The 65,000-nt window shown below is 41.0% G+C and overlaps 3 protein-coding genes and 1 pseudogene across 8 annotated transcripts in view; all 4 read right to left on the bottom strand.

The window, feature by feature from the left end:
- Nucleotides 1-4,778, bottom strand: part of LOC308097759 (segment polarity protein dishevelled homolog DVL-1-like) — a 49,486-nt gene extending 44,708 nt beyond the window's left edge. For all 4 annotated transcript variants that reach the window (XM_080445773.1, XM_080445775.1, XM_080445774.1 and 1 more), the window contains exon 1: nucleotides 4,332-4,778. In XM_080445773.1, the coding sequence (XP_080301899.1) occupies nucleotides 4,332-4,501 (170 nt within the window). In that variant the 5' untranslated portion in view covers nucleotides 4,502-4,778. The remainder of the gene's footprint in view (nucleotides 1-4,331) is intronic.
- A 4,218-nt stretch (nucleotides 4,779-8,996) lies between these two features.
- Nucleotides 8,997-24,106, bottom strand: LOC308097291 (matrix remodeling-associated protein 8-like). Of its 2 annotated transcripts, none has more exons than XM_080445000.1 (10): nucleotides 24,005-24,106; nucleotides 17,799-17,825; nucleotides 16,881-17,186; nucleotides 16,524-16,625; nucleotides 15,902-16,372; nucleotides 11,013-11,180; nucleotides 10,453-10,483; nucleotides 10,274-10,359; nucleotides 10,125-10,178; nucleotides 8,997-9,788 (listed from the first exon to the last, which is right to left on the bottom strand). In XM_080445000.1, exons 1-10 carry the CDS (start codon nucleotides 24,018-24,020, stop codon nucleotides 9,763-9,765), a joined length of 1,287 nt encoding a protein of 428 aa, XP_080301126.1. In that variant the 5' UTR covers nucleotides 24,021-24,106; the 3' UTR covers nucleotides 8,997-9,762. The 2 variants fall into 2 exon arrangements, with proteins under 2 accessions (XP_080301126.1, XP_080301127.1); XM_080445001.1 differs by having other exon boundaries at nucleotides 11,022-11,180.
- A 1,298-nt stretch (nucleotides 24,107-25,404) lies between these two features.
- Nucleotides 25,405-32,902, bottom strand: aurkaip1 (aurora kinase A interacting protein 1). Its single transcript, XM_080444722.1, has 4 exons — nucleotides 32,801-32,902; nucleotides 31,585-31,698; nucleotides 30,577-31,052; nucleotides 25,405-26,742 (listed from the first exon to the last, which is right to left on the bottom strand). Exons 2-4 carry the CDS (start codon nucleotides 31,637-31,639, stop codon nucleotides 26,626-26,628), a joined length of 648 nt encoding a protein of 215 aa, XP_080300848.1. The 5' UTR covers nucleotides 31,640-31,698; nucleotides 32,801-32,902; the 3' UTR covers nucleotides 25,405-26,625.
- Nucleotides 32,903-53,479: 20,577 nt separating this feature from the next.
- Nucleotides 53,480-65,000, bottom strand: part of LOC308097273 (rap1 GTPase-activating protein 1-like) — a 70,595-nt pseudogene continuing 59,074 nt past the window's right edge. Inside the window, exons 14-25 of the transcript XR_013935131.1 lie at nucleotides 64,870-64,941; nucleotides 64,676-64,762; nucleotides 64,283-64,447; nucleotides 62,212-62,346; nucleotides 59,759-59,836; nucleotides 58,203-58,312; nucleotides 57,755-57,889; nucleotides 56,946-57,084; nucleotides 56,168-56,288; nucleotides 54,668-54,747; nucleotides 53,936-53,984; nucleotides 53,480-53,567 (exon numbers count right to left, since the gene is read on the bottom strand). The product of XR_013935131.1 is annotated as a rap1 GTPase-activating protein 1-like (transcript). The remainder of the gene's footprint in view (nucleotides 53,568-53,935; nucleotides 53,985-54,667; nucleotides 54,748-56,167; nucleotides 56,289-56,945; nucleotides 57,085-57,754; nucleotides 57,890-58,202; nucleotides 58,313-59,758; nucleotides 59,837-62,211; nucleotides 62,347-64,282; nucleotides 64,448-64,675; nucleotides 64,763-64,869; nucleotides 64,942-65,000) is intronic.

The following is a 65,000-nucleotide window of genomic DNA, read 5'->3' as shown; positions in this document are numbered from 1 at the left end:
CTTTCTCAGCAGAAGTGAAATCTTCCCCCCTCTTCCAGCCCCCCTGTTTTCTGAGGAACAACAAGACTGTTTCTTTCAGACCAACCTCTTGGCTGCAGCTCCAGTGTGCCTGTGTGACTAGAATTATACTGAGGTCTCTCTCAAAACCCCAACGACAAAACACCACATCATCACCTTGAAGTCTCTGTAATGTGCAAGTGTGTGCTGCTTCAGAACGACACACTGTGTGAATTAGCATCCCGTCTTATGAATATGGATGAATATTATGACAGGCTGGTGAACTCCCAAAACGCAGCCTTTAAATTCTAAACACAAACTATAAACCTCGTCATCGAAACGAGGGGCATCGCCTGCGTTTATTTTTGTTCATTTTGATGCACAGTGTGAATGGATATGCAACCCAACCCGTGCAATTTAGAAGAAAACAATGACATTTCACGATAGTAAAGCATTTATGAGCCTTTCAGACAAGGCATGATTCTACCAAGACGAAAACGGCACCTTTTACCAAAACAAACATTTTATTTTAAAAAATCGTGTGGCTCTAATTGCTCGCGCTGATACGGCCATCACAAAATCTGGTTCGGCAATCCCGTAAGAAAATGGCTGGTTCCTTCTGCACAGCAGGGGGGCTTCGACTACAGAGGACCTTGCACTGGCTGCTGCTCATTTACATTTCAAACAGCGTCTATAACTGCAAGGGATTTGATGTTTTCCCTCTGTGTTGGGGAGTCTCTTATATTTCTCCCCAGCTAGTTCTCCGGCAGCCATACTGTCTACTACGCCTATGCAGTATGGGCAGCATGGCTACCACAAAGCACTGCGATCCCCTGGGTTCGCTTCCATACTGTGCCTGTACGGCGCTCCCGAAAACCTTAAAGACTGCAGCTTTACTGAATATAGGGCCGACCTCTCATAGTCAAATGATCGATTAATCGGTCGTTTTGGTCTGTTGATAAAGATTGTTTGTTGATTTGTTGTTTTTGTACACTCCCCCCCCCCCATGCATACCTCTTGTAAACTCTACATATATGCTAACCTTTAATATTGCCAGCCTATAACTTTCAGTAGCTAGTAGCCATTGTGAAATCAAGGTTAGAATGTGCTCTTCTCAGCCAACCTAAAAAAGGCTGGTCTCAGCATGACTGCATGCGGCAAACACAATTTTACGGATTTGTTGATTCAATCATCTAATTGCCAAATTCCTATCACTATTATTCGCCCGAGACTTTTTTTTAGACGAGGACAGCCCTACTAGCTGGACTGAATAACATGGACTCTTACAGAGAGGACTCCATGGTAGATGTGTAGTACAACTGAAACCACGGGGGAAATCATATTGTTTCAGCAGCACTCGGTGTGTGTCGATATTCAAGCTAGGGTTGGGCAATTAACCGAATTTGGGTTAATCGAATAATTGAGAAGCAGGTTTTTATTTTGATTTCTTATGATTATAATGATTAGTCTGATTAACCAGATGCGAAGCACTGTGAGCTTTTAGATCTGCTATTTTCATCAAAAATCGTGCATTAACCATAATCGAGGCAAAAGTTTGAAATAATCCTGATATTGATTTGAACTGAAAGTCATATCATATCACCCAGCCCTAACAGGTAGGTAGGTAGGTAGGTAGGTAGGTAGGTAGGTAGGTAGGTAGCCTGTCAAACTCCTGTTGCCTACTGTAGTGTGTTCAATGCCACAGAGCCACAGCTCCATGTGGACGTCGTTGTAAGAGCAAACACGCTTTGTTTGTCTCCACAATCTGCTTGTCGATCACCTGAGGCACACACAGTGAGCGAGGCTGCCTCTGGCTCGCGGCTCGCAGCTCGCTGAGGGGGCAGGAAGCCGGGGCTGCACGGGGACAAAAGCCCAGCACAGCCGAGCCTATAGCCTACTTTAACCCACCAGGAAGAACCAGCTTCCCTCACAAGGTCACTGTGCTGCTGCTGGGGGAATGTATGCGACTATAGTCTACTGCTGCTACTGCCTCCGTCCACACTTCCTCCACTCATGTTGAGAATGATTGAGCTAGATACAGCGTGAATGTGTGTGTGTGTGTGTGTGTGTGTGTGTGTGTGTGTGTGTATGAGACATCACATTGGAATGAGAGCAGTCGTTGACACAAACGTCCTCCTCTGCAGTGGCCTTGATACAAGTGAATCTCTGTGACCAAGAGCTGGAGGAAGGAGACAGTTTGTCACAGCTTCCATTAAGCTCGACAAACCTGTTGGAACCTCTAAAGAAAAAAAAACTGAAGAGTGGACATTTGCAGCCTAATACATCGGGGATGTGGTGGCGTCCCTCACAACAAATCAAAGACATGATGCACAAGTAAAGCGTAGACCAGATAGATCATTTGACGATTAGTAACTTTGTGATGAATAAAAAGATTTGGCTACTGTGCACAACATGGTAATAGACTTCATCCGTAACAAAAATAAATACTGCTGGTTCTGACGGACCTAACCGAGCAAATCCTCCTCATTAACCACTTATTCCCCCCCACATATACCCCACAAAACCCTATATATTCTGATGTACTGCAAATAGGTAATCAGAATAGCTGATCCGCATTCTCACAATGTGTGGCAATGTGACGCATTGTGTGTTTGTAGATCAGCTATTTTTGCTATTTTTTTAAATTTTAAAGCATTTCAAAAAAGCAAACAACCCTACAAAATGTCCTGTAAACTATGCTATATACTATTGTAAATGTCATGGGGAAAGAAAAAAAAAACTTCACTATGCACCACACAGTATAACCATAATCAGTGGTTGGACAATTAGGCCAACGTGAGAGCTCAGGAAAAAGGCAATCAGTAACTTTAAAGTTTTAAAGCCATTATTACAGGACTGTTGGCTACAGCCCTATAAAACAGTCAATGCACCGACCATTCATTGGTGCAACCTATAGACAAATGGGATTGACACATCATGGAATGTCATTTGTCCTGAGGGAACTAGATAACACTTTCTCCTTTTCACCTCTCACCGTGTGTGTGTGTGTGTGTGTGTGTGTGTGTGTGTGTGTGTGTGTGTGTGTGTGTGTGTGTGTGTGTGTGTGTGTGTGTGTGTGTGTGTGTGTGTGTGTGTGTGCGTGAGTGCGTGCGTGCGTGCGTGTGTATGCACACACACGCATGCATGCTCCTGTGGTGTGATAGACAGATAGAGCAGGCGTGTGCAAGAGAGATTATAGGGATTTAACCATCTTAGTTACTATTTTTCTTGATCGGGCCCCATATACCTGTTTGTTTATGTTTCAGCGTGTTTGTTTATGCTGCTATAGAACACACACCATGTCAATGAACTTCAGCTGCATGCATCCTACAGCGTGTGGGGTGCTTTGTCACAGTTGTTGTGACATCTATAAAGTCCTGGCATGGCATTGGGGTCGCATTGGGGTCTAGTGTCTGCAATAAATTAAAGTCTATTTGACTCATTGAGGCAACTGGACATAACTATCACTTCAAACTACAGGGCTCAGTGTGCAGATATGGACAGAATCAAATATAAATGTTTTTTTTTAACCAAATCCAGTCCTCAATATTGATATTGTGATGAGAATATTGTATTGAGAATTATATCAATTTTCTTTGTTTTCTTTTCAAAAAATAAAAATAAATCCATAGCCTACACTGGGATGCTAAAATAAATACACACATATCTCCATATATACATATACATATACATATATATATATATACACACAAAGTTCACAAAATCTCCTATTTCCCCTATAATCATTATTATTAGTAGTTGTATTATTTTGTCTGAAAGTATACAATAATTAAGTCACAGGTTATTAACACCAGGAGAAGACAACACTTATCCCAGACGATATCATATCACGATATTGCTATAACATCTATTTTTCCAGCCCTGCTACTTCAAACAATATTCTGCCTGGTCCAATGCACACACAGGGGGAAGGGCTTATTATACAGGTATAATAATGAAGAACTTGTGCCAGATGCATGCATCATGGTACATGCTGGCACTGTAGTGTACTGTATGCACACACACACATGTTACAAATGTTGCAACCATATATCTTTTGATGCTTCTATTTATGGTCTATGCATGCACGGGCTGTTAGTCAGAAGAACCATTGAGCTACGTACAGCAATAAAACACAACATGACACACACACACACACACACACACACACACACACACACACACACACACACACACACACACACACACACACAGTGTGTGAGGGGGAGAGAGAGAGAGAGAGAGAGAGAGAGAGAGAGAGAGAGAGAGAGAGAGAGAGAGAGAGAGCTATAACACTCATTATTCACCCGATTCATTCATAAATGGGAACTCACCCAAAATCCTGGTCCATCGATTTGAAGAAGAATTTGTAGCTGTTGACCGGGCGATTGTTGAGGACATTTTTAAAATCCGCGAGCGTGACTTTCTCGGGGGAAACGGACAATTTGACCAGATAGGGAGTCTCCTCCTCGTCGATGTGATATATGATTTTAGTCTCCGCCATGAGAGTATATGTGTTATAAAGGCAGGACAATCATTTGACACACAGGAAAGCAATAAACAGGCCTGACTGACTGACTGCTGTTGGAACAACACACTACCTACCCACTACTATCCGTAAACATAGCAGCCTCAACGACGCCGAGCATAAACACAACGCTCTACGTACCCGCGCCGGGAAATAAATAACCGTGTCTCTGATAAACAAAGCGAGAATCCAGACATAATAATAATGGTGTTATGAGTGTCTGTAGTCCTGCCCCTGCACTGTGTGTGTCGGTAGGTACGGTGGCTCTCTCGGCACTAAAACAGGAAGGGACAGTCCACATCCTTGCGAGATTCACTGCCTGGAATATTGCTCCTTTTTTCACAGGCTAATTGGTGGTGCAGTGCTGCCCTCTAGTGGTGGTTCTGGGCCGTGACAACCATATCTAGCGTAGCCCAGTGCCATCTAGAACAGTGGTTCTCAACCTGGGGGTCGCGACCCCCAGGGGGGTCGCCAAATAATTTGGGGGGGTCACCAGATTTTTTGGTGAATGTAAAAAATATATATATATATATATATATATATATTTTTTTTTTAACAAAATATTTTTTTATGTTATTATGAATTCCTGTTTTATCAGTTCATTTACTAAATTCAAGATAAAAATATTTCATTATTAACATTAGGAACCCTAACCCTAACCCTAATAATTATCAAATAACCTATTATAATTAAATAACCTAACCCTAACCCTAACCCTAAAACCGAAATAAAGTAACCAAAAACCGGGAAAAAACATACCCAATCCGCCCAGAACAGGCAAAAAAAATTGCCCCCGCATGCCCCCCCCATGCGATGATATCATTGATATCAATTATTTTGGGGGTCGTGGCCTGAAAAGGTTGAGAACCCCTGATCTAGAAGGCTCTGGCGTAGCCTACTGTTACTGCAGTGGTTCTCCAACTGGCTGATTAGAAATCCCCAATAAATCGACCAGCCAGCAGGCTAAGCGTAGGAGAATGGAGATAGATATACCTGTGTGACGCGCTAACTAAAGGACTCACTTCCAAACGAAAGCTCAAGTTTAAAAACAGTCTTTAATTTCAATATCACAAGATATACATACTCCCAGTTCCCTGTCCCGCCGCCACCTACCAAGTTTAGCATGCTGGGAACTGGAGTTAAGGATAATCAGTTGTGACTGTTTAAAGCCCAGCCAATAGGAACACAGGGGGGGGGGCATAAAATAATTACAGCCTGCTATTGGCCGTCTGAGAGCACCTACTAAGTTTGGGGCGTTTAGCATGCTTTGATTGATTGATTGATTGATGTAGTTTATTTAGTAAGACATGAGAATAGTACGACAGTACATAACAGTACATGGAAGTACAAATTCACAATACAAGGTCTACTAAACTGGAACTCTCATTAAGCACTAAGCTTGTTTAAGATGAGAACCCCATGCACACAAATCATGATGAAATATAAGAGGCAGGCAGATATACACACTACTATACTATACACTATATGTCATACAATCAGCTTTCAGGTTACTGGTATGAAGAGAGAAAAAAATATATATATATATACAAAAGAGGAAAATGAAGGAGGGGGGGTAGGGGGGGGTAGGTTAAGACTTAGACAGGGGCCATTTTCGAATTGCAGCCTCCTGAAGGTGTATCTTTAGGGCAGTTTTGAAAGTGAGTAGGGTTTTACACTCCTTTACTCCTTTTGGTAGGGCATTCCACATTTTTGATGAATAGCATGAGAAAGAGTTCATTCCCTTAGTTGAGCCAAATCTGGGTTGAACATGATTTGTGGAGCTGCCTCTGGTGTTATGATCATGGACTGCATTAACACTTTGGAAGTATTTTGACAAATACAGGGGGATCCCAATGTTGTGGTGTATCTTGAAGACCAGGCCCATAGCAAGTTGCTGTACTCTGTCCTCAACCCTAAGCCATCCAATCCTAGCAAAATGAGCAGGGGTTAGATGGGTTTTGTGATTGAGGCCAAGAAGTAGCCTTACAAGTTTGTTTTGGGATGTTTGGAGCCTTGTTTTTAAGGCCTTGGAGGTGTTGTGATACCATGAAGTGCATGCATAATCATAATGACCTTGAATGAGGGCCCCTGCAAGAATTTTCAGAGTATTCTTACTGACTAGAGTCTAGACGATCAATCCTCCACAAAAAGCGTGTTGTTTGGTTGACATTTTTGATCACTTTTTCAGCGTTTTTGTTACCAGAGAGGTTTGCCTCCTCCCCGCTATTCTGATGGCAGACCCCCTGACCAGTATTGTTGCCAAATTTGGTGCATACCGGAGCAACGGTGCGCCGCCTAGCAGGTCAGCATGTTACGTTTGTGACGTCCACCCACCCACTGTCGACCATCGACGCTGGTTGACCCTATAGGCAATTTTAATATAGGATAGCCGCTGGAGAACACCCACAGAAAGCTCTGGTCCAGAGCTAACCCACAGTGACACACTGACACTCCATCCATCCCACCCCCCAAATGCCAATGCGTGTCTTCACCTATTAAGCAAATCAATTATGCACATTATCCAATCAAGTGCACAAATACAAATAGCCTATACAAACAATCCATTTAGCTCCTACAGGGCTTCTCTCAGGGGAGCGCAGATAGGGTTAAGTGTCTTTCTTGCTCAGGGGCGTTTCAACACATACTGTACCTTGCCTCATACAGGCTCTCTACACATTCAGCTTTTATGGCCGCCACAAGTTACAGACCTGTAAGGGTCCATTTGGTTCTTAGCTGTAAATAATTTAGCTGGAGAGTGTTCCTCATTTTGCTGGGGACCCCCTCTAACCCCCTCAAGGACCCCTGGGGGTCCCCAGACCCAACTTTGAGAATCAATATACTAAGCGCAGGACACAAAGCGGGGTAGATGGCCTGGGCAGGCTGTGGTGGTAAGTATATTTCCTATACTTAAGTAAAATTTTGAGGTACTTTTTCTTTACTTGAAAGTATTCCCATTATCTTATTATTCAAACTTCTAATATCCCCCAACATCTCAGAGGCAAATACTGTACCGTTTTACTCCACTACATTTTACTGATTTGGTTCCTACAGTTACTTTACAAATTTAGATTCGTAATAGAAAACATATTACTGTTTTGCATAACACTTTTTTTTTTACTTTACTGAAGTACATTTTTAAATACAGGATTTTTACTTGTAACAGAGTATCTACACTGTGGTATTGCTAATTTTACTTTAGTAGTAAAAAGAATAATGTGAGTAGTGTACTTCTTCCACCACCGTGCGTAGGCTGGCGTAGGCGCAGCGTAATTTATGTGCACTTTGCTTCCCTGTTGAGAGAACCAGTATTAAAACTCAACACAGAGTCCAAGCCAAACATTCCTTTTTATGATCCCATGAAAACAACATTAGGCCTCTATCTCGGTAGCGACAGCCTAAATGATCAGTTAATGGTTATATAACGTAATTTGCTGGTTCACATTATTATATTTCATCTTATCTCCACAAACTGGGATTTGATGGAGAACACTTGACAAGACAGTAGGGGGAGGTCTTGTATTGCATTTGACTCATGTGTTGACTACATGTATCTCACATCAAAAACGGAGTTTTGGCTCCACAGCAATGTGAACATGATATAACAATTAACCACTAACATCCTCTATATACTTAAAACGTACACTTATTTGACCGGGCTGGGCTCTGTGCTTGATTTGAATCCGCTTTTTTCCCCTCTACACAAAATCTCTTCACCCCCCAGAAAAGGGATGCTAAGGTTCAAGTGGTTAAGAGAATAAAGCAATCTGCTGTTCTCATCATGCAAGGTTTGAAACTGAAGGTAGAAACATCACATATTTCCAATACATGTGCTTATTTTGGCACGTTTCCAAGGTCATCGGTTTAAAACCCATTAAAGAAAAGATGCATAATATTCGTATGTAATATATGGGTTAGCATCTATAGTTACAGTACTGTGAAGTGTCCTGTAATGATAAATAAAAATTCATGACTCTTTGACCGCTGTCATCAATCTTCAATGAAGGGAATCTTTTATTAGACTGGATCAACATTCATATGTGTGTGTGTGTGTGTGTGTGTGTGTGTGTGTGTGTGTGTGTGTGTGTGTGTGTGTGTGTGTGTGTGTGTGTGTGTGTGAGAATACAGAATACAGTGACCATTTGTGACATTTTTGTGAGGCATTGCTGGGAGTTTATACAGAGTAACACCAAATGTATACTTATTGTAGTCATACGGCTGTGTCACTTAACAACAAAACAGATGCGTTTTTAGTAATTTTTGTGCAACACAGTTATACTACTATAAGTATACGTTAAGTATGAATGAAGCTAAGGCAAGAGTGCTTAGAACAGTTTAGTGTAAGTGTAACAACAGCAGGTATAACCAATCAGCAGGGGGGGAAACAACTTTTGTTTTACAGAGCAGGATACATACGTTACTGGTTAAAAACAGGCTCTGTCTGACAAACACAAAAAGAAAAATCATGTCAAGGTTTTATTTCCTGAGTTGTGGTCCATAGAGCCTTTAATCAATGGATCTACAATGACATCATGGTGTGCATTCCAAAATATGATATTTCTGTTTAAAAAAACAAAACAATCCTTTGCTTTCATTATCCAAAATGTCTAAATATGAATTATTAACATTTGTTATCATTTGTACAAATGTAGAAATATAACAATGATGTCAAATCAGGATTTCCCTGTATAAAGGTAAAACGTTTTATTTGTTTGATAAAAAAAACAGTTTGTAAAAGTAAATACCACTTTTCTCAATTGGTTGATACCTCATTGAAACTAAACTTCCATTAAAAAACTCTGTAAATACAGTCAATTGACCATTCGTATACACGATGAGCATTTATTATGAATTACAGTACATCCTGCTTGTGCAAATTTATAAAAAGTAAAAAAGAAAGATCAAAATTCAATAGTCAAAGTTTACGTCGTACTCTAAAACATAGCATGCATTCTGGTTTAAGATTGTGAGAAAAACGAAACAATAGAATGTTACTTGAAATAGCTAAAACATGACGAGTACTAATCAAAATGATCTTTAATCACATTGCAGTATCGTTCAATCAGAATACAGTTTATAACAAAATAGGGCTGAAAAAGCACTGAATGGTGCCTTAGAAGACAAGCTTAATGAGCCAATCAGAGCAGAGCTTTGTCCCTGTCTCCATGTCCTCTTCCTGTCTGTCTGTCTGTCTGTCTGTCTGCTCTGGACCCGCCAGCAGCATCTTAGCAAATCAATCTTCAGTTCCACAGCTTCGCGTCAAAGTCTGAACAAGGCCGTAGAAGACAGGGGGAAATTAAAATAGATGTTATTGAAATGGCATCTCTTTTTGTTACTGTGGTTAAAACTACTTACTACAATCTACTTATTTGAATGAATGAATGTTATTTTAACCAATCTGTATGGTAGAGTGTGTCGTTAATACAATACACCCGGTGTCGGGTAGGACACCTACTGGTTGACAATGTCAATAAAGTTATTTGTAGCAGGATACTAGATGTAGTTTGGGACATTGTTGAAATTACCTTCCCCCATCAGGAAAGGGAGACAGACAACACACATAACATTTACGGATTCATACAGTAACGTTATTTGTTCTTACCTTTATTGCACTCTTTGGACATATCTCTCTCCTTCAATATGTTGTTTTTGTAGTCTATGGAAGGTACAAATCAGCCACATGATGTTGTTATCGAGCAACTGTTAATTTGACAGCAGAGCTAATAGTTTGTCTGTGCAGACGAGGCTTACCTGAATTCAGGGGTTCCAGGTTGCAGGCCTTCAGCTCTGTACTGTCCAATGGAATGTCATCCCCATGATCCCTGACCCCATGACCTCTGCATAGGAATGAGTGACAAGTTGCCATGGGAACGACTCTATATGTAAGTAGTGCATCGATGATGCAATGCTTTTCGGTTCTTAGTTCTTACCGTTCAGATCTGCGCAGTTCATACTCCAGCCCTGAAAAAACAAGATTGATCTCAGATCTTATTATCTCAATTACCAGTACACTACAGTAACAGCACAACACATTAAAACATTGTGTTAAAAAAAACTTTCAACTTCTTTCAAGAGTGGGGGAATGGCATGCAGAAAATGTTATGGGAATCAAACCGGAGATTGGCAGGCATTAGAACCCATGTGGTATGCACCCTAACCACTTGGCTATCGGGTCGAGAGACAGGGAATTGAGTGCGGTCAGAGAGCTGGAAAGTGATACAATACAGACAGAATCGAACCGGGGACGTTAGTCAACGTACAATCCGTTCATCCACCGCCGTGCATCCCTATTCTGGGTAATAGTATAATAGGTAAATTTGGCGATAATAGGCAAACACTAGGAGAAAATATCTACAAGCTCACCTTGTAGCTCGGCTATTGTCGGTGAGGAGATTTGTGTAGAGGAAAAAAAAGGAGGGGACCCCAGTCAACGAAGTACTTAGGGTTTAAAGGTAAGAGGTGAAGAGGAGAGCACACAGAGAACACTCACACACACTACCTCTCTTCCTGCGTCGGCGCGTCAGCAGAACCACGGCGGCGACGATGAAAGCCAGCAGTAAGAAGGTGGCCAGGATGTAGCCCAGCTGCAGCGTGAAATGACCTCGATGCTCAGGCAGGATGACGTTGACCACGCGAGGCCTGTCCACCTCATCTGTGCCTGAAGGACAAGAACACACACGTATATACATGGATGGAATCAAACAGCTTCTCCAGGACACCAACTGTATGTCTTAGTCTCATACTGTACTTACACTGTAGGTTGTGCACGTGTGTGTGTGTGTGTGTGTGTGTGTGTGTGTGTGTGTGTGTGTGTGTGTGTGTGTGTGTGTGTGCGTGCGTGCATCGCATTGAAACATGTTGTCAGTTTGTAGATCGGCTATTCTGAAAAAATCGGGCATCGGTTGGGCTCTAGTAAATACTACGTAGGTGTTTTTCAGCCTTAAACTGGAAGCAAACTAGAGGAACTACACAAAATACAAGGCTCTGCCAAGCAGGAAATGCAGGCATGTAATGGGTGTTACAATGTGGCTGTACGGAGGTGTGTTATTATGGTCATGGATGGGAATTGTAGTTTTTTAGAATTTGCCAGTTAGTCTCACACTTAAACATAAGTTATGGCAAATACGACACCTATTCATAGGTCTTTTTCAGTCTTAAAGGAGTATTTCACCCTGAAAATAACTTATTTTCTATCAATTACACACCCCATTTTTTTCACATTCCTAAGCCAATAATTTAATGACCGGCGGAGACTCAAAGAGTGTCCATTGAGTATACTACAGTAGAGGTCTACTGTTTTTGTCCCAGCTGGATTATGGGGACAATATTTACAGGTTTGCTTGTGCCTCCACATTGACCAAGCTGGATCCCCTGTATCATGCTGCACTGAGATTCATAACGAATTCTCCTTTTAGAACTCACCATTGCACGTTGTATGCTGCAGTTGATTGGTCCTCTTTGACTACGCGCAGGTTGCAACATTGGTATAATTTCATTTATAAAGCTATTCTTGGTGAGCTCCCCTACTACATTACCTCCAAATTCAAATTGGTTAGAAATGGCTTAAATCTCAGATCAAATGCTTGGTTACGCTGTGAAGTACCTTCATTTTCATCTGAGGGAGGTAAAAAATGTCTTTCTTTCTTAGGCCCTTGGTTGTGGAATGATCTCCAGACTAAACTCAAATTGGCTGCTCTAATTCCCTTGAGAAGCTTCAAACGAATCACCTTAGTTTTATTCACAAACACCTGCACCTGTCCGGAGGTTTATTAGCCTAGCGGAAGGTTTTTGGTTATGTGTATTGGTTGTACACTGTGTGTATTACTATTTTCTGTTTGATTACTGGCTTTTTTCTATTGTATAAAGTGTAGCATTTGGAGTTATCTTATGTATTTGTGATGTATCTTGGATGACTATTTTGTTGTTTGTTTTTGTATTTGTATGTTAAGCTTAGACTGTGTAATTTTAACGCTGTATCTTGGCCAGTTCACACTTGAAAAAGAGACTGTGTCTCAACGTGTTTTTACTGGTTAAATAAAGGTTAAATAAAAGGTGGTACTACTAAAAAAAAATACAGCTATGGCAGCTGTTACTGGAGGAAATATCAAACTGAATCGCTTTTGGATTGGATTTGTTTTAGTGCATTAGTGTGAATGGCAATAAACAAGGACTGAATTGAAAACCGTTTCTATATAACTCAAAATATTATTACCCTGGAGGCTTATTTCATTTACTTTGCAAGAGAGAGAGAGAGAGAGAGAGAGAGAGAGAGAGAGAGAGAGAGAGAGAGAGAGAGAGAGAGAGTGGAGGGAGGGAGTGAGCTGGACTTAAATGTCAAAATGCTTTTCAGCAGTAATGACTACCAGACCTGATGTCATGCAGCTGCTTTTCCTGCACAGAAAAACAGGCTAACCAGAGAAGGGGAGGGGGGAGGCAAGAAGGAGGAATTCAGTTATGTGGTGTGTCTGTCTGTCTGAATTACTTTTCCAGTTATTTTGTCCTTCTTATAAACACAGAAGTCTAGTTCTGTGTATGGAAAACAAATCACTGACACCTTCTTTATGAGTAAACTCTAACAGCGTGACAAGCCAGTCTAAATACACAACTTGCTAACTACTGTATGCACACGGGTCCATTTCTAAACAATTACTGAAAGGCTTTGTTTGCACTGAATTACTACAGAAGAATGACAACAGAGAGAAAATAGTAGCAATGGTACAGTGTTTCATTCTGTACCACTCATGTTGAGAATGCCATATTTTTCCCTTTGACTACTGCCTGTTGCGTATACAGTCCAATGAGAAATAACAGCTGCTGTTGCAGAAGCCTTCAGTCCCTTCTCTACTGTTAACCATTTCCAACCTGGCTATATGCATTATATTGTCAAAAACAAAATCCAAAAAATTGCAGATCTACAGGCTTGTAGATCTGCTATTTTCTCTATTTGTCATATGACCAAGTATATACTGCTTAAGTGGTTAATGATACATGTTCCCACACCTGTCAAAGTGAAAACACTGTTATTACTTGAATAAACCAGGTCTATCTGTGCATATGAAATTCCACCTGTGAAAATCACACAGATGCTGGTGAAATGTTATGATGACACAGAGAGCGGGCACATTGTCATTATGCTTCTTTCTTATCAAGTTGTGCTTCCAGGCTTAAAGAAGCAGTTCACCCAAAATAGAACACAACATGTTTCCTCTCACCAGGAGAGTTCTACTATCCATCCAGATAGTTTTGTTGTGACTTGACAAGATATGCGGTTTTCTGCCATTATTGATTTCTGTCACCCCAATACAACAGGGCTCAATGGCATTTAGTTGGTGGTGCTCAAAATGCAGCATCTCTGTCCAAAAATCTTGACACGGTTTTTCATGATGATACATAAGCCTTGTTTCATTGAGAAATATTTTCTACCTCAGTAAAGCGGTCAACTAATTGAATGCTACTGTATTTTATCAATAAGAGCAGGTGTTAATGTTCCATCTCTAATCCGGCTATGCCGGTCTAACTGAGCTAGACTTATAATTGCGGCCTGTACTGTAAGTGGGAGCAAGGTTAGTAGTAATTATCACCTGTAAATGCTTAATTTACATAAAATGTGCGAAACCGCTTTGTCACGTGCACACCATCTGTCCCTGGAGAATTCTCAGTGCCCTGCAGTTACAGTACATGTCATCTGCTGCCTGACAAATCAGACATAAAGCTACATGTTAATGCCTGTTTGACATATGCGGCACAGAGGTTGCACTTTGTGGAGGCCGTTCCTGTTGGATGGGAATCATTTGCAAGTCAATGAACTGACAGAAAGCATCTTCATTTTCAGAATCAGACGGGCATTCATGCTCATTTCTCGACTGCACTCTCACTGCTTCCTCTGTGATCCCAAAGGCATAGCGTTCTACTCTGTCTTGCCGTAAATGATTACAGCATTAAAGTAAAAGGCTGTAATGACATTTGTAATTGCATTTGATTGCTGGAGAGCTGCAGGGCCTCTTGGGCATTCATCTAACGAACAAAAGAGGACCAGTGTGTGCACACGTTCCAGCCGATGCCTCGCTGAGATGACTTCAAAGGAACCAGACGGGAAGGCATCGATCCACGTGCGCATGTCTTGCACACAGAACTATTAAAAGTGGGCCAACGTTGCTTTAAAAGGGGAAGGAGGCTTCATAATCTGACACATAACTTTGCCCCCTCCTCTCGCTCGGCTCTTTCATGTTACAGCTGGTCCAGATGTGGAACAGATGTAACAGACTTCCTCTGGCTGCTGATAAACAAGCCTGGACCAGGCAGAGGCTGATACACATCGGCTCAGAAACAGACACGGAATGGGGAGAAGGGGAGGATAAACAAACCTGGCGAAGCAGAGCGAGTGGTCTAGACACGTGGTGTGGGGAGTTTGGAAAAATGGGGTCAAACTGAGGAAAAAGAAGTGGTTGCGCTTACAGCTCCACTCCCTACGGTTCTGGTTGTGATATCTTACTGCTCTTGTCTGCAGAGAAGAACTGTCTGCTGTTGTAAACTTAAACCACCGCTTAACTGAGGAAAAATGAGAAATGCCTCCAATGAAAATGGGACCACTTCCGTTTCTAGCCAATTAGTGGTTATTTAGAGAGCTTCTTAGACCAGAGCAAAGCATGCAGTCAGTCTGCAAACCCCTGCTCTGCAACTCACAATGCGTCTTTCTCTCTTTCTTTCTTTCTCTCTTTCTTTGTCTTTCTTTCTTTCAACTTCTGGTTAGTGCATTCTCTTCCTTCTTAAGTTGAAACACAAAAGCAGGAAGGTTTGAGAACAGGACTTGGCAAGAGGAGGAACTGACTTTACTGAGCAAATATGCTTATAAATCTAATCCAACCCACATGAAGAGTCCAGGAACAATGTTCTCACTCTGTGCTCACCAGCCCTAAGAGACTCAAAGCCCAGTCACTTTTTGGCTCCGAGATCATTATTAGGACTGCAACTACGGATTATTTTCCTAGCGATTATTCTGTTGATTACTTTTTTCGATTAATCAAGTAATTGAGAAGCAAATTGTTTGGATAATATATATATATATATATTTATTTATATATATTTATTTATTTATTTATTTTCTTTTTTTAATTTACGATATAGATTTTTTTTACAATCGACTAAATTGATTAGTCTGATTATGATTAACCATTACAACCTTGGTTGTACAATGGTTTCACGCAGAAAATAGTCGATCTACAATCCCACAATAGGCCACATTGCAACACGTTGTGAGCTTGTAGTGAGCTTTTGGTATTTCAATTATGTAAATTATTAACTCGCACCAATAGATCATATAAAAAAATATTATATTTAGCAATATTTAGATCATGTGTGTTGACAAGTAATATCTCATACGTGGTATCGGTGTATCGTTGGGGAGAACCAGAGGGGCTTCGGTGAGGTCATCATCGTGGGGAGGAAGCGGGGGTCCCACTGTCAGCCTGAAGATGCGCCTCTCATGCAGACCACAGTAGTGGTGATGCAGGTGACAGATGTACAAGCCCTTGTCCACGGGCGCCAGTTCAGCGATGGTCAAGGAGAAGTCCCCCAGAGAGAAGGCGTCCTCATCCACGCTCATCTTGTTCTGGAGGAACAGCGGCCCGTACTCCCGGCGCTCTCCGGAGGCGTAGAGGTCGACCAGGCGATCGGCTTTGTCGGGACGCACGCCGGGGGCCTGGAAGTCCCAGTGGGCCACCTGTTGCTGGTCCTCCTGAAGACCATCCCTCCACAGGGGCCGGCGGTTGACGCAAGGCAACGCCACAGAGCTGCCTTGCAACACCACGAACACCGTCTTATCGCCGTCCCAGAAACGTCTCTCTTTACGGACTGAAAGAACAGATTATACAGTATACAGAATTTACATTTATTATTATTTTTTATTTGGTTGGTCATCACAATTCTAGGGAAGAGTTTAGGCACATTACAGATTTTAGGCACATTACAGATTTTAGGTTTCAGATTGCTCAAAGAGCCTCACCTGACTTTGTGACATTGAGCTGGATCTCGATTGACTGGTGAATTTGACAGTAGTGATGGTGCAGATTACAGGTGTAAACGCCGCGATCAGATGCTACCACATCTGGAAGAAGCAGCATGCACACAATAACAATATGAAATCCTGAATTAAACAATATTGCTTCTATAATATACGTATCAGTATTATATGTATGTGTATGCATTATAGAATATATCGTCGTAGTTGGGCAGAAATCTCTATAGTTCATATTTTAGTTTCATAAACGAATACCCTATTTAATGTCGTTTGACAGTGTCACGCAAAAATAGCGTGGTTTCAACTAGAACATCAGTCAACATTGAGGAGGGCCAGTCTCACTGTTGAAAACGAGGGAGAAGTTGCCATCGGTGAAAGCAGAGTTGGGGACGGAGATGCGTCCCTTGTTGAAGCCGTTGTAGACCCTCTGGTTGGCTCCGGGGGACATGTCCAGGATGCGCTCCACAGAGTACTCTGGACTGGTGCGAACCACGTCCCAGTGGACCACCCTCTGTCTGTCCTTCAGGCGGTCCTGGGTCCACACCATGCGGGGACTGTGACAGGGCAGGGCGGCCCTGGTGCCCGCCGGGAGGGTGATGTTCTTGGCTTCCACGACCACGCCTAGCCTGCTGCTGCTCTGTGCCCAGGCTGACGTGAGGAACAAATAAATAAACAAACGCACACTGATGCAGTGGTTCTCAAACATGTCAAGGACCCCCAAATTAATATGTATTTGCCCACGGACCCCAATATGAACAGATTTTGTGTGCCATGGAGGGACCGCCATAAGATTTGTGCTGTTAAACATTTTCAAGATTATTCCAAATCCTTCAGAATTTTTCTCGATTTTGCGAAAGTTTGCAGAAATACCAGATCTACAAGCTCACACAAGCTTGCGGTGTGATGCATCGTGAGCTTGCAGATCAGCTATTTTCGAATAGCCAAAGAATAAACTGTGCTTAAAGTGATTTTGATACTAACTCATTTAGCTGGGGACCCCCTGAAACTCCCCCAAGGACCAATGGGGGTCCCCTGAACCCTCTTTGGTAACCACTGCTCTAAAGGTGTAAATCATCCTTTCAACAGTACACGAGAAGTCAAAACAACAGTCATGAACGGCATGCCAACAAATCTCCGTCACTTGGAAGAGATACACATAGCTACAGTATAAACATCAAGAAGAAGTTAAAGGTAGACTTTTAAATTAGAGTACAGAGAAAAGTGTAAGATTTCATATGTGAGAGTAATTTTCTGACTTACCGGCAGGCATGAAGAGGACAGCAAGAACTGAAACAGACAACAACACAAAATTGATGTTTAGAGTCATTCTCTTGACGGCTTTGCTTTAATCACAGGGGCTGCTCTTCTTATACGGTTAGCTCGCACGCTTTCCCAAAACCTCTGCGTTTAATCACTGAATAAGAATCTTGTGTTTATGTTGAATCATCCCTGAAAAAGGACAAGAGTCAGCAAATTGGCTCGATCCCGAACTGACCCGCGAGCCAGGCTACTCAGAGCAGATGTGTCACAGAACTTTTCGTGAGAGGACTTCTTAAAGAAACAGAGAAAGGAAATAAAGAAACAGCAGCATGGCTAAAGTGGGAAGAAAATTATTTGATCACTCAATTTTGAAGAGTTAAGAGTTGTGAGCTTATAGATTGTCCATTTCTGTCAAATTCCGTGGCCAATAAAATAGGGCTTAAATTGTAAAACGTCACACACAGGAAAACAGGAGCAGAAGATAAACCTACATTCAGTGCAAACATTGGGAAATATTCCATACATTTCTTCCCACATATCTTCCCACTATTGGTATGGGAATTTTCCCTGCTGCACGTTTGCTATTTCTGGCCTGTGTTATTCTTTTTTTCCCAGAGTGCTATTCCATGTGCTGTTTACCTAAGAGCCAGTGGAGATGTATGCAGCCAGAGCACATAGAGCCTCCATTCAATCGTCATTCCTCAAGGCCACATGTGGTCCTCTATACAGCTGAAAAACCCACACTGATCACTGTGTTGAAGTCCAGCTGCACCTCTGATATTTAAACTCAAGATGACGTTAATGTTTTATTGATGTCATCAAATACTGTAACGCAAGAAGAGAAGGGTGTGGGGGCACGTCTTCACCCGCTGCGTTCACGAGAGTTCAAGTTATAAGCCATATATCCAAGAGTAATAAGACAAAGAATGTGAAAGATGTTTTTCTATTCTTCTCAGGTCATTTCAAGGTATTTTCTTTTGCTTGTGTGGTGGTGGTGGTGGGGAGGGCTGCACAGTCCAGGTGTCCTGGCTGCACAGCGATCCTTTGAGCTCCCCGACCAATCGATCGATAGACCTTTATTGATTGGGAATTCAGCTGCTATAGCAGCACCACTGACTGCATGATAAACAGGATAGGTACAGGTAAAAGTAGAGAGATACACAACGAAGATTAAAACAGGAATAAAAGTGAATCTTTAGTAAAGATTAAAAATATATACACGTTAAAATCTGACCTAGCCATCTGCAATTGGACTGATTGGTTTTGCATAATGTATAACTATTAATACATGTAAATAATACACACACGTAAGGACGGGTCTCACTGGACTATGCTATGATTTGTTTGAATAGACAACATTAATTCTCTGGAAGAATCGGAAGTTGTAAAATGACTTGAAACCCACCGTAAAAAAAGTCTGTATTATGGAATGCTGCATAATGTGTCAAACTTTACTTTTTTACAGTATAGTGCATCAGGCTCAACAACAACTTAACACCACAATGTTTACTGCCATTTGCACTATGTAGCCTATATAGTTAACTTCACTCATCCTTGAATGCATATTCTGTACATCTTTGGTTACTAATTTATTCATCCATTTATATTTGGTTTGTTTTCTTTTTGGTTGCAACATATATCCAACCTCAGTAAACCAGGGAAGGTACAATTCCAAACTCTAAATTCTACAGTATATTTAGTCTATGGCTATTCTCTACACCGTGTCTGTTTATATTGATGTTGACCTATCAGTTTACTTATTTGTTCTACACTTCACACACTTTACTGTACATTGTATTACTTATTACCATTTAGTGAATTACTTATTGTTTACTTTACTTGTACTGTATTTACCTTGCATTATATTGGACATTGCTATGCTAGCACAGCCACAGAAACATTTCACTTCACTGTACTGTACATGTATGAGCATGTGACAAATACAATCTTTGAATCCTGAATGTTTCGCTGTAAATCTTTGGTGGGATCTGAATTGAGGGTTACAGTAGTACCCTACGGAGAGGGAACACAATGTTTCCTGAACCCTGTCATTTTCTCCATAGCTGCTCCTCTGCAGGCACAGTAGCAGATGACTCAGGAGGCCGATTTAACACTTAAGACTTAACAACCCACCACTCAAACACAAGACGTAATGACATACATTTTCCAGATGACCTGCCACATGGCTATTGTTGCCCCAAACAGGCTCTTATAAGGATCCCCAGATTCAAAGTTATCGTAGTTAACAGAACACTTTTGTTTTACCTTAACCACTTAAACCCTATACTTAGTTGACAAGGGTCCCCTACCTAGGGCTCTATGGGTCCTCTCCTTTTTTCCTTATACGCCAAATCTCTTCGCTGAAAATAGCAGATCTACAAGGCCACAATGTGTTGCTACATGTGAGTTTGTAGATCGGCTATTTTCGCGGAATGTTGGCCCCAGAATAGAAACGATAGAGTTCATGTGGGAGTGCATTCTGTTAAAGGGGTAGTTCACCGACAAAATAACTTTTTTTCTATTGATTACTCACCCCATGGAGCCTTGAATTCATGGATATTTTTTTGTTTTTGTCGCATTCCTTCCTTTATTATTTGATTATAATAAATTTGTCCCCATTGATTCCGGTAGGAGACACAAATGCATTTGTGTCTCCTACCGGAATCAATGGGGACAAATTTATTAAAATCAAATTATTGGCTTAGGAATGTGACAAAAACTAAAAAATATCTATGAATTCAAGGCTCCAGGTGGTGAGGAATCAATAGAAAAAAAGTTATTTTGGGGGTGAACTACCCCTTTAAAATAGGCTCCCATGCTGTAGGTGACATAATTGCTACACAGTAGCCACCAAAAACCCTGACCAGTGCATATGCAATTCTGCATATCCTTTAATTATTCTGATACAGAGAACACCATAACTATATCAACAGTGATACTATGATTGACAGTTTGGCTCCTTACATCTTGAACCCTGGCTGTGCCACGGATAAGATAATGATGATGATGATGATTTTAAAAAGCAAAGTTTCTGCGATTCTTGATGATGTCATGTCTGTGAAGTTTACACACTTTACACTTTTGCGGCCGTATGGCTGAGTGGTTGAGAGACCGTCTGGCAGTGGTGTAAAGTAACTAAGTACATGTACTCAAGTACTGTTCTTAAGAAACATTGTGAGGTATTACCCCACTACATTGCAGAGGAAAATATTGTACTTTTACTCCACTACAAGTATATGAAAACTTAAGTTACTAGTTTAGTATTACAAAACAGACATTAACTAGCCTGGAAAACCAGACAAATCTGCCAGTGCGGAAAAACAATGAGCCCAGTGATATTCTGGCCATGCCCGTCTAGACATTAACCACTTCAGCCTATATATATTTCGGCTATTTTCTAAAGAGTTTTATACATTTTGAACTTGCACAATGAGTACTTTTACTTTTGGTACTTTAAGTATATATTGATGCCAATACTTTTGTACGTTTACTCAAGTACATTTTTAATACAGGACTTTTACTAGTATATCTACATTGCGGTATTGATACTTTTAGTTGAGTACTTCTTCCATCACTGCCGTCTGGTAATCAGAATGTCCCTCTGCCTTCGGCTCATCCAGTGTTCAGTGTTCAAGCAAGACACGTAACCCGTAGCTGCTCATTTCAGTAAGCCATCTACTGGCTGAATGCAGAAAAATAAATTCCCCCTCTGGATACAATACTAGAACCAGACCGATATATCGGTTTGGCCGATATATCGGCCATAATTTGGTATATGTATCGACATTTATTATGCAGGCGAATAATAAAGGCGATGTCCCGATCTGAAAATAGCAGCTCTACAAGCTCACAATGTGTCACATCTTGACGTTGTGAGCTTGTAGATTGAATAGGGTTTAAGTGGTTAAATAAAATAAAGGTTTATATGTATTTTATAACTGGCAAGGATAATTATATAAGCAAAGTTAAATGTTTTATTTTTCATATATCAAGTATAATATATATACTTAAGTTATTTTAATTATCTATCTAGTAAAATATTCAAAAAAAAAATTGCATTGATTTCAGTGACAAAATATGGATCCTGCATTGGTAATCTGTGATCTAGAACTCTGCAAAATCAGGATCAGACACAAAAAGATCCTTCCTTTGTTTTCTTGGCAGAGTCTCACACATTGACAATAAACCTGCCGTGCTGTACATTCACATGCATTCAGAGATGCTCTCAGGAGGAACATAACATTGACTCCACTGTGGTGACATCATCACCCGTACATGCCTTCAGGTGCCCTTCACTGGGCTGTGATTTACAAAGGTCACCAGGGTTGGGTCAGATTACTTTGAAATGTATAGTCAGTTACTTACAGCAATGGTTTTCAGACATTTTGTGCAAATTGTGCCCTAGCACCCCAATGGGCGAGTCAATATCTATCACAATTTTTTGTTTGCCTATAATGATTAGCAGGGGTCATCGCCATGCTGGCTTGTGGTGGACATTTTTGTCAAAATTAAAATTTTGCCACGACATAAGAAATGTGTGGCCAATAATATTACCAGAAACACATAAACAGCTAGCCCTGAATGACTATAACAGGTCTGTAACTCAGAGAGTGTTCAAAGGGAACCAAACGGGTCCATTTGGTTCCATTTGTACACTCTCAGAGTGAAGGGGGGTCCTTGCAAATAAAACATTTGAGATCCACTACTACTACTAGTACTAGTGGACACCTAATGTGCCATAATGTCGTGGTAAATCATATTCTGAAGGAAACCTGGAGACTTGACATTCAGTAATTGGATATTATGATCAAAATAAGAACATTATAATGGTGTGTAAAAAAGAAAATATGCCACAGACAAGGCCAAGACTTTGCCACAGACACATTTGTCTGTGTGCAGACATATTGATGATGACCCCTGATGATTATCCCAAAATAGGGAGCCCAAGTGGTCAATACATCCTGAACTTGAACTTGACCCACCGCTGATGGGAAGTGCTGTATGGATGGATGAATGGATGGATGCACCCATTTCTCCAATATCTCTCATGTAATCTTGTGTAACCCAGGGGTTATTTAACCCCACGTGTACTTCATATCAAGGCGGCTGGGTGATTGTTAATGAAGACCATGAAGCCATAATCAACATGGCTGAAGGGTAAACCCCCCTCCTCCCTCTACAGCCCACTCATGTTGAAACAGTCATTACTGACACATTTAATGACTAGTGGTAGGATTGTGCTGACTCCCCTACTCTGACCACAGTTAACTAGAAACACATTTGCCCCGGGGAAACAAAAGCCCACAAACATACCAGCAGCAGGCTAAACGTGTCTTATCCATAAAGTTACAGTATTGTTCAATTCCCATGATGCTTGGGCTCAAAAAGCAGAACAAACTTCAACGCCTATTAATAATAATAATAATAATAATAATAATAATAATAATAATAAGGGTAATAATAATAATAATAATAATAATACATTATATTTGTAATGCACTTTATATTTGACACAAATTTCAAAGTGCTACATGGCAGAAAAAGTCAAGAAAAAGGATAAAAAATAAGATTTAAAAAAAATTATGAAATGAATAAAATTCAGATCAATGGTAATTGGTAAGAGACCCCCTCCCCAACTATTACACAGCTAAGAAAAAGTTTAAAGTTTAAAAACACACAAAAGCATCAATAAGTACATCTAGGCAAAGGGTTTTTTAGTCCCCTTTTTAAAATGATCCTTAAAAAACATTACGAAAACATAAATGATCTGTTGAAGGATGGACAATGGACACTGACTGAACACAAATACCACTGATAGAATTTACAAAAGAGAAACCAACTCTACAATGACATAATAAAATACTACACTTTTATTTAGGAAAAACTTTTTTCCCCACCAGCAGGTCTGATAAAAACCTAATTTAAAGGGATATTTCACTTTCACATGAAATAAACATTAAACAAATATATATATATATCTAAATATCACGGCCCCCTCGGGCACTCACGCATTAGAATGTCCTTCTAATGCGTGAGGGGGCCATGATTTTTTCCTTTATTTTGTGTAAAAAGAAATTATGTTTATTTTATTTGAAAGTGAAATATACCTTTAAGGTCGTTTCGAAGAAAAGTCAAGTCTGGATCCAATTATAGGAAGGACAAAAAAAGACAAGGTTTTGGAATCAAGACAAAAAAATCAAACTTACTGTGATATAAAGTCATGTTGTGCGTCCTGCGCGTAAAAACGCCTGTTGGATGGATGTGCGTGTTTCTGTTCAGTGGGTCACACAACAATCCTCCCTGAGGAGAAAACTCATAGAGCTATAACATATCTAGAGGGCGGACTGCCCCGCCCCTACCAATTCATTTCAATGAAAGTTGCTCACCAGCGCATGAAGCACCCCTCTACTTCCGGGATTGGGATTGGCTCCCATTTCGGAGCCAAAGGAGCAGGCGCACCAGCGTTTCAGACGGTAGACGCACGTGCGGTAGCGTTTTCAATGCAGAAGTGCTGCAACATCCAATTTGACCACCAGGCGACGGCAGCTTCACTGTTCTACCGCGGTTCTGGGGGCTTGGGAAAACTGATCCTGCAACAATTAGTGTTGCCATGTCCGCTTATTATAAGATACTTTGGGCTTGTTTTTCTGTAAAGTCGCTTGTAAATATTGGTGGTTGCATGTTTTTGGGGGCTTGTTTCTAAAGTGCAGTTGATTATTTGGGGCTTGTTTCCTAATGTTGGTTAACATTAGGTCCTTAACATTTTCATGTTAAGGACCCCCAAAATTAATATGTATTTGTCTTGTCCGCGGACCCCCCCCCCCCATCTGAAAATATTTTATACATACAAGATTTGTGGTGTTAAAATGTTTCGAAAATATTCCACATGTTAACATCTTCAGATTTTTTTGAGAATAGCCGATCTTACAGGCTAGATCGGCTATTTTCAAAGGCCTCATGTAGTAGCCTAGTCGCATCTCTTGGGCTTGTTTTCATAGACATGGTTGCTTGTTTCTCTCACTAGATCTGGCAACATTGGCGGCAACAATACCTTTGTGGTCCACTGACTGCGCGGTGCTGACGCTCCGCCTCAATGCCTTCAGCCTCCTTCAGCCTTCCGATATAAAACTCAAAAACTTTGACACAAACGGCCTCAGTAGCCTAGTACTGAACTTTGCAATTTGGAGGTCTCCCTGACCATGAATCATGACTAAAATAAACCATATTTTAGCCTTGAAGATGCAAATCCATCAGTTAGAAGCAGATATGAGTTTGTACTTCCAAATGTGTCCCTAATTGGCATAATCAGCACTCCGCAAATATAGGCATAATATAATAAAAGTATTTCGGAAAACCAGGGTCTCCCTATCCTCTTTAAACAATATTATTTCACTTACAGCGATTGTTTCATAATTTGAATAACAACAATCTGTGTTCAGGTGATTTGCAGCAACTCATAGTTTCATAAAAACGTATATACACTATAATTCTGCACAATACTGCCATCACTAGGTTGAAAAATGAAAATGTATTCTTCTTAATCCCGGTTTGATTGAAAACAGACATACATACAGTACATGGATGAAAAGGTCGGATAATGCAAACATTGAGCATGACAGCTAAAACTTTATTGTATATTTTACATTGCGTTACAAAAAAAACATGCATATCATCTCTGTCGGGTGGAAACCTCATTATGTCCAAAACTGTTACTTTCAAGCTCAAAACGCAGCGCTTCGCGACGCGTTTTGAGCTTGTGGATCTGCTACTTTTGACGCTTGTGTGTGACACTGTAGTATGATCAAGTAGGGCGTTAATTTACGGAAAAAAAACACAAAGAGGTAGAATATGGAGACAAGACGTTTCTGCCCGACAGCAACGATATACAATATGCCCACTTCAATGATACCCTCTTAAGAGTCACAGAAAGTAGACCATTGTATTTGCAGTGTGATAAGAACACCGTTTGTATGGTGTCGGTCAGTTGTCAAGTTTAACCAAAATGTGTACTCAGTAGTGCGATGCGTCACTTGCCAACAAGAACTGATTTTCAAGCTAATGTGTTGCTTTGTAGAGTTGTCCCCCACTCCTCATTTATCTGCCTTTATTGGAACAGGCTGGATGGTTTACGACCTCGACCATGTGGATCCTCATCTGGACGCGGCCCCAGGTCTTTTGAACACAGGTCTTCCTGGTGGTAAAAACAACGCATAGCAGGGGTCTTCAACGTTTTGAGAGAGAGACGAAGCAAGGACCTCCCCCCCACACAAGATATTGTATAAAATTGTGTTGCAAATTAAACCTTTTCATAGATTCATAGATTTTATAGATAGCTTCATAGACTATCAGTGTGGTGTGACTTCACGTTCTTTGTTTATTTCAGACATTTAACCATTGAAACCCTCAATACTTAGTAAACTTGACCGTTGGCTCTGATCTACACAGCGCGAGGCGTTGTGAGCTTGAAGATCTGCTATTTTTGGCTAATGTTCCCCTCAGAATAGGGATTCTAGGGTTGAAGTGGTTAAAAATCCATATCACACAAAGATTTGGCAGGCCCCCCTGTAGTAACTCTGAGGACCCCCTGTTGAAGACCCCTGACGTTGAGTCTTGGTTGGCATGCGGACTGGTCCCTTACCCTGGAAGGCATTTCTCCTTGGCACCACGGAGAAATATACCATGTCTTATGACGAATAGCGAACATAGCCCGGACGCCAGGTTGAACGTGGTTCAAGATTCATCAGTGCATCCAGCGTTCTCGGCTTGAGAATCAGCTCTTGTCGGCAAGTGACGCGTCACACTAAAAAGAGAGTGAATGAAGCTTCACTCAGTCCCTTTTGTCTCCATGCCGTCTGAGGAAGATTTTAGGTGCGGTATATCCCTCTGGAGCCTTCTTCAGTCCAGCCCGGGTCCAAATCCTCTCCAGGTCCTTCTCAAATCGCTTCTGTAATGGACACAGTCACACAGAAGTACCGTGATTAGAGCCTGACTGATACATCGCCCCTTATTTGCTGTGTCTCGTGTTTTAACCCATTAAGACCTGAGGCCGATTCTAAAAATGTTTTCTAAATCCTAACATTTTGAAAAAAAAAAAAATTAAAAATCATAATTTTTCAAAAAATAGCAGATCTACAAGCTCATGGCGCGGCACTGTGCCACGCCATGAGCTTGTAGATCTGCTATTTTTGAATAGCCAAAGAAATCTTAAGTGACAGATGCGTTCCAGGTCTTAATGGGTTAAGATGACTTTATTTTTCCAACATCTGTGTCCAGATTTTTAACCACTTCTAACCTGGTGCCCCTATACCTAACGCAATGTAGTTTTCTTACCATTTAGATAATATCATATATTTTCATACTACATCATATATGGAGTTTCTGATATCCTTTTTTTTCAGGAGCTAAACGCAAATTGTGTCTATAACCTGTCACACACAGTTGAACCATGTCTTGAGAACATTGGCCCTGAGCCCGTCCTTTACAGCTTAACACGGCTTCTCCGTGACCGACTAAAGCCTAGAAATTATACTCCATAGTACGACGCTGTCACCTGCTGACAATCTAGTCCAGGCATTTTAGGTCAAAATGGGGGTCAACCTCCCACTAATTGCAACAAAACCAAACTCAGCTGATTTTGTATCCTCAATTTGTCCTGAATCACAGAAAGAAAGTCGCAAGGAATTGTATGAAGGGAAAGTTTTTAAAATTACCTGTAAGTATAACGCTTTTTGTCCCTTTCTGCTAGATTTGACTATGCTGTATTTGTTCCTTGTAGCAAAACAAGGATACAGAATATCAGTGCCAAGAATTTATTATGATCACATAATCACACAACTGATCAAGTACTGATCAAACAACTCAATTAAATTATGCGCACACAATATCACACTACAAAATGTCAAAATGCTTAAATAGGTGATGTCACAATTTCCCATTGACGCCCATGTTAAAAAAGGATTTGAGCATGTTTTCTTGTCTAATTTCCACAAAAAAGGTTCAATACTGCCCACTATCAACCAGAAACTGTTGGATGTAGTACAGCCGCGAGCGCTTGTAAAAAGAAAAAGAAAAAAAGCCTTAACCCTTCGAGTGCTATTGCTGCATTTTATGCATTGTTATGAACTAATGTTCATTTCATATACATTTTTATGTGAAGCACTTTAAGCTGCATTTTCTGTATGAAAGTGAAATAGTTATTGTTATTATTATTAATATTATTATTATGAAGTGAATTAAAAAAAAAGTTTTTTATTACTAAATCCAAAAATAGTCTGGCACTGTCTGGCACTGTGAATTCCACCTGAGGTTTCGGAGGACAATCCCTGATCGAAATATGGTGAACTTCATCAGGGAGATGCTGTCAAACCGCAGCTTCACTCTACAGACCAGTAATGGCCAAAACAGCTGGCTCAGATGACTGATGAATGGTATTCCTCAGGGTGTGTTCTCTCCTCAATGCTGTAACATCTACATCTATGACCTACCAGATACAACATGGGGCGGCAGTGGCTCAGGGGTAGAGTTGCCAGGGTAGAGTGAACTGGAAACCGCAAGGTTACCAGTTCGATCCCGGGCTGGGGGGGCTCCCCCAGAGTTAGTGTCGAAGTGTCCTTGAGCAAGACGCTGAACCCCTAATTGCTCCCGATGAGCAGGTTGGTGCCTTGCATGGTTTCCTCCGCCATCGGTGTATGAATGTGTGGGTGAATGTAATGCACAATCTATGTGAAGCTATACAAATGAACCATTTACCATTTACAACATGAAAAAGATATGGTTATGTGGACGACCTAGCCATCATGCTGAGATGACTAACATGGAAGCAAAGACCAACAGGATGGCCATAGCTGAATGGGTAGAGAGCCAGCCTCAGAAGCAGAAGGTTCCCGGCCCTGCCAAGTTGTTGATGTGTCCCGATGTCAATACACTGAACACTTCTGAAACTTAATTTCTCCCACGGGATCAAATAGGTCTAATTATAATTGAAGGTGATGGAAGACGGTCTCAACCAAGACATGGGCACCATGGTAGCCTACCTCCGCAGGTGGCGTTTGTAGCTCAGCATTGGCAAGACAGTGTCGGCGGCATATCATCTTCGCAACAGAGAAGATGGTATCTTCACAACAAAATGCAGTGCTTTACATCAACAAAATCACATGCGCAGTGCTTCACATAAGAATGTATATGAAATGAACATGCGTGCATACAAATGCCGAGTGCATACAAATGCATAATGCATAACATAGAGAAATGGCACTTGAAGGGTTAAGATTAGTTTCTTCTTCTTTTTTTAAAACAAGCACTGTAATGCATCCAACACAGTTTCTGGTTGATAGTGGACAGTATTGAACCTTTTGTGTGGAAATTAGACAAGGAAACATCCTTAAATCTTTTTTAACATGGGCGTCAATGGGAAATTGTGACATCAGCACGTCACCTATTTAAGCATTTTTCAATAGGTTCCACCTCTGGGATTTCTTAGGACTTTTGATATGTTATAACTAACATATTTATGAAACAAAAAAAGTTGAAAGAGTTATTATCCATAGAATGCCTATACTTAATATGCCTGTTTAGAATGGGCCACTTAATTGCAGCTTTCTTAAGAACCGCTTATCCAAACAAGTTCAAACTTGATACTGCTTTTCTCTGGGTCCTCAGCAACACACCTGCCAAATGTCGACTTCATACAGTGTTCGGTTTTCAAGATATATAATTGTATGTGTAATAACAGTGTGGATGGCGGCCATTTTGAAATTTCCCTACATGCAATTCCTTGCGACTTTTTTCCTCTCATTCAAGACATATTTAGGACACAAAATCAGTTGAGTTTGTTTTTGTTGCAATTAGTGGGAGGTCAAGTGCCAATATTACTGGACTAATCAGTTATGATGGGCAAGCAACACCGTCATGTGATGGAGCATAAATTACACATAGCTACTTAAAACCTATAAACCTCGTCGACTGGAGTCCTCCGGAGGTCTATGATTGGTCCCCGCCTTCCCTCTACACCAGTGGTTCTCAAACCTTTTCATGTCAAGGACCCCCAAATGTATATGTATTTGGCCACGGACCCCCATCTGAAAATGTACTATTGCTAAGGACCCCCAGAGCTGAAGATTTGTGTAACCCCGCCCCCCCTCCAAACACCTTCAATATTTTTCTGAAATGTTAAAAAATAGCAGCTGCTATTTTTTAATAGCCAACGCATAAAATATGGATAAAGTGGTTAAAATGATTGTGATGCTGTATTAAGAAATTTTGCTGGGGACCCCCTGGAACCCCCCAAAAAACCTCTGGGTGTCCCTGGACCCCACTTTGAGAACCACTGCTCTACACCAAATCTCTTGACCGAACACAGCAGATCTACAACAAGCTCAAGAAGATCTACAAGAGCTTGTAGATCTGCTATTTTAAGCATGCCTATTATGACATGCTTTAATCGTTCAGATGGGACCGGTGACTTGGAAAAGCTTCACATTTGCACTTCTCTCCTAAAAATACATGAAAAGACCTTGCAGGTTTATGCAAAGGTTAAAATGTAATATATGTTAAGTAGAAAGATGCCAGGTTTATTTGTTGACCTGGCATCCTACAGTTTGTATAGTTTCAATGTACAGATTATTTATTTTTTGATATTATACGGTTTAGAATTATAGATTACCATTTCTATGCATTTTTTGATGTTTAACCTCGTGTTTCCCGTGCTCACTGTAAATAGCTCGGGATTAAGAGCGTCTGCTAAATGCCTAAATTGTAAAAAGAAAAGCAAGGCACTCACTTGTTTCTTCTTCCCCCGGCCCAACAGCACTCTCCTACGCACAAACTTCATCCTCTGCATCAGTTTCTTGTACTTGTGTCGGTTCATCTTCCGCCGCCGAATCTCCAGCACGTTCTTGCAGCCGAGCGGCGTGATGTGCATCTCCGCGACCCCGTCCTCCAGAACGGGAACGGAGAACGGCGGCAACACGTTCTCCTCCAGCAGCCGACCCCCGCCGTCCTCCTGGGGAGGGAGCTGCGGAGCCTCCAGGAAGGGAGGGAGGGAGTAGCGCAGGGACAGCCAGCTCTCCAGAGGACTAACGGACATTTTGCGAGGCACGAGGGCCTCGTCCAGTTCCGGTTCGAGTTGCACCCATCTAGGAGGCGAATTATTGTCCGCTGCCGTCGAGTATTGGCTGTGTCTTGCGTTCAAAGGGGAGCAGCATGTGAGAGGTGCAGCTCCACTCAGAATATGCAGTAGAGGAGGTTGACGTCCACCTAGAAATGTAAAATAGTGCCATTTATCCCCTGACGCGGTGAAACTAGAAAGAAAGTGTTTTTCTTTTTAACCGTTTTCAACCCGTTTCATCCCTATGTTTGGTCATTACAGGTGAAAATTGTGAAACGAGTAGCAAACTTTGCCGAACTACAATACGTTGTCAGCTTTGTCTATCGGCCATTTTCGCCATTACATTTCTTTTCAAAATAATACTTTTATAGGGCTTGAAGCTGCAATCCGTAACTTTCATGTCCGAACCCAGGAGCCCCCCCCCCCCCCCCCTGCAAGCGCCAACATGATGAGCAAAGCCTAATACACATTGCATTTTGACTTTCATGCAAAATACCACTTGCCAACCAGTTGGTGTCCTAGAACAGTAAATAGACCAACTAAAACCACTGCCAGTGCCAATGTCTACCTCATTCTATAATATGTACATACAGATCGCTTAAAATACAGTTTCATTCATACATCCATTGCAGGTTTAAGTGGTTAAATCAATGCGGATGTTCTTGTTAAACTTTAACTTACCAGTGGATCTGCAGAGCAGACGGAGTGGAGGCGCAAGCCTGGAAATAAACATCATCCCGCCTATGATCACATCAATACAAACGTCATCAGGAATGAGTTGGATGGTCACCTGTCCTGTGGAGACAATAAATATGCCGTTAGTTCTAATTGTAGAATGGCTGATATTCCAGTCATTACATGTATTCCATATACCTGTATATACACAGCCAGAGATCACTTAGTGCATTTGACTAAATACACATTTTGTGCCATTAACATATCTGTGTAACCACTTAAACCATTATTTTTATTTGAATGGCTTTTAAAAAATAGCAGATCTATAAGCTCATAGCACGGCACTGAGTGCCGCGCTATGAGCTTGTAGATCTGTTATTTTAGAAAAATCTTGAACATGTGTTCAAATCTTTGAATATATATAGTTTTAAAGCGAACATTTGTAACTCAAATCTTTGCTTCTGGGGGTCCCTGGAACAACATATTTTGAGATGGGGGTCCGCGGCCAAAAACTAATCATTTTGGGAGTCCTTGACATGAAAACGTTTAAGCACCACTGATATAGCACCACTGATACATCTACTTGTAATACATGTTGTACAATAACACTGTAGCTGTACATCAATTATTGCAGTCTGGTAGAGTTTGTTTGTACCAACATGTCAGTGACGTCACCAGTGGTGTAAAGTAACTAAGTACATGTACTCAAGTAGGTATTCTTTTTACTTTACTGGAGTATTTCACATTTTCAGTACTTTTACTTCTATGCCACTACATCTCAAAAGGCAAATACTATACTTTAACTCCACTACAATTATTGGAAAACTTTAGTTACTAGTTACTTTGTAGATTGTTATTATTATTACAAAACATAAATTAACCACTTCAGTACATTTTGAATTCCTGACTTTTACTTGTTGTATTGAGTATTTCTACATTGCAGAATTGATACTTGATGTGAGTACTTTCTCCACCACTGACACACTACCATCAAATAATCATAATGAAAAGACAATGATCAACATTTAATAACTAGTTGATTTACCCAGGTGGCTCTTATGGGCTAAAGCTAATATCTTAGCTATAGCTAGCTGCTTGTGCCCTTGGAGCGTATTCTAAGTCACATAACGTGACGAAAAGGACTGAATATATTTGTAATCATGTTATGATTTAACGATCTTAAATAACCATTCTCAGATTGCAGAAATAATTCAACGTTTACCTGATATTAATGTTGTTGTGACCCGGTGGGCTAGTGTTCAATGTTACCTCGCTTCACCAGGCTTTCCGCAGTACCTGTAGGAAGCTTGGATTTATTGTGAATACCGGACCCATGTGATCCGGTTTAGAGCCCGCCTACTGTATCTGGTTATTTGCACGCACACATACATGCAAAAAAACTTTTCCGCATCCGGTATAGACCCAGACCGGATCAGCAACTTGTAAAGCAACTTGATCCCAGTCTATCTTCAATGTGACTCCAGAAGACAACTTCCGGAATGTGCAACTACATTTCACAGAATTCCCACACTTCCGGCTCAGTTGATGAAAAGTCCGTGCTCCACACTGGTTCCGCCTATTTGGTTCCGCCTAGCATCGAATCAATATCTGGATAATCTCTCAAGAACAGATAAGTGGAAAAAACAGCAGAGGGCGCTGTTTTTCCTTTTTATTTGACGATGGGTTCCCAGATTGATATCTGGATGGTAATACACAGCGATTCGATCATATAGAATTCCACAGTGGTGGAAAGTACATTTACTTAAGTACTGCACTTAAGTACAATTTGAGGTACTTTATACTTCTACTGTTCCACTTCATGTCAGAGACAAATATTCTACTTTTACTCCACTACAACTTTTTCTACAAAGTAACAAGCTCACAACGCGTTGCAGTGATCTGCTATTTTCAAAATATTTTAAATACATTTTAGGCATGATAACTTGTGAAACGGGACATTCCACATAATGAATACTTTCTACTTTTGGTACTTTTTGATACCTATACTTTAGTACTTTTACTCAAGTACATTTTGAATTCTGGACTTTTACTTGTAGTAGGCCTATTGATACTTCTACTTAAGTAAAACGTGAGTACTTTTACCGCCACTGCCCACGTGTCATTTGTTGATGAATGTGACAGCTGATGAATGAGTGGGCAGTGGTGGTAAAAGTACTCACGTTTTACTTAAGTAAAAGTATCAATACAGCGCTGTATAAGCTCAGTGCTTAATGTCTTCCAGTTTAGTAGACCTTGGATTGTGAATTTGTACTTCCATGTACTGTTGTTCTCATGTCTTACTAAATAAAGTACATCAATCAATCAATCAATCAATCAGTGTATACTCTGTTACAAGTAAAAGTCCGGAATTCAAAAGGTACTTGAGTAAAAGTACAAAAGTATTGCTATCAAAATGTACTTAAACTACCAAAAGTAAAAGTGCTCATTGTAACAGAAGGGTCCCATTTCAGAAGATCAAAATGTATACAAAATCTTTTGAAAATAGCAGATCTACAAGCTCACATCATGCTTCTTTTGTAAAAGTAATTTTCACTAGAAATAGCCCATTCTGTCAATAGACCACGTGCAGTGGTGTAAAGTAACAAAGTACATTTACTCGAGTATACTTTAAGTTCAAATGTATAAAAAAATATTTTGAAAATAGCAGATCTACAAGCTCACAATATGTGGCATGGGACGCATTGTGAGCTTGCAGATCGGCTATTGTAATAATCAAAATCTACAAAGTAACTAGTAACTAGAGTTTTCAAATAATTGTAGTGTACTGAAGTACTGAAAATTGGAAATACTCCAAGTTAAAAAAAAAAACTCTAAATTGTACTTGATAAGTATCGTACTTGAGTAAATGTACTTAGTTACTTTACAGAAGACCTGCATCAGTACCTGCATCATAAACTGTTCAGCCTGATGTTTTGATGTTAGGCATGTGATAGGCATGTTTTTTGTAACGTAAAGTATACAATAAAGTTTTACCTGTCATGCTGAATGTTTGCATTATAATTTTCATGTATGTATGTCTGTTTTCAATCAAACCGGGATTAAGAAGAATACATTTTCATTTTTCAACCTATTGATGGCAGTATTGTGCAGTATTATAGTATATAAATTTTTATGAAATTAAGAGTTGCTGCAAATCACCTGAATCGATTTTTATTCAAATATGAAACAACTGCTGTCAAAAAATGACAGAACTTCAAGAAAGCTCATACTTTGTATAGGCTACTTTAATACTTATTACACAATAAAATAATTGTAACAGTGTTACAATAAACACACACATATACAATATATATGAGGGCTCGTTCACTCCTTCATCAGCTGTCACACTCATCAGATCGTTGATCAGCTGCAGGCTGCAGCACCACTTTACACCACTGTGGTGTCTTTACAGCCACCTGGGCCACCTCAGCCATTCGGTAACAGACTCTGTTACTGGGTCATGTATGAACTCCAAGCGCTCCTCAGCTGGGGGCCTGTATTCAGGCTCATCGAAAGAGTCCATGTCCCTCTCCAATTGTTCTGTTGGCACAATACAATTGGGACAATTGGGAAAACTGTTATTTTTCAGGAAATGAAAAAAATAACCTGTGTTCCAATGTATTGTTATGATATGGATTGTTAATACTTTTCATTGGTTCAATATTTATAAAAAGCTACAGACACACCCGGGGCGGCAGTGGCTCAGGGGTAGAGTGGCCGGGAGAGCGGCCGAATGGGAACCGCACAGTTCCCAGTTCAATCCCGGGCTCCCCCAGAGTTAGTGTTGAAGTGTCCTCGAGCAAGACGCTGAACCCCTAATTGCTCCCGGTGAGCAGGTTGGTGCCTTGCATGGTTCCCTCTGCCATCGGTGTGTGAATGGGTGTGTGTATGGGTGTGTGTATGGGTGAATGTAATGCACAATCTATGTAAAGCACTTTGGATAAAAGCGCTATATAAATGCACCATTTACCTAAACACTTTTCAAAATTCAACTAAAAACTTTCTGCCCGACATATGGATAGGAGCAGTGTTGCATTGGTGAATCTATCTCTGGTGGGATGCTATTCTAAAGATGTCACACGCACACGTCGCTTAACACCTACACTACAGGCCACACAATGGACAATTGATATGCATCTAAGCTCATTCTTATGTTAATTCACCTGGTGTGACACCCGGCAGTCGGCAGCCTTTGTAAACTTTGTTGAGGTGTGAACTTAAGGGTTGTTTTTAATCGACGCATGTGCGTGCACATGCTTCAGCTCAAAAGACTGGTGGGACGGCGTGTTACAGGCGTGCAATGACCAATGCAACACTGGACAAGAGTGTGTTAGCAGGTATAAGAGACCTCACCTTGTCCTCGAGGATACCTCCTATAGTAGAGGTCACAGTATAGGTTCCTCTCGCTGAGCGGCGTTGGCGCTACCACTCTACCAATCGGCAGCTGCGGTATATTAACAGGTGCACCAGGCTGCATCAAGGAAAAGAATGATCAAGTTTTAACTTTTTCACAACAGTTATTCTCACTTCAAGTTCAGATCAATGTGTTTAATAAAATAAAACATGTAAACAGCAACAACTTACGCCTCCGATGCCTGCAACGTGCAGGACTTGGTCTCCACCTCCACCTCCGTCTCCACCATCCATGCCAGGCAAGAGGTCCTCCACCTCTGCGAAGATTCCAAGTCTCTTGATAAAGACAGTAAAGGGAAGTTAAGATTGAGAACATTGGAAATGAGCACAATTCTTAGATAAGTCATACGTTTCAATAATTGAATCTCAGTGCACTCTCCCGGTCATGCTTGGTACCTCTGGTCTTGAACAAATATAACGTCTCTAAAGTGTTGCGGAGAGATTTCTTTTGCAAAATGGTATACTGGGTTCCGAAAGGGGCTACAAGCATTTGTAAGGCTACTCTTACCATTTAATGCTACTTGTAACATAAAATGTTGCACAATTATTTTTAACAATTACAACAACAAAAAAATCACATACAGTACATACAAAAAGCACATGTATTTGGATACATATATCCTAACTTTTTGAGTAAAAGTTAATTTCTAACCCTGGTTAATTGGTTAACTGGGTATTGGGGGATGGGAGACTTACTTCCTGTTCTACAACGTGTGCTCTTGCGTTCTGTTGAGCTCTCCAGTCTCGCAAATGGGTACTGAGCGCATCACTGGGGCTGTACCAAACCTTAAAAAGCATCAGAAAAAAGGACAGTTAAGCTCGAGTCGAGAATATTGGAAAACTACACATTTTCAAATATAGAATCATACCTTTCAATAGTAAATTTATATGGGGGGAAACTTACTTGGTGTGTGTGCGGAAATAATGCAAATGTCTGGCAAAGGGTCAGAAAAGGGGAAGTTAGCATCGAGACTATTGATATTATGCACAATTTTAATATAAAAGTCACAACTTCAATAGTGAATTCATTTTAAAGAAAGACTTACTGTATGCTGGCTTCGAATTACTTCGGGATAATAATCTCTTGGCGGGTTCCTCCTTGCCTCCTTGCAAAGGGACAGAAAAGGGACATTTTATTTTGGGAATATTTGAAATATGCTCAATTTCAAAACAAATCCAATTTGAATAAATAATAGCAGTGGTGGAAAATAACTAAGTACTCAAGTACTGTACTTAAGTACAATGTTGAGGTATTTTTACTTTACTGGAGTATTTTCAATGTTCAGTACTTTTACTTCTACTCCACTGCATCTCAGAGGCAAATATTATACTTTTACTCCACTACAATTACTTTTCAGTTACTAGTTACTTTGTAGATTTTGATCATTATTGCAAAAACATACAGTAACCCACTTCAGCCCCATATACATTTTGGCCATTTGAAATTAGCCATATTTTCAAAAGATCTTTATAAATTGTATACATTTGAAAACTTGTGAAATGGGACAGTCTGCATAATGAGTACTTTCTACTTTTGGTCATTTAAGTACATTTTGATACCAATACTTTTGTACTTTTACTCAAATCAATTTTGAATTCCGGACTTTTACTTGTAACAGTATTTCTACACTGCAGTATTGATACTTTTACTTAAGTAAAAATGTGATCATCTATCAAAATCTATCAAAATCTATCATATCAAAACTTAATCTAGGGATGAAAAAAACACACAACTAGAATTTACCCACCCAGATGCACCGATGTGTGAAATTTTGTTGTTTACAATATTGTTGTGTGTTAATAAATGTTAAGAAACACGGTTAATAACACACTTTAAAACGTTTAAACCGCTCAAACTGCCCCCCCCCCCTTGAAGTTAACAAGCTAGCTACAGCTAGCTTGTTATGAAGGTATAACGTACCTTCGTTAACGAACGTTGCCGGCCCGGTGTCAGTTATGATTTCACACTGTGGGCAATGGGCATTCGGCAAATTAAGTTGTTAACAACAATTAAGTTGTATCTTGTATCTTAATGATACAACTCATTTATTTAAACCATTGTTTCGATGAATTGAGTACAAATGGGCCCAATCATTGGAAACAAGCCATATGGCTTTCTTGGGTTTAAAATCCTCTTGACAGACCGTGTACCAAACTGTACTTCACTGTGCTTCTCTTTGTAAACTTTTAATAAAGTATTCAATCAATCAAAAACCATACTAACCCTTCCTGTCAGTTCATCGTCTGACTCCCCGTCAGATTGCGCATAACGACTATAGAGGTCCGCATTATAACGTGGGCCAGCCATCTTTCTGCTTGCTGAGAAATTAATGACAGTTTGAATTCAAATTGACCTGTGTAGCCGCTGTAACGGTGCTCAGCGCTGATTGGCTGAGTAGGCAGTAAGTCATGATCACCTGATCACAATTATTTGCAGAATCGTTAGATCTGTAAAAAAAAAAAAACATCTGAGTGAAATAAAAATGTTAGACATTTTTTAAAAATAGTGAAAAATACCAGATCTACAATCTCTTGTGCTGTGAGCTTGTAGATCGGTTATTTTCTCTGGGCCTATTTAAATAAATAAATATAACATTAAGGAAAGGCTATATCCTATTTTGGCATTTATTTGTATTTACCAACCTAAAAATAAACAGTCCCTTATTGGTACAGGTCATTATCAGTCATTTCTTTGTATAGCTTAAGTTATTTGTCATATTCTGTACCCTGCGCAATTAAGTAATTTTTTGTATTTTTTATCTAAATGACATGTTCCAATGTTCAATGCCAAAAACAAAATGTAATCATCAATTGCAATTATTTGTATGACAATTAATCAACTATAAAATGTCATGATCAAGACAGTCCTTGTCTCATCACCATGTCTGCTGCTGATGGACATTTTCTTAAAAAAAATATTTTAGTCAGACATACAAAATGAATTACTGTAACAGAAACAAAGACTTAACCCCAAATGTAACCTAGTGGACTCCTAATGTGCCAGTGTCTATGCCAATGTGCATAGACACTTAAAATTTAAATCAGTGAGTGTTCTACTTATTTTTGAAGAAAACCTGGAGGCTGCAGACAGCCAGTATACAGTGGATGTTTCTTCAGGAGTCAGGACTTCTGAACAACTTGGCTAATTGGTCTATTGATCAATACGGCCTGAACTGAGCTCTGGTCAAAATATGTACCATAATAAGCTATCGGTTGTCTCTACCTAGTGGTGACATTTCAGAACATGTTTACATTTTACAATTATCCTGTTTTGAAAATACATATTAAATGATAACACATTTTAGAAAGTACGCGGTACAGGCAACTTCTTTTTTTATTTGTATAAATACATCATTTTGTGTATACATATATCAGTGTTGGAAAGTAACTAGGTACATGTACTTAAGTACTGTACTTAAGTACAATTTTGAGGTACTTTTACTTTACTGGAGTATTTCCAATTTGCAAGACTTTTTACTTATACTCCACTACATCTCAGAGGCAAATATTGTACTTTTACTCCACTAAAATTATTTGAAAACTTTATTTTTGAAATTTGAAAAAATATTTTAGTTACTTGTTACTTTGCAGATATGAATTATTATATTATAAAACATATATTAACCACTTAAGCCCTTTATACATAGGCTATTTGAAAATAGCCGATCTACAATCACAACGCGTCGCGACGCATTGTGAGCTTGTAGATCTGCCAATTCAAACATTTTAGTACTTTTACTTTTGGTACTTTAAGTACATTTGGATACCAATACTTTTGTACTTTTACTCAAGTACATTTTGAATTCCTGATATTACTTGTAGTAGAGTACTTCTACACTGCAGTAGTGATACTTTTACTTAAGTGAAAAATGTGAGTACTTTTTCCACCACTGACATATATATATGTTACAGGGAAATTGGAGAACCAGGGAAATTGGAGAAGGAGCGCTCGTTTTCACCTCCCCCCAGGCAATTCTGTAGAACCAACACTAGAGGGCAATGCAAGCCACAAGGCTTCCCAACCACAGTGCACTAACATATATGGCCCCGACCACACACACACACACACACACACACACACACACGCGCACGCACGCACACGCACACGCACACGCACACGCGCACGCGCATGCGCTCATGCGCTCATGCGCTCATGCGCTCATGCTTTCAATTTGGTTTATTGAAAGCATGACTGTTAAGATAATTTTATTGTGTTCTGGCTATTAACATTTGTTTTAGTTTATCCCTGACCCACACACACACACACACACACACACACATGGATAGTAATTCATGAAAAGATCTATTCTCTCCCCATCGGTTTACAACTCGGACGGCGCTGATTCGACTAGCAGTCCATCGGCCGGTCGGCGCGGGCACTCGCGCCTGGAGGCGCGAGTGCCCGCGGTGGAAAGGATAGAGTGGAAAGGATAGAGATGATAAGACAAAAAGATGAAAGGGGGAAATAATAGGAAGGATAGAGAAGATATGAGAATAGATGACATGAGAAGAAAGAAGTTTGCAAATGGAAAGGAGAGGAACAGCGATCGAGGGAAGAGAGGAAGTAGACTAGTGTAGACAACTCACCTTGGTCTGAAGTAAAAGCTCAGACGTTGTCCGGTGACACCTTTCTTCTTCCTGAAAAGGTCAGCCTCGGGGACAACTGGTCAAGCTCCCCAAATAAATGGTCTCAGAGTTCCACCCCCCCCCCCATGTGGAACTCGCACCAAATCTGAAACAAAAGCACACAAAGCAAACATCATAAGCCCATGGTCAAATACTTAAAATCTGTGACCCTCAGCTACCCTTAGCAAAAAAATATATAATTATCAACTGAAATTAATTTTGTGCCATGCATAAATGCATTGAACATTACATTTCGAAAACACAAGGCCACAAAGTCACCAGGCTTTCTGTGAAAAGAGCTGGCCATCGCTGTACCATCTGGCTGATAGCAGGCTTTTCTGTGACAACTTATTTTCTACTAAAAGAAAAGGTCACGGATCCACTTGGTTTTGTCTTCATCATTTCATTGAGCAGAGCCTGATGAGCTTCTTACATTTTGTGGTCATCCCATCCCCAGGAAATTTAGCTCCCCTTTCCTTCTTTTTTTCTGACTAAGCAGCTTGTGATGCCGACCTACCAATCTTCCCTGCCATCTTCTTCCCATCAATCATTGCATCAAAACGCAGGGCTGCCAACTCTCCTGGATCCTGTACGAGTCTCCTTGTTTTCGACCACAGCTCCTTCTGGACTCCTGGATTGTCATTTCTCCTTAATTTGGTAACAATCTCCCAAAATTCACCAGAACACAGGAAATTACATCTACTATATGTTAAAAAAAAAGATTTTTAAAAGAAGACCTTTGCCTTCCCAGGCGGGCTCTCTAACCATTCAGCTATGGTCTTTCTATGACCTTCGAGATGGAGCATAGGATGGGAACAGGGTGGTAGTTGATCAGGTTTTGTTTTCTTCCTATTTAGCGCAGCTGATGGTTACTCTTGCAAGCTTAAATTATTGTGGGATGTGACACTGCCTGATGGACAAGTTGGTAATATGAACCTGTTGGGGATGGTTTCAGCTTTTATTTAAATCTTTTGCAGATTTGCATGTTACCTCAGTGAACTTAAAGTCATCCTTTTGCACACCGAGATTTTCATAGAAGGACTGGAGTGTCGGGACAATTTGTCACCTCCTCTTTGTCGGTAATGAGCGAGTCGTTTATCTTAAAATTTAGGTCGGTGGTTTTTGTCTGGAGTCTATTATTGAGGCCTATAATGTTTGCCAGACCCAAGGGGTCGGCCTACATGAGGCTTTGTCGGTCGGTCGGTCGGTCTGTCCTGTCCCTCTTTTCCTCTGCACACACGTCATGCGAAGTCCGGCCATTCAGATTTCAACCACTAGGGGTCTGGCAGTACCAGGTCTCCTGGTTCCCTTGTTTAGTGACTTCCAGAGTTTTTGAGGATTGTTTTTGTTTTCTGCTATTTTCTCAAAGTAGCTATTTTGACCTTTCTTGTCATGCTAGTAACCTCATTTCTTAATTTGACAATTAAGAAACTTTTGCTCATTTTTGTTTTTTCTGCACTATGAGCTTAGTGGCCTTTGAGATGTCATTATTCATCCAGAGCACATTAGATACAGTAGTATATTGACCTACAGTATATAGGCAGGTTTGCAACGCGTTCGCACTGCTTCAAATCTATCCAAATTAACACATGGTCCACCACTTGTTATGGTTTTTGGTGAGCAGAGAACTTTTGTTTCTCCCATATCCTGATATATCACATTACTAATGCTGCTATTGTATTGTCACATGCTTTCACTTTTGACACAAGCAGATCTGTCTCCTGAGCGGGAAATCATTTGTGTCTCCTCCAACTTGCTGAATCTGCAAGTTAAAAAGCAATGTGCCAGCGTGTATGCGCACCTGGCTCTTAAAGGAAATGGGGTTCTACACTCTGATTGGTCTAATCTTTGTGTGTGTGTGGGTGGGGGGTAGGGGGGTGTGGGGTCACCCTAGCAGGTCATCTGTTTCCAAATTTGCATTTAGGCCACCCTACTTACTAGGAGCAGACTGGGCAACGCCATTAAATACAGTGCCTGGGAAGCAGTTAGGGGTTAAGACACTTCAACACATACACTGAACAGAAAAGGGAGGCGAACCAAGGGGCGAACAGCCTGATGACCTCTCATACCCAATACACACCCATGGCTAATTCAGAGATGAAATACGACCCCCCAGCGCCTTGTGCCCACATTGTCTGCTGTCTAACTAGCACATTCTTTGTTGGACATTCCCCCAAGGTATTGGCACCATCTGCTTTTGATCATGTGCCACCTTGTGCTATAGATCATTGAGTGGGACATTGAGCACGAACGCGAAATTGACCATGATAATGAAATTGAGCACTACTCTTCCTTTTTCTGGTTTTAGTCATGGCTGCCAGTTCCCACCTGATGTTGTGTGGGAGTTCAGACCGCTTTAGCCCATACTGAATAACTGCTAGTTTACATAACACCTTCAGACTAGGACACATGTCTAAGATGTACAGGTCGCCGGTTATGTGACATCCAAGGATGATACGATCTCCCATCGTGCAACAGCTCATCTTGTACATCCTACGCGGACCTTTCCCCTTGGGCTTCACCTTCTTCCAGGAGAAGGTCGCTGTATTGAATTTCCATATATCATTGAAGTATTGGAAACGATTGTTTACGAGATGTAAGCCACGGCCACCAATTATGTACAGCTCTCCATTGTAGGCAAAAGCTGAATGATCAACACGTCCTTCTGGAAGCTGTGCAGAAGGTGTGCTCAGCCAGCAGTTGGTCTCTGTGTCAAACACTTTGATGTTATTGTACTGGTCATCGCCCTGGCCCCCTTGGCCCCCAAATACATACAGCTTTGTCCTGATGATGGTGGCAGAACACCAGTATCCAGCAGGTGGCGGAATGCCTCTGGTGTTAACAAAGGACCAGACCATTTGGATGGTGTCCAACTTGTAGATGCTATTATCGTGTCTTTCCCAATTGTATCTACCTATGCATCCTCCAAAGATATACATCACCTTCCCTAAGAGCCAGGCTGAGTGGCCATCCCTCCCCTTTGGCCTAGTTCCAGAAACCCTGGGCGTGAACCATCTGTGGGTGTTGACATCAAATGCATAAAGCACATTGCAGCTTTCCATTTTGAACTTAATTCCCCCCCAGAGGTAGATGATATCTTCTATCAGCATAGCCGTCTGACCGTGGCGCATGGAGGGAAACTGTATTTCTCCTAAAAACGTTGCCTCTGGGGTCCAGCAAAGAGACACTGTGTTGAAGATGTGCACCCGCATCTGATCTGGATAGTTCCTGGAGTCTGCAGGACCACCAATTAACCCTCTGAAGTAGTAGACCTTATGCCCCACCACCACAGCATTATGCAATAATCTATTCGTTTTCCCATAATGATGAAGTGTCCAGTGCAACATTTCAAAATCAGCAACACAGAATCAGATTGATTACCTCTTTTGCTCTGTATAAGAATGTATATTGCTAGCTACCACTTATATTGGTAGAGCGGTACAAACATCACGCAAAGCTTGGCCAATCCATGGTTGGGTTGGCCAATGAGTGAAGTCAATGCCTGTTGAACTCCCTAATATGGCCATTGAATGACCATAGCAACACCAGCCCGAGCAGGCTCTGGAAATCCCCTGTGCCGTATAGCAGTCTCTTTGGATGGTCACTGTGTAAGAAAGGTATTGTTATTCAATGCCTTTACTTTTCAATAGTTACATTTTGACATTTTTGGTCGCATATGCTCCTGATATGTAATCTGCAACCTAAAAACAAAAAAGGGGAACAATTGTGTGAGTGCAGATAATTCTTCAGGTGAGACTGAGTGTCTCACTGAGTGCTGAGTGTTGTATTTTCAGAGGCGCCAATGTAACTACATATAGCCTCTTTTCTCAACGTTTCTACAGGAGCACAGTTTATTCTATTGTGCTTATTGTTTATGTTTGCACAGAAGCACACCTATTATTCTACCATGCATGACCTGCATTGTGTTGTGGACATAAACCTATATCAATAGTGTTTAGGTTATACATTGCAATCAATTTGTAGATTATGGGCTATTAAAATAAATAAATAGTTTATTTCCTCTTCAATGCCTACAGTAAGCTCAGTGAAGAGATGCAAGGAAGATGGCAGAGCGGGAGACCATATTTTAAATCTGGCTCCAGGGAGATTGATTGATTTAATACTTTATTAACAGTTTTCAAAGACAAGCACAGGGAAGTACAGTTTGGTATAAGGTCTGTCAAGAGGATTTTAAACCCAAGAAAGTGCTATGGCTTGTTTCCATTGGGCTCATTTGTACTTGAAATTGAGCATATTTCAAATATTCCCAAACTAAAATGTCCCTTTTCTGTTCCTTTGCAAGGAGGCATTAGGCAAGGAGGAACCGACCAAGAGTATACACTTCCGAGGTCAGGCGAAGCCAGCGTAGTGTCACGCCAGGTGAATTAACATAGGAATGAGCCTAGATGCATATCAATTGTCCATTGTGTGGCCTGTAGTGTAGGTGTTAAGCGACGTATGCGTGTGACGTCTTTAGAATAGCATCCCACCAGAGATAGATTCACCAATGCAACACTGCTCCTAGTTTTTAGTTGAATGTTGAAAGTCATAAGTGTTTAGGTGTCTGTAGCTTTTATAAATATTGAACCAATGAAAAGTATTAACAATCCATAACATAACAATACATTGGTACACAGGTTATTTTTTCCATTTCCTGAAAAATAACAGTTTTCCCAATTGTCCCAATTTTATTGTGCCAACAGAACAATTGTTGGAAGACGACGACATGGAGATGGAGATGGACCTGAATACCGGCCTCCACCTGAGGAGCACGTGGACTTCCCATATGACGCAATCACAGGGTCTGATACCCGCTGGCAGAGGTGGGAGGAACCCACCACCTATACGCACTACCGAGGTCATTCGAAGCCAGCGTACAACAGTAAGTCTTTCTTCAAAAATAAATTCACTATTGAAGTTATGACTTTTATATTGAGTTCAAGGTTTTTTTATTTTATATTTTCACATACAGGTCTATAATAAAGGGCATACAAAAAACAGTGAATGTATGTTACCCCTCCCACCCCCCCAAAGTTCCCGCTCCGAAAGAGCCACAACCCTGGTATCTCCTTGTACCATTAAAACAAAGGACAATACAGACAAATAAGACACAATTGCAATGAAAAATTAAAACAAGTCAAAAAATAAATAAAATAAAATAAAAATAAAGTATACACAGTAGAATATATATATTATTAAAGAAAGATTTTAAATGAATTAAAAAATATATATATATTAAAAAATATATATATGAAATTGTGCACAATGTCAATATTCTCGAGGTTAACTTCCCCTTTTCTGACCCTTTGCCAAGTATTTGCATTATTTCCACGCACACAGCAAGTAAGTTTCCCCCCATGTAAATGTACTATTGAAAGGTATGATTCTATATTTGAAAATGTGTTCTTTTCAAATATTCTCGACTCAAGCTTAACTGTCCATTTTTCTGATGCTTTTTAAAGTTTGGTACAGCCCCAGTGAAGGCCTCAGTACCCATCAGACTGGAGAGCTCAACAGAATCAAAGAGCAGACAATGCAGAACAGCAAGTAAGTCTCCCATCCCCCAATAACCATTTAACCAATTAACCAGGGCTAGAAATTAACTTTTACTCAAAAAGTTACTTTTTATAGGTATGTGAATTTTTTTTAATTGTTAAAAATAATTGTGAAACATTTTATGTTACAAGTAGCATAAAATGGTAAGAGTAGCCTTAAAAATGCTTGTAGCCCCTTTCGGAACCCAGTATACCATTTTGCATTTGGTACGACGGTATCCAGAGAGAAAATAAATTTGTTCGAGACCAGAAGCACTAAGCATGACCGGGACAATGCACTGAGATTCAATTATTGAAAGGTATGACTTATCCAAGAATTGTGCTCATTTCCGATGTTCTCAATCTTAACTTCCCTTTACTGTCTTTATCAAGGCACGTGGAATCTTCGCACCGGTGGCTAACATAGATGGTGGAGGCCGAGGCATATTGAGTGTCGCAGGTATCAGAGGCGTAAGTAGTTGCTGTTTACATGTTTTATTTTATTAAACACATTGATCTGAACTTGAAGTGAGAATAGCTGTTGTGAAAGTTAAAACTTGACCATTCTTTTCCTTGATGCGGCCTGGTGCCCCTGTTCCTGTACCACAGCAGCATGCGGTTGCAAGAGCTGAAGTGCCAACTGCGCACAGCGAGAGGAACTACAACATTCTGTATCGACAGGCGTATCCTGGAGGACAAGGTGAAGTATCTTATACCTGACAACACACTCCTGTCCAGTGTTGCCGTCCCACCAGTCTTTTGAGCTGGAGCACGCGCAGGCACATGCATCGTTTAAAAACAACCCTTAAGTTCACACCTCAACAAAGTTTACAAAGGCTGCCGACTGCCGGGTGTCACACCAGGTGAATTAACATAGGAATGAGCCTAGATGCATATCAATTGTCCATTGTGTGGCCTGTAGTGTAGGTGTTAAGCGACGTGTGCGTGTGATGTCTTTAGAATAGCGTCCAACCAGAGATGCTAGAGATAATATGCATGTTTTTTGTAACACAGTGTACTGTCTTTATCAAGGCACTCGGAATGGATGGCACAGATGGTGGAGGCACAGTGGGCTGTAATGTCGCAGGCGTAAGTTGTTGCTGTTTACATGTTTTATTTTATTAAACACATTGATCTGAACTTGAAGTGAGAATAGCTGTTGTGAAATTCATATACATACTTTCTGACTCTGTAAATGTAAAAACTTGATCATTCTTTTCCTTGATGCAGCCTGGTGTGGTTGTTCCAGTACCACAGTAGCACGTACATGCGCAAAATGAAGTGTAGACTCCGGCAAGGGAGACGGCCATGTACAACAGGCTGTATCAAAGGACAGATCCTAGACCTGTCCAAGAAGAAGAATTAAAGATTATTTTCCATCCCTTGTCATCCATTCACATGCAGTCAGCGAGGCAACTGAGCAGCAGGGAGCGCCGACTGGTCGCAAGGTCGATGAAGCATAGAGTAAAAATCGCTGACAATTTTTACGCATCCCACCAAAGCCCCGGAGAGTCCTGGGAGGCAAGGCATCTCATCGACAAGGCAAGGGCAAGGTTAAGGCCAAGGCCTAGTTGATGCTAACTTGTAAGATGACAATAACTCGTGGCCTACTAGACCACACTATCAGATCAGACTAATGATGTTTTGTTCCATGCTTTGTTCCATGTAATTACAGACTCTTGCTCTGAGGACTCTGAGGACAGCGATGAGGGAGAGGGCGATGAGGGAGAGGGCAAGGGCGATGAGGGCGAGGGCGATGACGAGGGTCCTCAGCTACCTCAATTTGCCCCCTTGGTTGTCAACGACTCGGACGCCAGGGTTCGGATCCAGGATTCTGAGGACGGAGAGGAGGTCCCAGACCCAGGTGAGAATCTGCTAAACTGTATGTAGTTCCGATACTGTCGTCACATGCAAGTACCCAAAGTTGTGAGGGCTAAGACACACTGACTTACCCATGCTGTTATGTTTTCAGAGACCTAATTGACCCAGTTCATCGATGGAACACCAACGAGGAGGCCTGAGAGGCAGAGCCCCGACCCCCACACACCTTTTCACAGCCTCCACCTTTCCCATCCGACACCCTGACACAGCACACAGGTTGAGAACCAGTGTTTTAACCTTTCTTGCAGTGTGCTAAAATATATCCATATAACAGTAAATGTGTGAGCAGATTGAATCAGTCAATTCTATTTGGTTAGACTCATTAAAATGGAACTGATGTCTTCATGTGGTAGAGTTATATAATGAGAGATATCTGTGCTTTAAAAGTGCTCTACTTTTAGAGACGTGTGGGCAACCACATCCAATCATTTATTCATGGAGTATTCTCTCACACATTTTATACAGTGTGTTGAAAATTGAAGTCTATACTGCCTAATTTATGCTCCGTCGTATGACGATGTTGTGCACTGGAAATAGCCGATCTACAAGCTCACTTTAGCCTTTAGGGCCTTTTTGGCGCATAACACCGTAGTACGGCTTAGTGCATACACCAGACTCAACAGTACGTGGGCATTTCATTGTGTGGCCTGGCTGTCAAGGCATTCAGAATTAGTATTTTCAGATTATGTAAATATGAGCAAGTGACAAATAAATCTAAGCTACGTTTCAAGCGCTGAATTTCCAGCGACAGCATTCAGGGCGAGATAGACTGTATATAATGGTATGAAGTTCACAACATTTATTTAAGATAAAAACAATGCATGGTCCATTGCGAATCAACTGTTCTCATAGACAACAGTCCTCCGTTACAGTGTCCATTTATAAGGCAATTCAAATGATAAACAAGATGTTCCCCCTTTTATTGAGAGCAGACAATCTGAATATATTTTATATAATCAGTTGATTTTTATTTTAAAACTTACTTTCAAAGTAAGGGCACAAGCAATAAAACAACAGTAAATTGTTATTTTGGCAGTACATTATTTTCAGAGTCGAGTTCAATCCCATTCTCATTCAATATGCCTATTCCAACTAATATACATATAAAACATATGTATATCAGTTGAATTTATATTTTGAGCTTTTCATTTCAAAAGTAAATAATCATTCCATAATTTCCAATAATGTGAGGTTTAGTCCATGTGTGCTGTGGTCCCTGTCACTGCCAACCACCCGCCTGCATGTTGTCCTGTGGAGGATGTAGACAACCATGTCTCCTCACGTACAGATGGACAAACCAGCTGTTTCTTTTCACCTGACAGCGAGAAGGTCCACTGGAAGAACGTAACATGTGTGGAGGTTCAGGCTATCGTCCCCAGTTCCCCTCCCCGCTCTAGAGACGCCCTGACTCCTGCTTCCTCCGGCTTCCAACCCACAAACACTGCCATCTGTATTTGATGGAGTGCCCGGTCAAGCCGGATGCACCGCTGCATTGACCTATCCCATAGAGACACACAGGAACTACAAATTTCACGCCCACAATTGAGACAGTGCACCCACGCGAGGTCCGTTAGAACGATGTACTGCAGCTGTCACTGCAATTCCTATGAGAGGAATATGAGAGTTAGCCTACTTTTAAAATGATCCTACATGAACTGGAGACGATGTAGAGTTGAATAAAAATATGTTTCCAAATGTATAGAGTGTCTTTATCAACATATCGTCTTGTTTTCTTAATAGTTGATAATAGTTTCCTATTTAATTTGCCACTTTAATGGGTTACCCATAATGTTAACACAGCAGAGGGGAGACGACAGACAGACAAGCTTTCGCATTTCAGTGACATCACTGTCTTTACGAGCGCTGAGCGCCGACTTTGAATTCTCATCCCAATCCCGACTGACGTTGTTCATGTCTATATTTTGAACATCTCATAGGCTATTATATATCAATTTTCTACCTACCGCGGAGCTCCGACGGTACATGAAAAATTAAAACGTGTGGGTTTAATTACATCGTTCTAACGGACCTCGCGTGGGTGCACTGTCTCTTGTGTGCACTTGTGGGCGTGAAATTTGTGAGTCCTTCATTCAATTAATTTGAGTGATCCGTGTCAGTCAATAATAATGAGGGAACACAACCGACAGAAGAGAATAAAGTGAAATATTTTGAATATTTTTAAAACATTTTAACAAATCTTGTATGGGGGTCCCTGCCTGACACAAAATATTTTCAGATGGAGGTCAGTGGACAATTACATATTCATATGAGGGTCCTTGAAATAAAAAAAAATGTGGGAACCACCGGTTTAAACAACATTAGGAAGGAACTACACTTTAGAAACAAGACGCAACCCGCAACTACCAATATGTATAAGCGACTACAAAGTCGCTTATAATAAGCAGACATGGCAACGCTGACAGTGATGCCTGAATTTCTGCATGGGGATTACATGGTGCTTGTTAACTGATTTGAATCAGCAGTGTGGAGGGAGATCTTGTAGTGTAAGTAGGCATACTAATATGACCCTTTCTGATTTCTGTCAGGTTGTGTTCCCACATTATTGTTGACTGATTTGATCCCTCAAATGAATTGAATGAGTGACAACAGGAAGTGATGCCCAAAATATACACACACCCCTTACCCCAGTAAGCTCCTAAGCTCCTTGGGAAACTTGTGGATAGAACCCCCCCCCCCCCCCCCGGGGTCTATTGGTCCCCTCCTGTCTACACCAACGTCTTCACCAACAATAGCTGATCTATAAGCTCTGCGATTGACTTGGATTGTAGAATTGTTCGTTGTTTGTAGAAAACTGCCTTGTAGATGTTTTTTCCTAATGTTGGCCTATTTTCACAGAATGTTCCTATTATCACATGCCCACTGCCAGAACAGGGGTGTGGTTAAATGTATTGTTAAAGAACTGAACTGTAAAGAGATCTGACCCCAGAAAAGATGAGACTTTATGGATGACACAGCATTATGATCATTTGTTCCGGAATGACACATGTAAGCACATGGCAGGGGGTTGTCACACTGGACCACCATAGAGGTATTGTACAATATAAATCATAGACCCCGCCTCCAACACAAAACATATCAATAAATACAAACGTATGTCAGCAACAATAAGAGAACATGATGGACAGAGGTTGGTCATAACACCAACAAATGAAAATGGACAAAACAATTACATCAATTATCGATGAATAAATCCATATAAAGTTTTTCTGGTAGATAAGAGTGAAAAGAAAGTGGCAAACAGCAACTGCGTTACATCGCCATGTGAAAATGCTTTGAAAGTGCAAAGCTTTTTCTGACTATGGTTGTGTGCTTAAAAACTGTGTTAAATACAATTTGTACAGTTCATTTAATACTGCCATCCCATTACCGGCTCTAGGCCATCTATGACATTATGACTAGGACATGAAAAAAAAAGGGTCTGAGTGGTGAATAAATTGCATGTTCATTACGTTTTAAGGCCATGTCAATTCACTCATCATGATACATTTGGACATACAGTATGAGGTGAATGAGCAGGTTGGTGCGTTGAATCAGTGTGGCTGAGACGATCCATTATTTTCTTCTTGATTATTCTATCTTTAATCGAATAATAGAAAAGCGTGTTTTTTAAATGTTATATAAACATTTTATATAGCAACGAATCGATTAACCACGCGTTATTTTCCACTTTGTCGTTGATTACATTTAGTTTTTGTCTATAATGATAGGCACAAAATATGGATTGATTATTAATCGATTATTTTTTTACATTATCGATAATTTTTTATAATCAATTCAATCGATTAGTTTGATTAACTATTGCACCCCTATCGGTGTGTGAATGTGTGTGTGAATGGGTGAATGTAACGCACATTGGAAAGCACTGTGGATAAAAGCGCTACAGTAAATGCACCATTTACAGTACCATTAGGTTAGTCTCACATTCGTCACCACACGAGTGGAGATCTCTGCTGACTGAACATCTGGTGACATCTAAATTCCTTCAAAGTACAGAAATGGGTTAGAACAGTGGAGACAACCGCGGCAGACAAATACATGCCCACTGCTTTGAAAACAAATCATATTACCGTCGCACTAGGAAGGTCCACCCTTAAGTCTTGGCTTTTGTTCATTCTGCCAATTTTTTTAATCTCTCAATTGTGTCCACCCAGTGGAAAGAATTACGATAGTTCAAGTAACTAAACAATTAGAGATTAGTCTCTCAACCAGACAACTCTTAAGCGCAATACATACTGTACATACGCCTTCCGAAGTCTGAACGTTTCTTCGGAAAAGGGAGGTGATATAATAACTACAAATTGACGTTATTCCGAGCTTCGAAAAGGCGGTCTCCAAACCTTTCTTCGGTACCCGTGCACCTCCAGATGTCCTGACTCTCAGAACTATAGTTCGGAAAGCCTTTAGTCTCTCAACTAGACAACCCTGACTCAGTTTTCGAACGCTGCAGAGTCTGTAACTGCGCCTCGCAAAACGGTTGCGACATGAAGCTGTCATCTTCTTGTCATTTCTGTTCACAAAAATATGTTTTAAAATATCTTTGGAATTTCCTTATCTGCTAAGCCGAAAGCTAGATATATTTCGACTAATCTGGTCTGTCTTGAGAGACTAGGCAAGTTTTTTTTAAACTACCTGTACAATGAATCTAGATATCACCAGAGGTATCGGTAGAAGGAGATCCTCGATCTTCTTGCTACACAAGACTACCATTAGGTTGGACGTCAGTTGAATATTGTCGAGGCTGAGAGTCCTTGTCTGGAAACTGTAGCAATACAGTACAGTAGGACTAAATAAATCATGTTTTGGATGAATCTATTGCTAACAAACTAATTACAATCACTTAACCCCCCCAAAAAGCTGACTATCACATTTAACAGCATCCAACATAAACACTATCAATCACAATTGATGCTTTGCTGAAAATCATACATTTTTGTATTTGGTTATTTTTTTTAATGCATTGCAGATATCAATTTACCCCAAATCCTAATGTTCATTTGGTAAACAGGATTTAAGAATAAAGAATCTGTAAGCACTGCAGGTGTCAGCAATCTCCTTCTCACAATCTCTAGCAATGGCACTGTCTTTACCCTGTTTGAACAACACATCTAGGCTTCAACAAGACGAAACGAACCAACGTAACAGCCTTTTAGAACAAATAAAACGATTTACTCTGTAGATTAAAAAGTGTGCTTTTGAAACAAACATCGGTCAAAAGAAGCAAAACAGGCAATTGACAATATTCACACGGTGGCCATTTTGCTCTTTCGTCACACTCTGGGTCCTCCCCCCATAGTCGTTATGGTCAGTACAGTATGTGTACGAACAGATGAAACAACGCTATGCAAAAGCTGATTCCTCAGGAAGTGTTTTTCTTTCTAGGCTCCTCCCCCTGGCCTCACTGACCAGTCACTGACCAGCAGACTGGCCAGGCTCCACCTCCTCTTCCTCATCATTGGTCACGGCGAACGCCTGCACTCGTCTCATCTCCCGGGAGGATTGTGACTTATGGGAATGCTTTGGGGAAAAAGACACATGTCGTTAAGACATTTTTGGCCTAAACACCAGGAAACACTGCAAAATAGGATCTATATTTGTAGATACTGTATAGATGGGTGTTCATCACTCTGCAACATCACTGTTTAACATTATCATCATGTGATGATATAATATACTAGACTTGGTTTATTCCATTGTAATCTTAAAAATGTATGATGGTAGCCTTTACTGGGAATAACTGATGGATGGTACATACATACATAATAGAGAGAGAGAGAGAGAGAGAGAGAGAGAGAGAGAGAGAGAGAGAGAGAGAGAGAGAGAGAGAGAGAGAGAGAGAGAGAGAGAGAGAGAGAGAGAGAGAGAGAGAGAGAGGGAGGGCTGACCTGAAGATGGAGGTCCAAGATACAGCCATGGTGGGTGGAGCTAACAGTTCTGGACACCCAGATGTACAGAGAGCAAGAAAGGACAAAACAGAGCAGAACCAACATCAACACAACACAACAAAACAGAAGCCATGCAGGGGCACAGTGTCAGCATGGTACAGTCCTCATACATTAATACATGTACAGCACAGACATAGTACAGTAACACCTGTCATGTACTTTGAGAATTCATGCAGAACAACCAGTCGTCAGTGATTTCAATGTAGGGTACGGGATTGTTTTTTTTGTGTTAAAACAAAACGTTTTACACTGCTATAGAGTTCAGTAACAGGGGTCACCCCAGCTCTTTGCTTTCTAATAAACAGCACACAATGCATTTCCAGGTGGGTTGCCAATGTCATCCAATCAGGAGATAGTACGCATTTATCAGCTTTAATTGTGTTCCAGTTTAAAATTTGTCTGCTCATTTCTTTGTGTCATCACTTCTAATTCACGTGTTTATCAGCATACTGTACGAGTTCTCTCTCCTATAAAATTGGTATCGCGACCTGAAAATGCTTTGCTTTGTTTACTAAAGAGCTGGAGAGATGGGGAGACCCCTGTTACTGAACCAACACTCTATAACAATGATTACTATCAGAATATAGAGCTATTTAACACTTTAACAAAGCAATATCACTTACTGCACCTTTAATTTCGAGCGAGGGACGTATGATTTCAGTCTTCACTCACCGATGACGACTGGTGGTCGTGTGGCCGTTCCAGTTTGATACGGATCTCGCTTCCTTTACCTCCATCAGGTTTACCAGGCCCTGCAGGAGACCAACATAAATATTCTCGTTGTCGGGTGGAAACCTTGTATGTCAAGAACTGTAACTTTACAGGAAATGGGAAAAATTACCTATGTTCCAAGGGATCCAATGTAGTTATCTATTCACAAGCTCTTGTTAATACTTTCCTTGGTAGAATATTTATAAAACCCACAGACAAACTTTCACTTTGAAACTTTTTCAAGTAGGGCAATAAGTTACGTAAATAACAAAAAGTTTAAAGATGGAGATACAAGGTTTCTGCCGACAATATTCTTCTGCATCTCTTCAGTACAATGATCATGAAGGATTTTTTTTCATCTTGGCTCATCTGTGGCCAGACCTTCTGAGAACAATCTTGTACTGTATGTTCAGAATGGAAGAATGGCAATACAATCTCTCATCTTGTGTTTTGCTGTGTATTTCTAAAGAACCCTGGCGAAGGTCATCTTCCTCATTAAATATGTAAAAAAAACAACAGACGATCCGGGCACTCAGGAGTAAAAAAAGAGGAACAGGCGTTACTTATCAAAAGGCAACTGCCAACATGTTTCAACCTCAGAAGGTCTTCATCACCTTTCGCCCTGATGAAGACCTTCCTAGGTCGAAACATGTTGGCTGTTGCCTTTTAATAAATAAAGGCTGTCCTGAGTGCCCGGACATGTTTTGATCCCGTTTGATCCGTGAGCACCATTGACACTATTTACTATAGTTACTTTTCATAGTCTCCAGTGAGCACCTATTTTTTCTTGTTTTTTCTTCATCATTAAATACCCTGAATTCCACTACCTTGTTCTCAAACTCTCTATAGCTGCAGTGCCGAGTGCTGACCTTTTCACACGATGCTTAAAGGAGCACTTCACCCATTTTTCTGTCTACTTGCTCTGTGTCTCAGAGGTGAGATGTGGACAGAAACCTGCCTACCAAGGACATCATCGGTGGGGATTCCAAGCTAAAGGAAACTACAACCATTTTCTTCCTGCAAAGTTAGAATGCTGAAATAGAAGCATAGAAGAATAAAGCTGTTTTCTTGCATCAATAAAATAAAATAAAAATACAATTTTAAATGACCACCAATGATGTCATCGCTAGGCACATCCACCTCTGAGACACAGAGCATTTAGACAGAAATGACTCTGTCACATCGTGAGCATTACTGAGTAAGGACCCATACGTATGTGGATATGATGTTGAAAAGGTCATACTGTTCCTTTAACCCTGGGTTAAGCCCTCTGTTAGTCCCAGGCTTATAGCTCTGTTAACCCAGGGTTTAGGGCTCTGTTAGTCCAGGGCTTACAGCTCTGTTAGTCCAGGGCTCAGGGCTCTGTTAACCCTGGCTTTAGGGCTCCGTTATCCCGGGGCTTATGGGTCTGTTAGCCCAGGGCTGACCTGGTCTGGACTTTCAAAGATCCCTGTCTCGTACCTGGGGAGCTGCTGTGACTGGTCTGACTGGTGTTGCTGGTGTTGCTCACGCTGTCATCCAGCCAGGTGCTGTATGTGAAGGAGTCTCTCTTGTGGGGCGTCCCAGCAGATGACAAGCTTTCCTGGGGAAAGAGTTGAGAGTGTGAGTGTGAGTGTGCGTGTGCGTGTGTGTGTGTGTATTTGAAGAACAAATGTTGCATTTGTTCTTAATACTGAAATGATCTAAATTGTAAAAGTAGCCAATTTATATTTTTATAAACTTTTGATGCTGATCAATACAAGTGAAAAATCTAAGAATCGTAATAAAATCGAATCGAATTTTGAGGTCCCTGGTAATTCCCCTGACTAATTTTCAAGGGGGTCATATAGACACAATAGCAGAAAAACTAATATATTTAAAAGCATAAACAGGTTGTTTTAGGAATGCGACAATAAATCCTGAAGCGGCACCAAGAGGTAATAGATCTCAGAGAAAAAGGGAGATTCCAGTCAGATTTGTATTGGAATAACCTGCGTCCAACTTCTTAAACATTTCTGGGAACAACAACAAAAAAGTTTGTTCGCTAATATCACTTCATGTTCAAAGCCTATTCACCTGTTTCCTAGGCTGTGTGTTTTCCACTTCCTGTCGATTTCATTGGATATCATTGGTCATCTGACCAGTTTCATTGGATTTCATTGGATCAAATCGACAGGAAGTGGAAAACACACAGCCTAGGAAACAGGTGAATAGTAAATGCATAAATTCAGGCCAGCTCCAACACACACACTCTCCTCACCATGCCAGTGTCATAGTCCTCCGTGGCCTCCGTCTCGTTCTCCTCCACCACGCTGGCGAAGCTGCTAGCATTGGAGGACGAGCGGGAGAGGTCGTGACCTTCAGGGATGGACGGGGTCCTGCCAACGAGATGAGAAGAACTACATCCTGGGTTAAACCATTCTGATGGAGAACTACACCCTGGGTTAAACCATTCTGATGAGAACTACATCCTGGGTTAAACCATTCTGATGAGAACTACATCCTAACCATTCTGATGAGAACTACATCCTGATAAGAACTACATTCTGGGTTAAACCATTCTGATGAGAACTACATCCTGATAAGAACTACATCCTAGGTTAAACCATTCTGATGAGAACTACATCCTGATAAGAACTACATCCTGGGTTAAACCATTCTGATGAGAACTACATCCTAACCATTCTGATGAGAACTACATCCTGATAAGAACTACATTCTGGGTTAAACCATTCTGATGAGAACTACATCCTGATAAGAACTACATCCTCTGAGAAGACCTACACACCAGACAAATAGGAAAGCAAGACCTGCCATCTCCGGTTTACCCGTATCTCAGTGACGTAGGTGGCCGCCTCTTTCGTAGACCGGAATTAGGTCGGCGTCTATTAATCCCAATGGGAGAGTGAACGTGAACACAGCTGAACCATTCTTTATCTCCATGGTCACTCAACTAAATATTGGACCCAACCACTGTCTGGCCCCGCCATGCTTGATTTCATGGTGGTTAGCTGAACATAACCCAGTGCTTTATAATAACATTTTTAAATGTTGATGTGATCATCTTACCTGTTCTTGGTGGTGGTGAGCACTTCAGGAGAGCTCTGGTTGGATGAGTTCTCAGATTTGGGGTCCTGAGAAACATGTCCGCTGTCTGGGGTTTTCATTGTGCTAGGCGAGCACTCTTTATTGATGTACATTGCACTGTACAGGAACCAGCAAACATAGAGAGAAAAATAGCCATGTAGTTAAATGGAATGTTATTCGCAACTATTGCCCACTTTTTAGCACTATTTTATACTTATAATGACATCCCCAAAATAGGTTGCCCAGGTTGAAAGTCGTTAAAAGGCAATACACTTTGAAATTCAGATACTGTATATTTCCAACTGCCTATACTTAGAGAGATTCTTTATCTGACATGTCAGCTACTATTTTGCATTTCCACAAAACGATTAAAGTATATACATATATATATAAATAAAAACTATTCCTGACATTTCTGGTAGTATCTCACCTCCTCTCTTGAACTTCCAGAATGTTCTCAATGCCGATAGCACTGCTCCGTCTAGAGCTGAACGGTCCAGACTTCTTCCTGGTCGGGCTTTTCCCAGGAATGATTAGAGACTGCCAGGGAACATATTATAGACCTTCAGCATCACAATTATACCACAGATACCACTAGAACATGTCTGAGTAATGTCACTATGTTCCAACTCTTATTTAAGTCTTAACCACTTAACCATTTAAACCCTCTATTCTTAATTAAAACGGGCCTGAGTTACTTACTGTACGTAACCTTTTCCCCTCTACACCAAATTTCTCACAAAAGCTCACAAAACGTCACATTGCGACATGTTGTGAGCTTGCAGATCTGCTATTTTGGGCTAATGTTCCCCCCCAGAATGTGGATGCTGGAGTTCAACATTCGTATATAATGACAAGCTTACAATAGGAATCCTAGGGTTTATTATAGAAATCTCTCCAGAATTCAAATCGAATTTCAAATACATAAATACATTTGAAATTGATTTCAAATATACTTAAAAAATGTTATGGCAAAAGAAAGACAAGATGATTTATTCTACAGCATCTTATGTAACAATGAATTGTAAGGGCACAGAGCGCAGGCACTGCCTTGAAGTCATTGCTTGATAACAGAATACTAAAATACGGGGTTATAAAGGCTTAATGTCAAGCCTCAATGCCAGTGTTTCTATCAGAGCAGCAGAGGCAGGCAGGCCAGCCCCGGGGCTTACCATTAAAATGTGCTTTCTGAGCGAACGCTTTGTTCATTCAGTCTGTCTTTGTAAGCCCTCAAAATAAGGATGGGGTAAAAAAAAAAAAAGAAGCCTTTTATCTAACGTGGCTTCAAAGACCAGGAGGAGAATTATTTTTCTTTTGGTTTCTTCAAATTTTTTTAACTAAATAGAAAATTGGATATGGAACCACGTACAGTAAATCACACGGCAGTCAACAGACAATAACAATAACGCAACAAAGCAGATAGGACAGTGTGGAAAGAAAATGATTTCAATGTGGTGATTGGTGATGTAAAATCACAGGATTTGGTCATTATAAAATCAATCAATTCATGTGAAACTGAAACGATGGACTAAATTGCAGACCTTCCATCACAGACAGACATGATTAGTCTCCAGCGCATTATGCACGCTGTTATTGATTAGGCAAGGGATATCCAGGGCTGGAATGCATCAGCCCTGATACAGAGAGAAGTGGTTTAATCATGCAGAGGAAGGAGTATATATCGTCGCTGTCGGGTGGAGACCTTTATGTCCAAAACCGTAACATTTCCGGAAATGGAAAATAAGAACCTGTGTTCCAGCGGAAATATTTATAAAACCCACAGACAGACTTAACCTCTGTCAACCAGGCACCCCATATTTTGGGCATATCATAACATAAAATAAAAAAATCTAAATGTTGACACAATTAAGTATAAAATGCATGAATTTATTAAAACAAATCCATAAAAAGATATGGAGATATAGGGTTTTCTGCCCGACAGTGATGAGATAGTGAGTAGTTAGAATTAAGACTTAAGACTTGAACCTCTTCTATTGTTCCTATCCCTATGGCGCTGCCTCGGCGTCCATATTTACTGGGGCTTTTGCCTGGGACGAGTAATGACTTGAGTCACACAGAGGGAGGGAGAGAGAGTGTGGGTAAAAGAAGATAATGAGGGGGAGAAGAGAAGATAAAAAAAAAACACAGTGTGAGTCTCTCCGTGCAGTTATGTTGGTTTGAAAACAGAACAGGAAGCACATGTTAGCTGGAGGCTACGTAGCAACATCAACCATAGAGGGATACGTTGGCACCACGGTGTTAAACAGCCAGCTGAATGAGAGAGAGAGAGAGAGAGAGAGAGAGAGGGGGAGGGGGATTAGGGAGAGAGGGAGAGAGATAGGGATAGAGGGGAGAGAGAGAGAGAGAGAGAGAGAGAGAGAGAGAGAGAGAGAGAGAGAGAGAGAGAGAGAGAGAGAGAGAGAGAGAGAGAGGGAGAGAAAGAGAGGGGGTGGAGAGACATAGATAGAGGGGAAGGGAGGGAAGGAGGGAGAAAGAGAGAGAGAGAGAGAGAGAGAGAGATAAAAAGAGAGAGAAAGGTGGGGGGGAGACTGGGAGACAGGGAGAGATAGTAAGCCTGTGAGAATCAGGGTGAAAAGGAATAAAGCTTCAACAACAGAGAACATCATACATTATACATCAGGTTTAGATAGAACAACACATTAAGACAGGGTTATAGACGAGAAGCAAGCCTCAAGTACAGTCACATACCAGTTGGTTAATAATGTTGATTAGTCAATTTTTAAAGGATATTCACAGCATATCCTATTTATTTGTGATATTTCTAAGCTGAGCAGTGTCCATCAAAAATAATATTGTTTTTAATGAAAGCACAAACGCCCCGTTGAAAACTGTGACTACTAGGTACATGATTGAAGAATTAAGTGAATCACTTATGATAGGCAAAATACATTTTCAAATAGCCATACAGATCATTGAGCATAGATCACCGAAAACATCATCCACAATGATACAATCTCCAAAATGATACAAAACACAAATGATACTTACCTCATATAAACCATTCATAGTCTTTATTTAGACACTGTGTGTGTGTGTGTGTGTGTGTGTGTGTGTGTGTGTGTGTGTGTGTGTGTGTGTGTGTGTGTGTGTGTGTGTGTGTGTGTGTGTGTGTGAGATATATATATTCATAGATGTATATAGATGTATATAGATGTATATGTATGAACGGCATATATTTTGTGTCAAATATGGACAAGCACAAGCTTCAGCTGGCATGCGAACACACACACACACACACACACACGCGCGCGCGCACGCGTAAATCGCTGTAGTCATAGTGTAATCTTTAACGCAGGCACATACAGTATTCACACAGAATGCAGGTGCACTGGATTTTGCAAACATGGAAATGATGCAAGGTCGATGTTAGATGCAGCATGGATCCAAGTAAGTCAATTCACTTCATCTACGGCAAGTATTCAACCATTGCAAGGGCTGTGAGTGAGTCAGTGAGTGAGTGTTCAGTCTCCTGTTGTAGTGGCAGACAGCAAGAACCTTCTAATGCAGGGAAGGATCCCAAACCTTTCCATGCCAAGGACCCCCTAATAGCCTCTGGCTGCGGCCTCCCCTATTGCAAAACGGCTTTTGAATAAGAACCCAGAAAATAGCTTTCTTGGTACTCTTGGCCGCAGCCCCCACTTTGACAATCAGCGGTCTAACGTAATCTAGTGTCTCTGTGAGGGGTTAGTGCAGTAGGGTGTGTTCACACTAGCCGTCTTTAATGAAGAATGCCTATGGCGCTTTTCTGCTGAAAATGAAGAAATGAAAAACGGAAAAAAGGTTTATTACACCGTTGTGCAATAATACATAAACAGACTTCAAAATAACTTTGTTCCAATTATTGATAACAAAGTTTTTAACTTGTAGATGCAGATGTTGAATTATTCATTGAGCAACTGCATGGCACACAGTATATCGCCTGAAATTTATCAATCTTTTATAGACAAGCTGTCAGACGGACACCGACTGTGTTCCTCGGTCGTTGCTGCTGGCCTGCTCGACCACAACACGCTTTTTATTGGTGAATCAGCATTTATTAATAGTTCTTCCTTTAAGAAAATACAATTAATATAGCGAATAATTATGTTAGGATAGGTTTAACTTTCAATATACTGTTTTTGTTAGGCAGGAGAGGAGGGACGCTGGTGGCGGTCGGATGTGGGGCAAAGAGAGCTCGCATGAACTGCTCTGCATTCGTGTACAGTCATGAATGGAAAGCTGACTGGCTCTGAGGCCCCCCTATGTGGTCGCCTTTTGGTCATCTCTCACAAGGGTTTAATGAGAAAAGCCGGCTAGTGTGAACATACCCGCAGGCAGGCGTGTGAAGGGGAAGGGGGGCGGGTTATATGATGGAGGCAGAGTTTAGGAGGGCTCGCCTCCCCCTATAGAGAGCAGTTGGGGGGCTGTACAGTACTTACTATCCCTGGGAACTTGGGGCTCTCTGCGGTGCCGTTGTGGTTAAAGCCTCCGCTGACACTAGTGGAGACAGTGTGTGGCTTCTTGAAAGTGAGCCCCATGGTGTCCATAGACTGGCTTCTGCCACGGATGACCCGCTATACAGAGAGAGAGGATACACGTTGAGACGGCACTGACCCCGCCAGCACTGCTTTGTTCTGCGTCACAGGAGGTCTTGGGGTGGGGGGGGTCCCTGAACACGGTCCATGGACCAAGGTTGTTATAGTTAATTAAATGCGGTGGCATTTTTGTTACCTTTCCAAAAAAAACCTGAAACTGTGTTGTGTTTACAAAAACAAATTCAAAGAGAAAATGTCCTTAGTTTTAATATTTGTCCATATTGTAATAATAATTACAATATGAATAATAATTGACCAGGTATTTTCAACAAAAACGAAAACAAAAAGGTTACCTAAAACGGAGCCTTTAAAATGTGTTATCATAAAAAACTCAAACACTCACATAAATAACTAAATAAATAACTAAATAAACAAACAAATAAATAAATAAATGTATTGAAATAAAATTAATGAAACATTCAAGACTATAACAACCTTGCGTCCCACGGACCACAGGGAGAGAGCGCTGACGTGGCAGCAATAATGAGTCCCATAGACGCCAAGGTGGAAGCAGAGAAGCTTTGTCGAGCGTGGTGGTGGTAGCACCCGGGGGTGTGACTCAGATGAGTCAATGTGTCTGAGTGGGTGGAAGAAAGACAGGGAAGAAGACAAACGACCAAGGGGCTTATGGATGTCTGCCCTCACCGACTCTAAACCATGTAAACCCACCACCTCCACGCAGAGGGAAGAGAGGAATCCATCATCCATCCATTCATCCATCCATCCATCGTAGCATGACTCCATTTGACATGGGAGGATGAGATTGTCGCACACACACACGCGCACGCAAACGCACGCACACACGCACACACACACAGGTCTGCAGCATCTCAACACTAGAGGGCAGGGCATGCAAGAACCAGAACAACACAACACAACAAACACAACACAACAAATACAACACAACACATTGCAACAAAACACAGCACAACGCAATGCAACCCGACACAACACAGAAGCTGATGGTTTTGAAAGCCAGCAGCACAACAGCACAGAGCAACAGCGCCTTCACAGGTGTTATATATACAGACTGATACAGCCTCTGGCAGCCAGCACGTGGCATGTCAGAGAGGAGAACCCTCTTCAGAAAGAAAATTAAAGAGACCCGTTAGAGTTTGTTTCTACATAAACATTGTAATTATATTCACATTATGTTCTGAAAGAGTTTGATTTGTCGATGGAAAAAATGCAGCTCGGTTTTTACCCCAATAAACAAACCTTTTACAGTCACAAAACAAAGAATAGATGAGCCGATCACACAAAAACAGGTCTCCACTACTACCACCTATTGTAGATGGTGGGGCCCACAAATAGCATGTGACTTCACTTACAGTAGATTAAAGTTTAACCTAGACTAGTAGAAAATAGGTAGAACTTCCTTTCAGGTTTCCCTATTAAGGGTTTTCCCTATTAAGGGTGTTCCCTAAATGAGTTTTTTTTTTTACCCTTTCTAGTCTAGTATGTGAGGCGGGGTTTGGCTAACAGAAGTTTGTGTTCTAGAGGTAAATAACTCTATCGAATTATGGAACACGCTGATTTGATAATGACATTATCATTTATGAACTAAGTATAATAAATCAATGTGTGCAACAGACTCGCTGTTCGTTATTCAGCTTGTTAATACCATGCCGACTTCCCAGATTTCTGTGCGCTAATTGCTTGCGCTGGTACTAAATATTTGACGAGGCCATTGCAGATAAGCCCCTAGCATCACAGAGAAGTCTATGATTAGAGAGAAGTCCCTAGCATCGAAGAAACGCCTCTGGCATCAGAGAGAAGTCCATAGCATCAGAGAGAAGCCCCTGGCAATGGAGAGAAGTCTCTATCGTTAGAGAGAAAGTCCCTAGCATCAAAGAAACATCCCTGACACCAGAGGGAAGCCCCTGGAATCGCACGCAGCTCCTGTAACAGTTACCTTGAATGACTCAAAGAAGCCTACTCCTCCTCCTCCACCTCCTCCTCCTCCTACTCCACTCCCGTTCTCCATCTTGTCCTCGTCCCCTCCCAGGCCCATCATGGCCTGGCTGTTCATGTGGAGCTCCTCATACAGCGTCTCCAGCAAGGCTGTCCGAGTTCGCTCCTGACACGCACGCACACACGCACGCACGCACACACACTAAACTTAAACCACTTAAACCCTGTACTTTTTTGTATGTTAAATAGTGAAAATAGCTGATCTACAAGCTCACAACACATCGTGATGCTTTGTGAGTTTGTAGATTGTCTATTTTCGCCAAATGTTTGCATATTGTGTTATGACATGACCGTAATAAGGACACTGTAGCTCATTTGGCTATAATAACCTTACCTCCAACTTGGCAAATTTTTCTGCTTTGTAGCAGGCGTACTCAGCATTGATGAGCTTTGTGAAGAGGTATTCATGGAATTCAGGACCCTGAGAAGAGCAGAGCAGATAAACAAGTGACCTGAGATGAGTCTGAAATTATTTGGTGACTTAATTAAATACGCTTTGGACGAAGCAGCCCGCTTTACCACGTTTACCTTTCTGAAGACAGCTGGGTCTGGGAGGGAGGGGCCAAAGAATGGAACGTCATCCCGTGACGTCACTGATACCTTAAAAAACAAAACGGATGACAAGAACACAAAATGTCATCAGCCTGTCATGGCCTCCG

This window comes from Gymnoscopelus braueri (genome assembly GCF_963280865.1).
Source record: "Gymnoscopelus braueri genome assembly, chromosome: 12".
In the NCBI taxonomy this organism is placed as follows: Eukaryota; Metazoa; Chordata; class Actinopteri; order Myctophiformes; family Myctophidae; genus Gymnoscopelus; species Gymnoscopelus braueri.
Note: the sequence above shows the minus strand (reverse complement) of the source record. Positions and strands in the feature narration are given on the sequence as shown.

Coding starts and splice junctions, on each gene's coding strand:
- LOC308097291 (XM_080445000.1), bottom strand. Junction 17,187..17,798: donor TGTCCTCTTCATGCCTGCCG/GTAAGTCAGAAA, acceptor TCCTCACGTCAG/CCTGGGCACAGAGCAGCAGC. Junction 10,179..10,273: donor CCTGGAACCCCTGAATTCAG/GTAAGCCTCGTC, acceptor TACCTTCCATAG/ACTACAAAAACAACATATTG.
- aurkaip1 (XM_080444722.1), bottom strand. CDS start 31,639: ATGATGTTTATTTCCAGGCTTGCGCCTCCACTCCGTCTGCTCTGCAGA. Junction 31,053..31,584: donor TCTGCTCTGCAGATCCACTG/GTAAGTTAAAGT, acceptor TTACATTTCTAG/GTGGACGTCAACCTCCTCTA. Junction 26,743..30,576: donor GCCGGGGGAAGAAGAAACAA/GTGAGTGCCTTG, acceptor TGTCCATTACAG/AAGCGATTTGAGAAGGACCT.